This window comes from Trachemys scripta, chromosome 4 (assembly GCF_013100865.1).
Source record: "Trachemys scripta elegans isolate TJP31775 chromosome 4, CAS_Tse_1.0, whole genome shotgun sequence".
NCBI classification, from domain to species: Eukaryota; Metazoa; Chordata; order Testudines; family Emydidae; genus Trachemys; species Trachemys scripta.
The window spans coordinates 142269676-142341764 of NC_048301.1; the positions used below are offsets into that span (position 1 = coordinate 142269676).

At 41.0% G+C, this 72089-nt stretch overlaps 1 protein-coding gene across 1 annotated transcript; it reads right to left on the minus strand.

The window, feature by feature from the left end:
• Positions 1-12988: 12988 nt before the first annotated feature.
• LOC117876622 (myotubularin-related protein 13-like) lies at positions 12989-53724 on the minus strand (the record flags this gene model as incomplete). The annotated part of the gene is made up of 10 exons (XM_034768874.1): positions 12989-13307; positions 15156-15265; positions 17229-17433; positions 41881-41979; positions 42933-43061; positions 43882-43995; positions 46153-46230; positions 50112-50225; positions 51870-51978; positions 53592-53724. Coding segments are annotated over 10 exons (1304 nt in total), but the record flags the coding sequence as incomplete, so codon positions are not given.
• Positions 53725-72089: the final 18365 nt, after the last annotated feature.

A 72089-nucleotide genomic window follows, 5' to 3' on the forward strand; every position in this document is an offset into this window, starting at 1 on the left:
TAAGAAATGCTAGGAGAAATAGTTTAAGCTACTGAACACAACCACATTACTCTGCTTGAATGACAGATTTTCATACTCGCTACAATCAATTATTTTCCACATTCAAAGTCCATGATACTGAAACTAATATTTTGCCATTATTTTTTTTTTCTCATTTCTTCTTTCACTTATTTTCTCAAGTGGTAGTACTGGAATAGTTAGTGGGCCCAGTAAACCTTCACAATCTTTCTTCAATATCTCTTCTACCTCTTAAAAATATCTTTAAATATTTCCTAGAATTGCAGCTGTCCAGCAGTACTTCTAAGAGTCTCTGCTTACAGAACTGCTAATCAAGCTGAGCAACAGAGAGGTGAGCCAATGAAAAAGGTTGGAAGGACAAGCATTTCAAAGACATATAACAACTTTCCAAAATAAAGACATCTGGCATACACTGTTTCCAACCTAAAATATGAAGAATGCAGTTTCACTTATGCTTACTGTGCCCAGTATTCTGAATCATATGGGCATAGTAGTTCTCACTCTCTTGGAAATAATAAAATCTTTCTAGTTATTGGACAGTATTCCCTGGATGCTTAGACTGTAAGAGCTGTTTGACAATTTTTAAGCTTTATGGTTGCAGAAGACAAATTTGATGTCACCAAAGAAAAATATTTGCATGAAGAAAATTGATTTAATTCTTATGTGCCTAATCTGGACAAAAATAAATGGTATTAATTATTATACAATCAACCCATTTCTATCTAACTCATTTGGTTGAATATTTAATAAAATGCCATTGCAAGGATGCTAAAATAATCTAATCCCTGACAAACAGCATCCTAATACAGAACAATCTTTCCTTACATGTGTTTTCCACATATAATTTTCTTGCCCCCGAAGGCTATGGAACTTCATATTGGTTCCCATTTAAACTACCTGCCTTTTCCTTGTAAAAACTATTAATAAATCCTAAAAATGAAAACTAAGGACTTAATTCTTCAAATACTTAGTACCAGGCATAGTGCTTCCCACTGTGAGTAGACCCAAATAATTCAACAGGATTACTCAAAGTTTTAATTATATAGTTTTCAGCTCCTCCAATTTCAAAGAGAGCTAGACATAGTGCCTACACTATATATCTGAAGCAGAAAAAAAAGCATCTCCTGCAAAACAGGATAAAGCATCATTTTAGGATTGCATATTTATTTTAAGTCAATATTTTATGCACTTAGGTTTGTTTGAAATATATTTCCCACACTCAAAACTGCTAATTATTCTAAGTTATGATTAATCAAGGTATTGTACAGGTTGTCAGTTGGGAACAGCAGAGTAGCAGAAGGGAGATATACTGGCCACTGGATAAGTAGTTTTCTGTTCCCTGAGTGACCAGAGCAGGGGCTGCTCCAGGCTAACAGACCACCTGACTCCAATTAACCTGCTAAGAGTCAGGTGAGGCAGTTAAGCACCTGACTCTAATTAAGGCCCCTCTGATGCTATAAAAGGGCTCACTCCAGTCAAGCCAGGCGGAGCCAGAGGAGAGGAAGTTTGCGTGAGGAACTGGGAGCAAGAGGAGTGCAAGAAGCTGAGAGTGAGTAGGCGTACTGCTGGAGGACTGAGAAGTATAAGCGTTATCAAACATCAGAAGGAAGATCCGGTGGTGAGGACAAAGAAGGTGTTGGGAGGAGGCCATGGGGAAGTAGCCCAGGGAGTTGTAGGTGTCGTGCAACTGTACCAGGAGGCACTCTAAACAGCTGCAGTCCACAGGGCCCTGGGCTGGAACCCGAAGTAGAGGGCGGGCCCGGGTTCCCCCCATACCTCCCAACTCCTGATCAAACACAGGAGGAATTGACCTGGACTATAGCTTCTACCAGAGGGAAAGGTCTCTGGACTGTTTCCTGACCAACAGGGTGAATCTGTGAAGCGAGCAAATCCGCCAATAAGCGCAAGACCCACCAAGGTAGAGGAGGAACTTTGTCACACTGGTGTCAGGGGTGGGATTTGGGGTGCACAGCACGGCGGAAGAAGGAGGGTGATTTAAAAAAAAAAAAAAAAGGGAGGGTTTATTTATTTTTTCACCACAATGGATGACGTAATGCGGGCACTGATACAAGCTACGGCGGCTCAGCAGGAGGCTACCCGTGTCCAGGCAGTGCGGCTGCAGCAAGAGACTAATCGCCTGCTGATGGACCAGACTGCTCAAGACCGAGCTATGTTGCGAGAACTGGTAAGCCAGGTAAAGACCCTTACAGAGCTGAACCGTGGCCATGATGGGATGCAGCTCATACGGGCCAGCCATTGGGTGCAGAAAATGACATGGGATGATGATGTAGAGGCATACCTTCTGGCTTTTGAGAGAACAGCCCTACGGGAGGCCTGGCCTCGACATCAGTGGTCTGGCATCCTTGCCCCATTCCTGTGTCGGGAAGCCCAGAAGGCCTACTATGATCTGCCTGAAGAGACTGCAGCAGACTACCCCCAGCTGAAAGCAGAGATCCTGGCCAGATCTGGGGTAATGACTGCAATGCGGGCCCAGCGGAATCACGAGTGGAGGTACCAGGAAAACAAAACCCCGCGGTCCCAATTGTATGACCTCATCCATCTCGCACGAAAGTGGTTGCGAACTGAGTCCCAAAATCCGGAAGAGATACTAGAAGTTCTGGTCATTGACCAATACATGAGGGGACTACTGCCAGACCTTCGCGCCTAGGTAAGCCAGAACGAACCCTGCACCTACAACGAGGTCGTCGCATTGGTAGAGAGGCGAAGGACCGAGAGGGAGCTCACCCGACCAGTTAAGGAAGAGGCACCCGGGTTAAATTAGCAGCACCAAAGCTCGGGTGACTGGGCCACTAAGAGGGCCCAGGTGGAAAAAGAGGGCGGCTGAAGGCCTATTAGAGGCCACAAAGAGTCAGAGCACTGAGGGAGAAGAGGATCGGAATGTTAGACTGCCCAAACCAAGAGGCCTGGGAACACTTAGGGCTCCATACAGATGTTATGCCTGCGGGGAGTGGGGACACATAGCTGCACAGTGTCCCAATGCTGAGGAGCCTATGCAGTGTAACCTGGGGAACTGGGCAGACTCATGCTCCCTAATCCACCTTGTGGGGGTCTCACTAATCCCACATATGTATACCAGACCAGTGAAACTAAATGGGGTAGAGACCACAGCACTGGTTGATTCAGGGAGTGCTATCACGCTTGTCTCGGGGAAGCTCATGAAGCATAGTCAGCTGCTGTGGGCTAAGCATTCGGGGATAACCTGTGTCCATGGGACAGTTGGTTATTACACTACCATCCCAGTAAAAATCGAGATTCAGGGGAACACTACTGAGGTAGCAGCAGGTGTAGTCCCTAAACTCCCATACCCGGTGCTCATAGGGAGGGACTTCCCAGGGTTTGGAGACTTACTCCCGGTAAGGGGATTGGAGAAAGGGAGAAACCCTGAAGTTAGTGAGGCATCCACAGTAGACTGTCAACCCCCAGTCTTCTGTGAAATATCCCCAGATTTGTTCTCCACTCCCAGACAGGGTAGAAAGACAAAAAGGGAAAGGAGGGCAGCTAAGGCCTTGGGAACCCGAATACTGACCCAAAGCCAGAGGGTCGCTCTCGTAGGTAAGCGGACCTGAGCAGCTGAAAAGGAGGCCACCCAGGAGGGAGAAGCACCACTGTTTGGCGTCCCAAGCTGCCCAACCCCTTGGTGTTGAGCAGGGGGGAGGGATATGTGATAGACCAAGATCAGTTGGGAACAGCAGAGTAGTAGAAGGGAGATATACTGGCCACTGGATAAGTAGTTTTCTGTTCCCTGAGTGACCAGAGCAGGGGCTGCTCCAGGCTAATAGACCACCTGACTCCAATTAATCTGCTAAGAGTCAGGTGAGGCAGTTAAGTACCTGACTCTAATTAAGGCCCCTCTGATGCTATAAAAGGGCTCACTCCAGTCAAGCCAGGCAGAGCCAAAGGAGAGGAAGTTTGTGTGAGGAACTGGGAGCAAGAGATGTGCAAGAAGCTGAGAGTGAGTATGCGTACTGCTGGAGGACTGAGAAGTATAAGTGTTATCAGACATCAGAAGGAAGGTCCGGTGGTGAGGACAAAGAAGGTGTTGGGAGGAGGCCATGGGGAAGTAGCCCAGGGAGTTGTAGGTGTCGTGCAACTGTACCAGGAGGCACTCTAAACAGCTGCAGTCCACAGGGCCCTGGGCTGGAACCCGAAGTAGAGGGCGGGCCCGGGTTCCCCCCATACCTCCCAACTCCTGATCAAACACAGGAGGAATTGACCTGGACTATAGCTTCTACCAGAGGGGAAGCTCTCTGGACTGTTTCCTGACCAACAGGGTGAATCTGTGAAGCGAGCAAATCCACCAATAAGCGCAGGACCCACCATGGTAGAGGAGGAACTTTGTCACAAGGTATATAACCTGGAGTACACACGCTTTTCAGATCCAAGTATCTTTACAACTACTGCCAATCTTTACTTTCAAGGCAGAGAAAAATATTTCTTATGGAAAACTAAAGGGGTAGTTAAAGAAAAAACAGAAGAGAAAATAAAGAATGCCAGCTATGGAATTTTACTTAACTTGAATGACTGTAAATGCTAGCCAAGCAACCATAGCAGCAGAAAATAAACATAATTGAAACAGTTTCTAGATGACACTTGTACATGTTGTAGATTACAACACTGCCCATATGGAGATGATATTTAAACTAATATACAAAATGTAATAAACAGTGTAGAATACTATAAACAAAGTTATCTAATTAACCTTAGTAAAACAGAACATAATACCTACGATAGCAAAGCATCTAAGTATTAACTATTATTGTAATACTTTCGCTACTTATATACTTGGCATAACTTTAAAATCCCTTAGGAGAAACACCCTTACTCAGGGAATGGAAAGAATGTTCTTAAGGACTGTGGAGGAAAAGTATTCTTAAAGTCCATTCCCAAAAGACCACATGATGATGCTGGTAGATAGAGACAAGTGTTTTGAGGATTTAGCTGTGATATGCCCCTCATTAAAAGATATCTGTCCTCCTGTCAATGTGTCCCACAATGTCCAGGCCCTTTTGGATTGCCCGCTATGAGTGGTCATCATATCTTTCATTTCTCTTTTAGCAGATTATGCCATTACTTCTCAGATGCAGATATAGACACAGTGGCACATACTTTTGGCACTTCAAGACTGACCTACTGAACATTGCTCTATCGTGACCTGACCCTGAAGGTCACCTAAAAACTACAGCTGGGTTTATCATGCAATTGCCTGCCTGTTAAGTAAGGCAGACAAGCATGAGAGAGACCAGTCCTCTATTGCATACATTGTCTGCCTATCCAATACGGGGCCATTTCAAAATCCTTGATTCCTTTACTTCAAGCTCTAAATAGGCTAAGGCAAATCCTTCAGAGAGAGTTTTTTGCTTCACACTCCGCCACTGACAATGTTTTGATTGAGAGGCTGAGACAAATAGAGCCCAAAGATCCAGATAAGCACAAGTCTTGCCACTTTGAGCGAATGTTGCCAGATTTCTCTTTTTAGCAAAACTGAGTTGCAAAATGGCTTCAAGCTGGATACTTTAGTAAACAAACCTCTAGCTTTGATTCTTTAAAAACATAACTGGCTTTAATCTATGGCAGGGGTTCTCAAACTTCATTGCACAGTGACCCCCTTCTGACAACAAAAATTACTACATGACCCAGGAGGGGGGACCGAAGCCTGAGTCCGTCTGATTCCCACCTCCCCGAGTGGGGAGTCAAAGTCAAAGCCTGAGCCCCACTGCCCTGGACAGGGTAGGGGTCAAAGCCGAAGCCCAAGGGCTTCAGCCCCAGCCAGGGGGCCTGTACCCTGAGCCCAATCCTTCGGGGTTCGGCTTCAGCCCAAGCCCCAGTTTGAGAACCACTGATCTATGGAGAAGGGCAGAGGGACTTTGTTCCTCTTCCTTGAGGGAACTGATGTACTCTGCAAATATTATTGTGATGGGCACTTTAAAAATATGCCAAGTAATACTGGTTATAAAACATATGGGATTATTATCAGGATATTATACATCTGTTAGCTACAGCAACTCTTTAATGACCTATATAGAAGTTTTGGGAGTGCAAGACATGCAGTATGTGACCTAAATTCTTATGCAGTTAGAAATAAAAGGGAAGGTGTTCTTTAGTAAAAGTGTGTTTTTCTGATGCATTTAAATTATCTAGTGGGAAAGAATTTGGGAAGTGCTGGTGAGATCGAATATCACTTGTTGGAAACTAATGAAGAATCCTTCTGATTTCATTATATATGTGGCATTTTCACAGTTGAAGATCTTCTCATTTAACCTCATTAATGAAATTTCTTAGTCAAAAAAGATCACTGGACACCTCTGTTAGAAAAAAATATAACCACTAAGGAGGAATTCTCAGGATCACTCCAATGATGCTGTGATGCACTGTACCTCAATGTAGTACCCTGTAATCCCCATATTCATCATTCATATGTGGTTGAGATATTTCAGACATGCTCTGTAAGATATCATATGAAAGGCCATGATCTGCTGAAACTTATTGTTCTGTCAAAATATGTATATCGTTATTGTGTATGGAGTTATGAGATTTTGCTATATGGTTGTTATTGAAATGTTGAGAGCTTGGGAAACACTCACTGGTAGCTCTCCAGTGACAATAAAGGTGGTGTGGGTGTGTTAAGTGACCATCATGAGCCATTGACCATCAGGGGAATTGTAAACAAGAGATTTAAAATTCTGTAAGAGACAGTTGAGCACTACACAATGGGGATTGCTCAATGCTGTGACTCAGCATGGCTCAGCGAGATATACCTGGGCCATTATCTTTCCTGGGACATGACTTGAGAGTATAAAATAAGGGACAGTGGCATCATGAGTCCACCTCTTTCCTCCTCCACCTACGCTGAAGGCAACAAGAACACTGGAAAGACAAAGATTTTGAACTGAAGACTGGTCCCAGGCTGAAAAGAAAATTCAGCCTGTGTATTAAGAACTGTAACCTGCCTGCAATATCCAGCGGCGTGAGAAAAGCTGTTTGATTCAAATCTTGCTTAGTCTGAAAGTTTAGGATTTAAAATGCATGTTTACTTTTTATTTTCTTAGGTAACTATCTCTGATCTTTATGCCTACCACTAATAAACACTTAAAATCTATCTTTCTGTAGTTAATAAACTTGTTTTAATGTTTTATCCTTTCCAGTGAGTTTGTCTAAAATGCTTGAGGAATCTGCTCAGATTACAAAGGCTAGTAATCATGTCCACTATCCTTTGACGAAGTGACGAACTACCATATATACTTGTTCATAAGCTGAATATTTTTGGTAAAAAAGTGACACATCAAAGACGGGGGTCGGCTTATAAACGGGTCTACACCAAAATTTGATGATTTTAAACTCTGTGGAATCATTGAATTGAATATCTAATACATTGTTGTTTAGTTTACCTGGGGCGTCTGCAGGCATGGAGCCCCTCAGCTCCCTGTGGCTGCGGTTCGCCGGTCCCAGCCAAGGGGACCTGCGGGATGTGGCACCACGTCTCGCAACTCCCATTGGCTGGGACCGGTGAACTGCAGCCATAGGGAGCTGAGGGGCTCCATGCCTGCAGATGCTCCAAGTAAACAAAACGTCCCAACCTGTCAGCAGCTTACCCTGACGGGCTGGGAGCCAAAGTTTTCCAACCCCTGAAATATAGGGTCAGCTTATGAAAGGGTCACACAGTTTTTGCTATTTTTACCTATNCAGGGAAACACCAGTGCTCAGGATATACTTGTTCATTAGCCCGTTCGTTTATAAGCCAACACCCCTCCCCCCCAAAATGGATAGGTAAAAATAGCAAAAACTGTATGACCCTTTCATAAGCCGACCTTATATTTCAGGGGTTGGAAAACTTTGGCTCCCAGCCCGTCAGGGTAAGCTGCTGACAGGTTGGGACGTTTTGTTTACTTGGAGCATCTGCAGGCATGGAGCCCCTCAGCTCCCTATGGCTGCAGTTCACCGGTCCCAGCCAATGGGAGTTGCGAGACGTGGTGCCACATCCCGCAGGTCCCCTTGGCTGGGACCGGCGAACCGCAGCCACAGGGAGCTGAGGGGCTCCATGCCTGCAGATGCTCCAAGTAAACAAAACGTCCCAACCTGTCAGCAGCTTACCCTGACGGGCTGGGAGCCAAAGTTTTCCAACCCCTGAAATATAAGGTCGGCTTATGAAAGGGTCATACAGTTTTTGCTATTTTTACCTATCCATTTTGGGGGGGAGGGGTGTTGGCTTATAAACGAACGGGCTAATGAACAAGTATATCCTGAGCACTGGTGTTTCCCTGTGTATGATTCATGAGTGGCTTAGAGAGCATTCATGTAACTAAGCTGGGTATGTCCCTGAATGATGTTGACTGAGTGACCACAGAACCTTGAAAGGTTTGCTTCTTGTCACTAGCAAAGCATCATGGAGGAGTGTTAAGGGGCACAGAGATCCCACAGTTCAATGTTGTACCACGGGAATCCCATCATAGATCCATCTATAAATGCTTTGGTGAGAAATCACTTTATACATCTTGATTTTATAGCTCCTTTGTATAAAGGAGCGTAACATGTCTTCTTAAAAAGTTATCCTTTCCACCCATTAGCTGATAAAGGAAATCAGCTAAACGTCACTATATATATATTAAGAAGAAAAAAAATGTTCCAAAACCCAAGGTGGGTGGACAAAGAGGGACACACTTAAATTATGAATCACTATTATTTATTATTTGTGTTAGCATAGCACTTACGAGTCCTAGTCATGGACCGGACGCCATTTTGCTAAACGTTGTACAAACACAGAGCAAAAAGATTGTCCCTGCGCCAAGATGTCTTCAGTTTGAAAAAAAAAAAAAATAGTGATGGTTTTCCACATGTGGAGCAACAAATGTTATCGATTACATCTCTACCTAACTGTATAAATGTCTGAAAAAGAATCAGAAAATCTTGCAAATTGGCCAAGTTTGCTACTAAGAAATGGATGGCTCCACTTCATGTTTTAAAAAAGTATGGAGATACTCAGAAAAGAGACCTTCTTACTCAATATGTCTGTTCCCTCTGCATATTCTAAGTTAGATGTGCTCACTTCAGTGATAAAGAGTGGTTACTTACAATATAGTAAGTGTGGTTCTTCAAATGGTGGATCCTAGTCTACCTCTTGTTTTGAGAATTTGAGGAGAGGGCATTTACAACAACACTGTTCCTCTAGTCTCTTCTGACTATTAAGCCCTGCTCCAATGACTCAAAAAGGCCATGCGTCTTAATCCTCCCCTTGCTGATAGAATATCATAGCTCCAAACTAAGACGGCCTGCAAATACTGTCAAACTTTTGTCACCATGTTATTCTTAGATAAGAAACATTCATGAAACCTTTACAGTATTTTAGCAATTAGTTCAGAAGACTTCAGCAAAAAATTTACATTCAAAGGCTGCACCTGAATGCCTAGTATTTAACATCTACAGACTACATAGGATGAGCGCAAAAGTAACAATACTTTAAAAAAAAATGATATTGGGTGACTCCAATCAGAAAAGGTTTAAGAATGCTATTAAAATGTGCCAGGTAGCTTCAAATGCTATTGCTTCAGAAGGCCAGACAAATAAAAAAAAGTCCTAGCAGAAAACAGTGTGTGCGTAAAATAATTTCACTATTTACATAGTATGCCTTCAAAAAAAAAAAAAAGCTAATTTAGTGGGTGTCGCTTGGAGTACTAACAATTTGTTTTGGTCAGTTCTGGACAGTTTTACTAATTTTGTTTTTATTTCTCTAACAGCCCATAAATAACTGGGCCAGGAATATTTCTGAAGGGCCAAACTCATGTCCCCACCACAAAAGCTGGGTAAATGAATGTTACGAGGGGGATATACAGGAAGATGTGGGAAGAAAAGGAATCCTTCATAACCCAGAGATAGGGCATGAATCAGTTTTGTAGCCAGTCTGTGGCTGCTGCTGAAACCTCTGAGTCACAGCACACTATGTTCCTCCTACAGAGACCACTGGCCCAGATCATTTGCATGGTTTGTCAGTCCACTGGCTACATCTTTTCCCTCTCCTCAGCCAGGAACTTGAGATACAGATTCTCCTAGGCAATATTCTACATCCTGTCCCTCTCATGAAGCAGAACTGTGGTGGATTTGCCCCTGAGAACATATTTGCATGAGACTAAGACAGAGGTGGGCAAACTACAGCCCAGGGGCTGCATCCGGCCCTCCAGATTTTTTAATGCGGCCCTCAAGCTCCCGCCGGGAAGCAGGGTTGGGGGCTTGCGCCGCTCCACGTGGCTCCTGGAAGCAGTGGCATGTCCCCCCTCCGGTTTGTACGGGTAGGGGCAGCCAGGGGGCTCTGCATGCTGCCCTTGCCCCAAGTGCCGCCCCCACAGCTCCCATTGGCCTGGGAGGCACCTCCGGACAGCACCTGTGGACGGAGCAGCACACAGAGCTGCCTGGCCACACCCCTGTGTAAGAGCCGGAGGGGGGACATGCCACTGCTTCTGGGAGCTGCTTGAGGTAAGCGCCACCCAGAGCCTGCACACTTGAACCCCTCCCGGACCCCAACCCACTGCCTCAGCCCTGATCCCCCTCCCGCCCTCCGAATCCCTCGGTCCCAGCCTGGAGCACCCACCCCTGCACCCCGAATCCCTCATTCACAGCCCCACTATAGAGCCCACTCCCCCACCTGGAGCCCTTACCTCCTCCCACACCCCAACCCCCAATTTTGTGAGCATTCATAGCCCACCATACAATTTCCATACACAGATGTGCCCTCGGGCCAAAAAATTTGCCCACCCCTGGGCTAGGATGTCTAAAAAACCCTTATTTATATAAACAATGGGTGTTCTTACCGCTCTTCTGGTAGTTTTAATAAAGTCAGCATTACAGAAAAACAATTCAACAAAGTAATTACACATACAAAATCTTATGTAAAACATGAATAAGCACAGTCCTACACACATACCTGTCAGCTGAACAGACATCACCTCATAACTGCTTAAAGAACCTCAATCTCTTCAAACTTGGAAAAAGTCATATTACTCAAACACAGCTATTTTCATGTAATTACTTCCATATTCCAAGCGAATGGAACTATTTAGACAGGTTTATGAGCTGATCTTGCTTTTGAGTGACAGACAAATGCACAGGAGGAGGCCTATGTGTTTTGCCAACCACTTTTCATTGCGTTGGCATAAAAACTGCTTGATAAAGGAAATAAACAGCCTCATTGTGGTAATTATACTCTATCTTATGCATACTGGAAAAAAAACTTGCCATCTTATGTATAGGAAACAGAACATCTCAGGGTTAGGGAAAGCAATAATAATTATTTAATTAATTATTGATAAAATCACTGTTATCTAGATTTGGTTCATTTTGACCAACTCTGCTTTTCTAAAATAACATTACTGATATTTGGACACACGGCCATGGAACTTTCACTGCTTTAAAAATGTTCAGACTGTTAACTTAGACCCTGAAAAGCACACAGTTCTAAGAAGAAATATAAATATTAATAAATCCCATGTTGACCATAAATAACAAATTCAAAGCTAGGCTTTCACCTTGGGGCCTATTAGGAACATTCAATATCAGCATGAGTCTAAGATGTGGTGAGTTTTTACTATGAAAGATACAGTGGATCATACAGTCATACACAGTTCATATTCAAATAATCAATGTACACATCTATAGCTATTTAAATTTATTATAAATTGAAAGTAAAAGCCATACTATTTTTAGTGTAACAAATTATATACATTACAGAATGGTACCATGCCCTAAATTATGGGGCTGTATTCTTTGTTTTCTTTTAATCTACATGACAATACAGATGCTATAATCTTTCTGAATTTCTTCTCATTACACCATAATGTACAATACATACCATAAAAAGTTAATATTAAAACACGGAGAAACATCTTTAAAACAACTAGCCAGATGAATTAAAATGAGCAAATTTGCTTGCCCCTTTGTTTTAAGAACAGAAACCTGTAATGAGCTGATATTCAAAGATCTTTCTTTTACATTTTGCAATGTAATTCTTAGAACTTTAATGGTTTAAAGGAAAAAAGGTTAGAGATCTAAATTACCCACAGCAAACATTATCACACTCTAAAAATGTAAAATATTTTAAACATATTCAGATGTTAGGCTGAAACCTTGCAGACTTTTAGATCAGACCTACAATTTCTGACAAGTACATGCCACGACATAGGCAGACCAAATAGTTCAAATGAAGGCCAAAATGATCTACACGGTTTATTTTATTTTAGTTTGGTTGGAATAGGCTGGTCAGACTTTGGCTATGGAATACTTAAAAAAAAAAATCATTAGGATCATCGCAAAAGCAAGCTAAAAACAGCTGTAGGGAGTACCTCTGACACTAAAATCTCATCACTGACAAGCATGAATACCAGTCCCCCAACCACTTTTACTGGTTAACTGAAACCAAATTAAAGCTGTCATCTTTACAAGGGAGTCAGAATTTTCTCTCTAGCCAATAAATAACTTTTTGCTATGTAACATACAATATCATTAATTAGATAAAATAAACTATTACTGTTAAAATTGTCTTTGGCACATGAGACAAGTGAATCCATTTCTGTACTGATTGTCTATAGTGAAAGGGGACTCTAACTGATATTGTACCAATCAATTGGCACCACTCACTGGATAATGGATGGTCTATGCTTTTGTCCATATTGGTGGCACTTCTCAGAACCACTAGATTTCACCGTGCAAAATGTCAGTAAACAACACTCAAGCTAAGGTTCTCAACAGAAATAGGATAAAATAGACAGATCCTGGGCTTCAAATCAATTGAAACAATTTTAAAAGGCAATTTCTTTAAGGATGGCAATATGCTTAATGGAATAATTAATATTTTTCAAAAGAAAACAAAAAATTGATCATATTACAGTATGAATGGAAAGGAGATTTAACACTATGGTACTGAATAGATGTACTTGGCCAGAGCAACATGGATCTTGGCTTGTTATCTTTTCAACTCTAAAGGTCTCAGAACTCTATGGACAGGTAACACTTGTTAAATCTACTACACTGCATTGTCCCCGATCAAACTCTGTTTTGTTTCCCCACCATCACAATCAATGCTGTTTTAAAATAACCAAGGAGGAATGGGAAAGGAGGCCAAAAGAAGCATAAAATACCTGTAAAGTACAGTTCATCATCCGCACTATGTAATCAAACTGCTGGTGGTCCAGTATTGCCCGATTTTGCTGAACATGCAGGCTTAGCTCCTGTGTGAGGCACTGTCGAGCTGCCTTTCCTTTTAGTGCCCTCAACGCAGCGGGCAGAGTCTGCAGAGAAGAAATCCTAACCTCATTAAAATGATCTGAAATGTCACTGAAATACTGGCAGTCTTTAATTCTTTGTCAAGACACTTCAAATAAGAACAGTAAATTAAAAGTCCAAATGAATCCAGAGCCAGAACATCAAATTCTCATGATAACTGATTTTTTGCTAAACGAGGCATTGACATTCAAGCTCTGATTGCTCTTTTTATATACACCATTAATCAACTGCAGAAATTTTCTGCTAAATCTCGAAGTGGGGAAAAATGAATACAGATAAGTAACAAAACGAATATGAAATCAGTCAGAAGATTATTGTGCATGAGAGTGAGGGCTCTCTGTCACTCTGGTAGAGACAGAACATATGATGGGCTAGGTCCTGAGAATCTGTCCTGATATATAGTGAATTATAAAGTTTTTCAGCATGAGATTGGGATGGACACATTATTCACAAGCAGTGGAGCCACTAGTATGTTATGCGGATCATCCCAAACAAGTGCCAATAAAATCTTTATACCATGCCATGATTTATTCTAAATAAACTACATATTTTATGGAAAAACTATTTTAAAAATACTTGGAAAAATTATTACAAATTTTATTGGGATTCTTTCATACCCCTCCACTACTAAAGCCAAGTGACTTAGTACATGAACTCATCTATACAGGTCTCCATGGAGAGCAAATTTATAGCTAAATTTTAGAAATCTCTACAAATTTCCTAAAATAACTTTTCCAGACATAATATCTAGAATTCACTTCTAATATATGTCATTTTACAGCCTTGGTGAGTTCTGACATAATTAAACTACGTTCCTATTTCAGGATTGAATACTGTCTGGCATGAACCACAGATCTGTGAAATTTGAAAGGCAACTTCCTCCAAATCTAATGAGTGGGGGAGAAATAACATTTCTGGATCAACTTTTCCCCCTCCCTTTAAATGCAGACACTAGAAGTTGCTCAGAGGTTTTGAGTGTTGGAAATAGTCTCAAAAGAGGTGGATTTGTGGGCACAATGCAGGTGAGACAAAGACACTTAAGAATTCATTTTATCACATGGATTTCACCACTATATATGTGATATATGTACAAAACTGGAAAAAAAATAGTAGAATTAAAGCTCTCATTTGTTTTCTGAATCAAGCTGACAATCCACTTGGTTTTCTGGCCTGAGCTTTTTGTTGTAAAAAATAAATAAATAAATGATATGCTGTTGAATTTAATAGTTGTAAAATTAAAAGCTGGCCATATCTGAAAGGCAGAAGTAATAAAACTATCAAGGACAACAATTGTGGCAAGTTACTAGTGGATTTTACTAAAAATGAGTCAAATAGTTAAGCACTGTCCTGTGTTCTATACATTGTACTAAATTCTGTTATCACTTTTAAAACAGACAAGAAATTAACTTAGTTGAAAAGTTCAATAGAGCACCTGTTGGCAAACAATGAGATTAAATGACTATGCCTATATTTTGTTTACATTCCTCACAACTGGAACAATTAGGCTGAAACTCTCAATTATCTTTTTTGTAAACCCATATGGAAAATAATATGTGATGAATAATCTCTGGATGGTTAGCCAAAAATTGAATGATCATACTGAACATTAAAAACAGGTCTTCAGAGGGAGCAATTGCGCACTACCATATGGTACTGTATTTAGACAATTTGGTGGTTATACTGCTTACCATTATCACACATTTAAATGACTGAACAGATAATGAACATTAAAATACACAACAAGAAATGTGACAGGGTTTGAGAGGAGGTCACTCAGTCACTTACCATGTGCTAGTTTAACTTGGAGGCAGTAAATGCTTATTTAGGAGAGTTAACTTTATTATTATTATTACCTTTTCAGTCTCCAAATTTTTATTTTCAAATATGAATGAGATGCAGTTTCTAACAACTTCCAGCCTCTGTGCACTGTTGAAAACTGTACTGGCCTTTTCCATTATGGAAACTAACAAAGAAAGAGAAGTACACACAAATGTAAAACAGTTTCTCTGTAAAAGCCACAAATAGTAATTAGACAGTACTTTTAGAAAAATCCTAACATGGCTTCAAATCTAAATTTTATTTTGCTAAGTTGTTTGTCATTATTAGGCTTATATGAGAAGGAATTTACAAACTGTTAAGTAGCCTTTAAAAACAAGTTCTTGCTCAGTCTTGCTTTTTTTCAGTTACCCTTATGCAGGACAGCCTGCCGCTGGCTTGCTGGTGGTCGTGCTCTGAATTTTAAGTGGAGTATTTATTTGCTTGTTTTGGTTGTCTGTTTCATATAGACAACCAGACTCCAACCTGTAAAACTAAATTAATGGTATTAACATACTAATTGAGTCTGGATTTCAAGATCACTATCTTAATCAATATGGCATGAAAAAAGTGAATTCTATGACCCTGTCATTTATTTTCATCTTACTGTACAGGGATGGAAATCACAGTTACATGAGTACAACAGTATTTCTTTTTTTTTAATTTCTGCCCTTCCTGGCTCCTCGTCTTAATCGCTCTTCTTTGGTTTGTCCACACACACAGATTAATGTTGGAGTCGCTACCAGGCCAGTTGATAATGAATTAGTGTAGAACCTTTCTTCGGCTCCATCTCACAATGCTAACCATACTTTTTTTTTTACACTCACCAAACTCAATATTACAGAAACACTTCAAATTTCTGTTTGTAATTTCACTTTCCTGAAGTTATACTCTCTCTCTGACAACCTCTGTTATGCATGCTTTGCATCTTTATTTTGCCTTGCTGCAAAAGTGTACAACCATATCAGTTATCTCTCCTAAGTTTTAAATCCAACAAACTGCAGTGGCTAATTAAAATAGGTCTTATTTTTTAGCCAGCTGTAGGTTAAACAACTGCATAGTTCCATATTTGCCTAGTTTTTAAAGAAACAAAACACAAAGCATTTATTAAATAAATTGATAGTTCACTATCCATTACTTCTGTTATCATGTACACCGAAACAAGTGTAAAGCAGACACTCAAGTCTTGCATGCAACCTGATGTATCTCATTCTTCTACTAAAACAAAGGGGGTAATTCATTTTCACATGAGGATTCTTACACTCAAAAATGTGCAAATCAATGAACCATGACAAATTTCAGGTAGCCAGATTTTTCTGTTGACAGTCCAATGAACATTGTGTGTATTGTGCTAAGAACCATCCTTTTTGATAACCTGATTAAATAATACATGGTTTCTTAAAATAGAGGAACCTAGAGCTGTTTCAAAGAATTTACAAAACTGGATCCTCCATAATAAAAATCCTCAGAAGAATCAAGCATTTAAATGATCTTCTGACTTGAAAAGCAAGTTTACAACCCGGTTCTCCTATCTAGAATTTGCTGAATTCTAGAGATTATTTGATAGATCTAGCATTCTCTTGCTCTTGCTTTCCCTCTCCCCCTCCACCTTCCCCCCATCAAAAATAGAGAGAACGCCATGGATATGAGAGCAGAATATGCCTTTCCCCCCCACACACACACACACATAAGAGCTCCTATGTGTGCTGACATAGCCAACATGAGGAAAGGGAATTAATATTAAAAAGGTGTACACTGGAAAATCTACAGTTCAATCAGATAAAGGCAAGTTCCTCATTTCTTTGGGAAACTTTCTACCTGGATTTGTTCTGAGAAAGTTTATAATACCTAGCTCCTATTAAAAAAGGTATTGAAATGGCACATTGATCTTACATTAATTCTGAAACCAACCCACTACATAAGTGCTGAATTGGGAACAACAAATTTGATATATTAATGATATGTTCAATTCATTACGATAGGAATTCCCTTCTTGCCTTCCCTCATCTCTCAGTAAAACACCCCATTAAAACACATTTTAATTAAAGTAGATGTTTTCACTCATGCTAATATGGATTTATAAATATACGGCAGATAACAATGCAACATACCAACAGGCGGACCAGCAGGAACCACACACTTTTTTTCTACCCGAGTAGCCGGTGGTGCACTTTGGTTCTTAGCCAGGCCTTCTTGAATTAGCTCCTTAACCCGGCTGTCATTAATTTTGGGGAAAGGAAGGATATGAACTCGTAAATGGGATCCCTCCGTGGGCCGTGGAACTTTCTGGAATGCCATGTGAGGATTTGGATTCTCCTGCAACCAAACAACATAACATCTTACACTAAAATAGTTATTTTATATTAACACTTCATATAGAAGCAGCACAATATCTTGGAACACAGACAAATAAAGACTAGTCACACAATAGGTGAAGTTGGCAGGTGCTCCCCGCTACTGAAAAAGGCCTTAGTCTTTGTAACAGCACCAGAACATTTTAGCATTACAATAATCTTTGCACAAGCACAAAAAATTCTTCTACATTTTTCAGGCATTGAATATTTGGCTTGTTGAAAAAGTGTAAAGCCCAATTTCATGGACAATTTGTGTGCCCCTTATGCTTAAAGAATAAAAACTCTACGTACTCAAAATGTTATGTTCCAAATTCTCATCAATCCAATCCCCTTAACTGTAACTTTATCAACTTCACTTTTATGATTTTAAAGGATTTTATGAACAGTTTAATTCCTGGGTAAGCTCATATGATGTTGAAATGACAGAGAAATGTCACAGTATGCTCCTCAGCCACACAATTTACAAAATGAGTTTTGTTGGCATTCAAAGCAACTCAGAGGAGAAAGGGAGAAAATGGAAATGATTGCTTAAATTAAGCCAGATAAACTTAACTTAGTGCACAACTGACACTTAGCTGGTAGGTAACCAAAACAGCCAACCCTTTCACTATTGGAAAGGTTAGAGGAGTGGTGTGATACACAGTCATTTCACTAGGTTGAGTAGCTGAAATATATAAATGTCTCCAGCCACACAGACACCATAATAATGAACACAAAATAAGAATTTAATAGAGTAATTTCTTAGTCATAGAGTAAGAATGCACAAAACCTTGTTCTATCTGTATTAATTACAAGATACATAATTTTTGGAAGGAATTCAATTAGAATTTCACCCTCGGTATAAGTTTCAGGTTTCCTCTGCCCTCTTGCAGCACAACAGAGCAGTGATAGCATATTGAATCTTTCTGGAAATCCAAGGGATTTTCTGTTTGTCCAATCAAGTCTACATCATTATAGCAAGGGCAAATGAAAGTGTTAAGTGATCTTCTGCATGACTGGTTACATATATGTTGTTTATAACATATTTCTCTCCTCTGAGCAAGGAAGAACTAGTGTGTTCCTTGCATGTTCACGGAAATTTCTAGAATAGTGTCTGCGGCAGACAATATATAAATTAGAGCATTAGAAAGGGGAGTGCTTTGGGAACATCAATATGAGGACTTTGATGAGAGAGTTCTTTTGGTTTATGGTACAAAACTATCTGGTTTCTGTCCATTATGTTGCAGAGACTGGATTTTCCTTGCTTCTTTCATGCCCAGGTCTAGCATAGTTTCTCTACACAGTCAGGAGAAGGAGTATTTCAAGAGCACAATATATAAATATAAGATTCACAAAGTGAAAATGCAGTTTTGTGTACCACACTTTACCAGGTTTCCATCAGTGGGCATGTCTCTGTAGCTACTAAACTCCTGCCTGAAGAGAAGCTCAATATGGCTCTATAGCTCACTGTATTCACTAGACACAACTTGGAGGATATGGACAAAAAATCAACTAGAAGAAGAAAAGAAGGGCCAAAACCACAACAGCAAAACAGATATGTAACAGGGAGTTGGGACATAGGGTCTTTGAATCAGAGAAATGGAAAAGTTCAGAGGTCATCTTGTATGCAGTACAGTTGTAGCCATATGGGTCGCAAGATATTAGAGACACAAGGTGGGTGAGGTAATATCTTTTATTGGACCAATTTGGACAATCTTGTCCAGGGCCGCCCAGGGGCGGCAAGTGGGGCAATTTGCTCCAGGCCCCGGACCCTGCAGGGGCCCCGCAAGCCCTGGCCCGGCGGCAGTCCGGGTCTTCGGCGGCATTTAGGCGGCGGGGGGTCCTTCAGTCCTGCTGAAGACGCGGAGCGACTGAAGTGCCCCTGGCTGCTGAAATCCCGGACCGCCACCGGTGGGTACAAGAGCCGCTGCTCCCCCGCTTTGCCCCAGGCCCTCTGAATCCTCTGGGTGGCCCTGATCTTGCCTCTCTCACCAACAGAAGTTGGTCCAATAAAAGAGATGATCTTACCCACCATGTCTCTATACAGGTCATCTTGTCTATTCAATGGAAATTAATGTAGTATGGTTCCCTAAAGAATATTCTCCAAGGTTTTTGCTTTTTTCAGTTTTAAATAACTTAAGAGATTAGGACTTCCATTATTCCTTTTGGAAGGCTATTTCACAGTGTAACAGATATTACCATTAACAAATATTTTGTGATATTCACCCTAAATTTTCCTTTCCTCATATTTTTACATTACTCTTATAGTTACTTATTTATCCATTTTTGTTTATAAAAGTGCCTAAAGTTTCTGAGCATTGTACAAAGTGTTAAGAAGACATCTGTACTGCTGCAAAACTATGGGTTTCCGATCACTAAAATCAACCTTAATTAAGCAAAAGCATGGAAGAAGAGAGAGAGAGAGAGAGAGAGAGAGAGAGGCCTTACACCATGTCTTAAAAATGTACAGATCCTGGATCTGATGCGGGAAAAAAACAAATTCTCCATACTAAGAATGCCCTGGGGAGAGAGACTATCTTCCTTATGCCTCCAATATAGATATGGCAAAGAACCTTAAAATCCCTCTAGGCTGAAATCAGACTTGGTGCGTAATTTTCACCACTGGAGTCTCACCTTCATCCCAGATAGTTCATAGTTCTTCTTTTGCAGATAATTTGAATATCAAAATAATCTTTGAGGATGACATATAGGGAGCGAACGCTGAGGATACTGATAGGCATGGACATCAGCAGTAGCGTATTTACCCTTAGAAAACTAAATAGTACCATCAGGTCATTCAGTCTTCCTGAGTAGACCAGTAAAATAAGTCTTCTGCCATGATGGGGGCAAAAGTAAGTTTTAATGTCAAACAGGAGGTGACTGGACCATATCAGGACAGTTTTCAACCTTCTAAAAACTCAGTTCAAAACCAGTATCTAAAGAATTTCCACCTATATGGATAGAGCCCCAATCCAGATGGGAAAGGCTAATATCAGATGTATGATCTTTAGACAGCCTAGTACAGCTATTGTCTGCATGGATGCTGAAATCATTTAAGACAGTAAGCTGGGGTAGGTCCATGAAACTAAGTGAAACGAAAGCTCTGTAGTACAACACGGTGATCTTGACCACCTCCTCTGCACCTCACTAACCAATTACTCTCTGAGCCTTGGTATTTACAAATACCAGTAAATGTCTACCACAATCTATAAGGAAAGCTTAAAAAAACTAGGTGTGAGAAAAGAAGACTATAGGGGGACAGCCTTCAAATGTGTTAAAGACTGTCATAAAGAAGACAGTGATCAATTACTCTTCAAGACCACTGAAGGTAGGACAATCTGCAGATTTAGGTTAGATATTAGGAAAAGCTTTCTAACTATAAGAATAGTTAAGTTCTGGAATAGGGTTACACCAAGGGAGGTTATGGAATCCCCATCGCTACAGGTTTTTAAGAAGAGGTTGGACAAACAATTGTCAGGGATGGACTAGGTATACTTGCTTCTACATAAGCATGTAGGGATGGACTAAATGACCTCTCAAGGTTGCTTCCAGCCCTACATTTCTAGGATTGTATATGCCTCATGCCTTAGTGGTCACCAAGTCAAGGTCCTAGAAAAGACATCATGTGTCAACTCCTTTTAAAACAGAGAGGATAAAGAGTACCAAGACCAATTACACTGGTCTACAATTTTTGAGAAGTCGTCTGCTTCAGAGATAAAATGTGCTATTTATTATGTATTTTGATGTGCTAAATTCAAATATGACAATTAAAACAACTGATTGGCTACTGTTTCTAAGATATTTAAGTTTTTACATTTTATGTCTATGTATATTGTGTAGATAGTAGAGTTTTAATCATAAATTGTAAACCTAGGTCTTTTCATGTGTTTATGGTTGCTTTACATAATATTTCACCTGTCCTGTTTATGTAACACTTTAAAAATCAGCAAAAGGGTTATATAAATAAAATTGATTATGAAACAAAAGGCAAAAAAACTATTATGTACATAGTTTAGTTCTATTCAGTGTCTACTCGGCGCTTCTTGGCTTGTCTCTTGTATTCATTAAATGGAGCATCTCTTGTCACTGTCTAGCAATAGTCGGCAAGCATTGATGGGCTCCATTTGCCCTGATAGCGTTTCTCCATTGTTGTAATGTCCTGGTGAAATTGCTCGCCGTGCTCGTCGCTCACTGCTCCGCAGTTTGGTGGAAAAAAATCTAGATGAGAGTGCAAAAAATGTATCTTTAGTGACATGTTGCAACCAAAGCTTTTGTATGCCTTGAGGAGGTTTTCCACCAACAACCTGTAGTTGTCTGCCTTGTTGTTTCTGAGAAAATTTATTGCCACTAACTGGAATGCTTTCATTGCCGTCTTTTCCTTGCCACGCAGTGCATGGTCAAATGCATCATCGCGAAGAAGTTCACGAATCTGAGGACCAACAAAGACACCTTCCTTTATCTTAGCTTCACTTAACCTTGAAAATTTTCCACAGAGGTACTTGAAAGCTCCTTGTGTTTTGTCAATGGCCTTGACAAAGTTCTTCATCAGACCCAGCTTGATGTGTATGGGTGGTAACAAAATCTTCCTTGATTCAACAAGTGGTGGATGCTGAACACTTTTCCTCACAGGCTCCAATGACTGTCGGAGTGGCCAATCTTTCTTGATGTAGTGGGAATCTCTTGCACGACTATCCCATTCGCAGAGAAAACAGCAGTATTTTGTGTATTCAGTCTGCAGACCAAGCAAGAGAGCAACAACCTTCAAATCGCCACAAAGCTGCCACTGATGTTGGTCATAGTTTATGCACCTCAAAAGTTGTTTCATGTTGTCATAGGTTTCCTTCATATGGACTGCATGACCAACTGGAATTGATGGCAAAATATTGCCATTATGCAGTAAAACAGCTTTAAGACTCGTCTTCGATGAATCAATGAACAGTCTCCACTCATCTGGATCGTGAACGATGTTGAGGGCTGCCATCACACCATCGATGTTGTTGCAGGCTACAAGATCACCTTCCATGAAGAAGAATGGGACAAGATCCTTTTGACGGTCACGGAACGTGGAAACCCTAACATCACCTGCCAGGAGATTCCACTGCTGTAGTCTGGAGCCTAACTCCTCTGCCTTACTCTTGGGTAGTTCCAAATCCCTGACAAGGTCATTCAGTTCACCTTGTGTTATGAGGTGTGGTTCAGAGGAGGAGGATGGGAGAAAATGTGGATCCTGTGACATTGATGGTTCAGGACCAGAAGTTTCATCCTCTTCCTCATCTGACTCAAGTGAGAATGATTCTGGTGCATCAGGAACCAGCAGTCCTTCTCCGTGGGGTACTGGGTGTATAGGTGATGGAATGTTTGGATAATGCACAGTCCACTTTTTCTTCTTTGACACACCTTTCCCAACTGGAGGCACCATGCAGAAGTAACAATTGCTGGTATGATCTGTTGGCTCTCTCCAAATCATTGGCACTGCAAAAGGCACAGGTTTCCTTTTCCTGTTCAACCACTGGCGAAGATTTGTTGCACAAGTGTTGCAGCATATGTGTGGGGCCCACCTCTTGTCCTGATCTCCAATTTTGCAGCCAAAATAAAGGTGATAGGCTTTCTTAACCATAGTGGTTATACTGCGCTTTTGTGATGCAAAAGTCACTTCACCACAAACATAGCAGAAGTTATCTACACTGTTCACACAAGTACGAGGCATCTCTGCTCACTTTGGCTAAACAGAAATGTGTCCCTTTGCAAAATCAAACACTGAGAAATAAGAGAGCATGACACTGTGTGATTTCTAGAGCTGATATAGGGCAATTTGTTCAGCAGAGTGATGTAAGCTCCGTTATGATTGCATCATCCATGACTTCTAGGAATAACATGATGCAATTCATATCATGTATGACGCAATACCATCTTCAGATTGCATCATTCATTGTTTTGCCTAAAAAGCAAGTACTGTCCAAACCCAGTCATAGATTTATTCATAGAGCCAGTCAACGATGTATTTTAGTCATTTCTGGTTTAAATTGAGATCCCTTCCCTTTATAACTCACTTATCCTCCGCCATTCCCAAGTCATGGGTCGTATATACTGACCCAATAGCATATCTTGAAAACTAGAGCGAATCAACAATTTTAAGCATCATTTTCGTTCTCAGTGACCCAGAACTAGTAAAGTTTGACTACATTTATTTCAGAAGCATTTTGGCTGTCGAGCAGTATTACAGCCCTTCAACCAATGGACTGTGATGAAATTAAAATTATTTTAAAGCATAAGCTATAAAGTAATCAATTTAATTAGAAAAACATGCTTCAAAACAATATTATTTCAAAATTGTATTACAGCTTTTTATGGACCATTGCAACTTTAAAAAAAGTCTACAGTTCTTAATCCTAAAAACCTTTTAAGTTTTTCCCACCCTTGATCTGAAATGCTTTGATCTAAGAATTATTTGTCAAGCAAAACTAGTTTAAAGTATAACAAATTCATACTCTCCATCTGAAGAAAACAGAAATTGGCCTAATCTTCCAAACATTAATTTGGATACTATGCAAGGTCCTTAAAACAGCTCAGCTGAAGAAACATTGGGGCTCAAGTGATTTTATTTTTATACAAAAGGTATCTAAATCGTCCCTCAGTTTGATAAGCAATACTTGCAGGGATGGTAATATGATATTAAGAAAAATTTGGTGAAACTGAGATTTGCAACCCTGGCTCAATGCAAATGTTAATATTTTTGTATTAATAGTTTTTGCCTGGGTAAAAAGCCTTGTGCCAATATAGATGCATTTAGACTGATCTGGAGCATTATGCATAGCTGCAAAGATTGCTGAATATACTCAATCCCTGAAAATAATTTTATTCAGGAATGCTGGACTCAGAAAAGGCAGTTAAAGACATGACAATTCACATTCATTTCATATTTCATTCACAATTCTGTGTTCTTTATTACTTACTTTTTAGTCCAAAAAACCCATTTGCCCTCCACCGCAAATTGCAAGTAAGAGATTCTTTCTAAGTAAAAAAGAAAAAAACTGTGCAACCTTATGTTCAGAGCAGGGCAGGACATTGATTCATCTGTTCTATTAGAATGATCTCTACATTAGCTGCTACGTAATCAGTATGAGGCTGGCCTCAGTCTCAACACTTATGTGCTGTGCTGCAACGGAATCACATAATAGGCTTCTATAACTGTCGCGTCTACTCAGGATATAAGACGGTTACTCACCGTTGTAACTGTTGTTCTTCGAGATGTGTTGCTCATATCCATTCCAATCAGGTGTGCGCGCGCCACGTGCACGATCGTCGGAGAATTTTCTACCCTAGCAACACCCGGCGGGTCGGCTGTGGAGCCCCCTAGAGTGGCGCCTTCATGGCGCTGGATATATACCCCAGCCGACCCGGCGCCCCCTCAGTTCCTTCTTGCCGGCTACTCCGACAGTGGGGAAGGGGGGCGGGTTTGGAATGGATATGAGCAACACATCTCGAAGAACAACAGTTACAACGGTGAGTAACCGTCTTTTCTTCTTTGAGTGCTTGCTCATATCGATTCCAATCAGGTGACTCCCAAGCCTTACCTAGGTGGTGGGGTCGGAGTGAGACATCGCTGTGTGCAAAACCGCTGACCCGAATGCAGAATCGTCTCTGGATTGCTGCACCAGCGCATAGTGAGCTGCGAATGTGTGGACTGACGACCAAACTGCAGCTCTACAAATGTCCTGGATCGGAACTTGAGCCAGGAAGGCAGTCGAGGAAGCTTGGGCCCTCGTTGAGTGAGCGGTGAGGTGCGGTGTTGAGACACCGGCCAGGTCATAGCAAGTCCGGATGCAAGACATGATCCAGGAGGATAGGCATTGTGAGGAGACCGGTAAGCCTTTCATTCGGTCAGCCACTGCAACGAAGAGTTGCGTCGTCTTTCTAAAGTGCTTTGTGCGGTCAATATAGAAAGCCAGGGCCCTGCGTACGTCCAAAGAATGCAAACGCTGGTCTTGGCGAGTAGCATGTGGTTTAGGATGGAAGACTGGGAGAAATATATCCTGATTGATGTGAAACGGAGAGACCACCTTAGGAAGAAAGGCAGGATGTGGACGAAGCTGCACTTTATCCTTATGGAAAACCGTGTAAGGGGGCTCAGATGTAAGCGCCCTGAGTTCAGACACGCGCCTTGCTGAGGTGATGGCTACGAGGAAGGCTGTCTTCCAGGATAGGTACAGAAGTGAACAGGTGGCCAGTGGCTCGAATGGAGGCCCTGTGAGCTTGGAAAGAACCAGGTTGAGATCTCACGTCGGAACGGGCTGACGTTGTTGTGGGTACATCCGGTCTAAGCCCTTGAGGAATCTAACGACCATCGGGTTAGAGAATACCGAGGACGCAAGTTCCCCTGGGTGAAAAGCCGATATAGCGGCCAGGTGAACTCTAATTGAAGATATCGCCAAACCCTGCTGTTTTAGGGAGAGGAGATATTCCAATATGAGAGGAATAGGTGCCTGTAATGGGGACACGGCTCGTTGTTCGCACCAGCAGGAGAACCTCTTCCACTTGGCCAAGTACGTGGTCCGTGTTGAAGGCTTCCTACTGCTCAGCAGAATCTGTTGGACAGAGTGCGAGCATTGCCGCTCTGCCTGGGTGAACCATGGAGCAACCACGCCGTGAGGTGGAGTGATTGTAGGTCGGGATGACGTAGTCGGCCGTGGTCCTCAGAGATGAGATCTGGACACAACGGAAGCGGGATTGGTGTCTGAACCGAGAGCTCCAACAGTGTGGTGTACCAGTGTTGCCTCGGCCACGCTGGAGCGACTAGAATTACTCGAGCCTGGTCTCTGCGTAGTTTGAGCAGCACCTTGTGGACCAGAGGAAATGGGGGGAAGGCGTAAAACAGGTGGTCTTTCCAAGGAAGGAGAAATGCGTCCGATAGAGAGCCCGGAGCTCGCCCTTGTAGGGAGCAGAATGCATGGCACTTCCTGTTTGCTCGAGATGCAAACAGGTCGACCTGGGGAAATCCCCACCTCGGGAAAACAGAATAGATGATGTCTGGACGAATAGACCACTCGTGCGTCTGAAAGGACCTGCTGAGTCGGTCCGCTAAAGTGTTCTGGACTCCAGGGAGGAACGATGCCGTGAGATGGATTGAGTGGGTGATGCAGAAGTCCCACAGGCGAATGGCCTCTTGGCATAGAATCGACGAACGTGCTCCTCCTTGCTTGTTGATGTAAAACATGGCCGTGGTGTTGTCGATGAGAACCAACGCACAGCGTCCACGTAGGAGATTGAGAAATGCCTGGCACGCCAGGCGCACCGCCATCAGTTCCCGAACACTGATGTGCAGGGCTAGCTGGGGTGCAGTCCACAGGCCCTGGGTATGGTGTTCGTTGAGATGGGCACCCCAACCCAGAGATGAAGCGTCTGTGACCAGGTGCAGAGAGGGTTGTGGGGCGTGAAACGGCATCCCCTCGCAAACCACACTGTGATCTAGCCACCAGGTGAGGGAGGTCAAGACCGAGTTCGGAACCGTGATCACCATGTTCCCGATATGGGCGGTATACCGATGACACCCAGGTCTGGAGTGGGCGAAGCCGAAGTCTGGCATGCCTGGTTACGTACGTGCAAGACGCCATGTGACCCAGCAGGGTGAGGCACGACCTCACCTTGGTAATTGGGAAGGCCCTGAGTCCTCGAATGAGGCTTGTGATGGTATGAAAACGATTGTCTGGTAGAATAGCTTGTGCACGTCCGGAGTCTAGGACTGCCCCAATAAATTCTATCCTCTGGGTAGGCTCTAGCGTGGATTTCTCTTTGTTGAGTAGGATGCCCAACGCGTGGAATGTGTGTACTATTATGTGTACGTGAGCTCGAACTTGCTCTCTGGTGCGACCGCGTATCAGCCAGTCGTCCAAATACGGGAACACCTGTACCCCTTGTCGACGAAGGTATGCCGCCACGACGGCCATACATTTTGTGAACACTCTTGGGGCTGAGGATAGGCCGAAGGGAAGGACTGCAAATTGGTAATGTACCTTGTTTACCACAAATCGCAGGAAGCGCCTGTGAGGCGGGTAGATTGCTATATGGAAGTATGCGTCCTTCATGTCGAGGGCGGCGAATCAGTCTCCAGGATCCAGGGAAGGGATAATGGTCCCCAATGAGACCATGCGGAACTTCAACTTTACTACGAATTTGTTGAGTCCGCGTAAGTCTAAGATGGGTCGCAGACCCCCTTTGGACTTGGGGATCAGGAAGTAACGGGAATAAAATCCCCTGCCCCTTAATTCTAATGGAACCTCCTCTATGGCCCCAAAGATAGGAGCGTAGAAACCTCCTGTATAAGGAGTTGCTCGTGAGAAGGATCCCTGAAGAGGGACGGGGAGGGGGGGTGGGAGGGGGGGGAAGAAGAAAACTGGAGAGCGTATCCCCACTCCACCGTGCGAAGGACCCAACGGTCTGAGGTTATAAGGGACCAAGCACGGTGGAAATGGGAGAGGCGATCCCGAAAGGAGGGGGCTGGATTCTGGGAGATGACTGGGGCGCCGTCCTCGACCGCACCTTCAAAAGTTCTGCCTAGGGCCTGAAGGTGGCTGAGGTGGCCCCTGGTTCTGACCGGGTTGAGGGCCGGTCAACCTCCTCCTACCACCTCGCCCCCACCTTCTGGCAGAGTCCTGCCTCGGACGAGGTGGGGGGGGTAGAACCGCTGAGGCTGAGGTCGAAATGGCCTGCGCTGGGGTCCCGGAACATGCATCCCTAGGGAGCGCATGATTGTTCTCGAGTCCTTGAGGCTCTGCAGACGAGAGTCCGTCTTGTCTGAGAACAATCCGTGTCCCTCAAAGGGTAAATCCTGCAGAGTTTGCTGCAGTTCCGGAGGCAAGCCCGAGACCTGGAGCCAGGAGATTCTCCGCATAGCGATACCTGAAGCCAGGGTTCTCGCAGCCGAGTCTGCTATGTCCAAGGAGGCCTGTAAGGAGGTCCGTGCCACCTTCTTACCCTCCTCCACTAAGGCCCCAAACTCTTCCCTGGAGTCTTGGGGAACCAATTCCTTGAACTTCCCCATAGAGTTCCAGGAATTAAAGTTATAGCGGCTCAGGAGCGCCTGCTGATTAGCCGCTCTAAGCTGTAGCCCCCCGGCTGAATAAACCTTACGCCCAAACAAATCGAAGCGCTTAGCGTCCTTCGATTTGGGCGCTGCGGCCTGCTGACCGTGGCGCTCCCTTGCATTCACCGATGACACCACCAGTGAACACGGCTGGGGATGAGTGTACAAGTACTCATAGTCCTTTGAGGGGACAAAGTACTTTCTTTCCACCCCTCTGGCTGTGGGTGGAATAGAGGCAGGAGTTTGCCATATCGTAGTGGCGTTAGCCTGGATCGTACGGATCAGGGGCAACGCCACTCTGGATGGGGCATCCGCGGAGAGGATGTTCACAATGGGGTCCTGCACCTCCACTATGTCCTCTGCCTGTAGGTCCATATTACGTGCCACCCTACGTAATAGGTCCTGGTGTGCCCGGAGATCTATCGGGGGTGGACCTGTGCTCGTTGTGCCCGCCACCGCCTCATCTGGGGAAGATGAGGAAGATGCCTCAGGTGGCAAGGGATCTAAGGGCGGGTCATGGTCCAATGAGCCCTGGAGCGGAGCATCACCTGCCCCTGGGTCCAGGACGTCAGGTGGTGCGGGCACGGACGCCTCCATGCCCCCTGGAGGAGGGCGAGAGATGGTGGACTCTGGGGCCCTTCGCTCAGAGTGCACCGAGCGAGAGGCTGATGGTGGTGGAGCCCCTTGCGCTTGGTGGTACGCCCACGGGGTCCAGAACGACCAGTGTGAAGGTCCCTGAGCGGGATCCTCCGCTACCTCCTGCCAGTGGCCCATGTCCGGCTCAGCGGCCTGCCCCTGAGGGGGGTATGCCGATCTCGATGCCCCATCGGAGGAACGGGACACTGATCTCGATGGCCATGGCGGTGCCGACCGCGCCGAGATGAGCTCCGGAAGATACGGTGCCGTTCGGTGCCGGTCCGGAGATGAACGGTCCCTATGCGGTGCCGGTGAGCGGTGCCGAGATCGGGATCGGTGCCGATGACCACGTCGGTGCCGAGAGTCCGACCTGGAAGGCGACCTCGAGTAGGCCCGGTGCCGGGAGCGGCCCTTCGACGTCGAGCGTCGCTCGTATCGGTGCCAGGAACTACGTCTCGAGTTCGAACGGTACCGACGATCATAACGGTGCCGGGACATAGAACGGTGCCACGACGATGATCTTAGCCGCGAGTACGACCGGTGCCGAGGTGATAGTCGGCGCCGGGACTGCGAGCGGCGTCGGGACCTGCTTCGTGACCTGGATCGGTGCCGTGGTTCCAGACCTTGAGACGGTGGGCGCATCATGGCAGGTTTTCCCCTGGATTGCACCGGACGAGGAGCCAACGGTGCCGGTAGTTGGGGCGGTGCCGGCTCCGTGAGAGCAATCAAGTCTCTCGCCGTCGCGAAGGTCTCTGGGGTCGACGGGAGACACGGCTCTACCACTGACCGCGGTGGTGATCCCGTCCGCACCGGACTCAACGGCCTCGGAGCCGGAGTCGACGGTGCCGGAGGCACCTGCTTTTGGTGCTCCACCGGTGGACGCGGCTCTACCCCCGGCACCGGGGGGGCCGGCGTCTTCAGGACGGCAGTCTCCTGCGCCTTACGGGATTTCTTATGTCCCGGGGATAACGATCGGCGCCGAGGCACTTGCGGCAGGTGCGGTGCCGAAGGGGTCCGGTGCCGCGGAGGCTTGTCCGACTCCACCCGCGATGCAGGGGCAGTCGGTGCCGCAGGGGCACTGCGCACTGAGGCGCTTGGCGCTGGGGTTTGACGCGCCGATGGAGTGTCCGGGCTAAGTGCCGCCTCCATGAGGAGTTGCCGAAGCCGAAAGTCCCGCTCCTTTTTGGTTCTCGGTCTGAAGGCCTTACAGATCTTACACTTATCTGTTTGATGGGACTCTCCCAGGCACTTCAGACACGAGTCGTGCGGAACACTTGTGGGCATATGTTTAGCGCAGGACGCGCACTGCTTAAAGCCGGGAGCCTTGGGCATGAGCCCGGCTATGCGCCGGGGGAAAAAGGGGGGAAGAACAACCCCCTTAATCCCCTCTTAACTATCTACAACTATTAAAGGATAAACTGAACAACTATCTAAAACTATATAACAACTACAACTATCTACAAAAACGGAATAAGCTAGGGAGAGTGGAGAACAGCTATGCCGCGCTCCACAGTTCCAACGACCGTCAGGGGCGGTAAGAAGGAACTGAGGGGGCGCCGGGTCGGCTGGGGTATATATCCAGCGCCATGAAGGAGCCACTCTAGGGGGCTCCACAGCCGACCCGCCGGGTGTTGCTAGGGTAGAAAATTCTCCGACGATCGTGCACGCAGCGCGCGCACACCTGATTGGAATCGATATGAGCAAGCACTCGAAGAAGAACTGGTTGGTTTGCTGTGGCTCTGTAGGCTGTCTTGGGATCTCTCTCTACTGCTATCAATGTAGTGCTTCTCTTACATGCAGACGTGTGTGTTCTGCCTCTTAGTAAATGTAGCAGAAGCCTACTTTTTTCAGGAAGACCTCTCCCATAGTTAGCATTAATAGCATTGTATCTCACTGCTACTAGGTAGTGAGAATGTCAATCAGATTGATAAAAGATTTACTCTTCAATCAGCTACTTTCTGGGATTCATTGTTAATCATGCCAGTAACGTTCTTACATTATTTGTAGTGAGGTTCTGCCTAAGAGCCCGGTCACAGATCAGAGCTTCATTGTACCAGATGCTGTGCAAACACAAAGAACTCAAAGTTTACATATAAGACAAGAGAGAACTGATGGATACACCAAACAAACATGGGAGCACAAGGTAGTAACAAGACTATATTGCTGAGCAAGAGAAGAGCAGTCAAAACATACCAGTTAACTAATTACTAACAAGTTCTTTGTAGGCATCACAGCAGAGGAGAATTTTAAGATGGGATATTAAGGAGGGCAATGAGGTAACTTTATGAGCGTTTAAGAGGAGCTCCTTCCATGCATGGGGGAGCAGAAGAGAGAATGTAAAATGATTGTTTTAAAATTTAAGAAATTGGCAATGAAGGCTAGCATCATTAGCAGAGCAGAGGTGGGGACTGATATCTCGATTGTGTATACAAAATAACTCATGGTACGGGGAATAAGCCATGAAGGACTTAAAAATGAAAATGACTACTTTGCGTTTCATGCGGTGGAGAAGGGTGAGGCACTGTAGGGTTGCAAGAGAGGTGTGGAATGGTTGAAGTGATGAACCACGAAAATGAAGTTTACAGCTGTTTTTAAATGGATACAAATGGTACTAAGTATCAGGGGGTAGCCGTGTTAGTCTGTATCTACAAAACAACAAGGAGTCTGGTGGCACCTTAAAGACTAACAGATTTATTTGGGCATAAGCTTTTGTGGGTAAAAACCTCACTTCTTCAGATGCATAGAGTGAAAGTTACAGATGCAGGCATTATATACTGACACATGGAGAGCAGGGAGTTACTTCGCAAGTGGAGAACCAGTGTTGACAGGGCCAACTCAATCAGGATGGATGTAGTCCACTCCCAATAATAGATGAGGTGGTGTCAATTCCAGGAGAGGAAAAGCTGCTTCTGTAATGAGCCAGCCACTCCCAGTCCCTATTCAAGCCCAGATTAATGGTGTTAAATTTGCAAATGAATTTTAGTTCTGCTGTTTCTCTTTGAAGTCTGTTTCTGAAGTTTTTTTGTTCAATGATAGTGACTTTTAAATCTGTAATAGAATGACCAGGGAGATTGAAGTGTTCACTTACTGGCTTATGTATGTTACCATTCCTGATGTCCGATTTGTGTCCATTTATTCTTTTGCAGAGGGACTGTCTGGTTTGGCCAATGTACATGGCAGAGGGGCATTGCTGGCACATGATGGCATATATAACATTAGTGGATGTGCAGGTGAATGAGCCCTTGATGGTGTGGCTGATGTGGTTGGGTCCTCTGATGGTGTCACCAGAGTAGATAGGTGGACAGAGTAGGCAACGAGGTTTGCTACAGGGATTGGTTCCTGGGTTAGTGTTTCTGTGGTGGGGTGTGTAGTTCCTGGTGAGTATTTGCTTCAGGTTGGGGGGTTGTCTGTAAGCGAGGACTGGCCTGCCTCCCAAGGTCTGTGAGAGTGAGGGATCATTTTCCAGGATAGGTTGTAGATCGTAGATAATGCGCTGGAGAGGTTTTAGCTGGGGGCTGTATGTGATGGCCAGCGGTGTTCTGTTGTTGTCCTTGTTGGGCCTGTCCTGTAGTAGGTGATTTCTGGGTACCCATCTTGCTCTGTCAATCTGTTTCCTCACTTCCCCAGGTGGGTATTGTAGTTTTACGAATGCTCGATAAAGATCTTGTAGGTGTTTGTCTCTGTCTGAGGGGTTGGAGCAAATTCGGTTGTATTTTAGGGCTTGGCTGTAGACAATGGATCGTGTGATGTGTCTTGGATGGAAGCTGGAGGCATGTAGGTATGTATAGAGGTCAGTAGGTTTCTGGTATAGGGTGGATCTCTTGTGTGGACTGGTCCAGGCTGAGGTTGATGGTGGGGTGGAAATTGTTGAAGTCCAGGTACCCGCATGGCCCCAAAGTATGCCAACATTTTTATGGCTGACTTAGAACAACGCTTCCTCAGCTCTCGTCCCCTAGTGCCCCTCCTCTACTTGCGCTACATTGATGACATCTTCATCAAATGGACCCACGGAAAGGAGGGCCTTGAAGAATTCCACCTGGACTTCAACAGTTTCCACCCCACCATCAACCTCAGCCTGGACCAGTCCACACAAGAGATCCATTTCCTGGACACTACAGTGCAAATAAGTGATGGTCACATAAACACCACGCTATACCGGAAACCTACTGACCACTATACGTACCTACATGCCTCCAGCTTCCATCCAAGACACATCACACGATCCACTGTCAACAGCCACGCCCTAAAATACAACCGAATTTGCTCCAACCCCTCAGACAGCGACAAACACCTACAAGATCTTTATCAAGCATTCATAAAACTACAATACCCACCTGGGGAAGTGAGGAAACAGATTGACAGAGCAAGATGGGTACCCAGGAATCACCTACTACAGGACAGGCCCAACAAGGACAACAACAGAACACCGCTGGCCATCACATACAGCCCTTAGCTAAAACCTCTCCAGCGCATTATCTACGATCGCCTGTGCTTTCAAGCCACTTGGGTCTGTGTAGCCTCAGGGGATAAGAGGGAAGGTCCTCTCATGGATCGTTAAAAGATAGGACAAAAAGATAAGAATAAAAGGTCAGTTTTCACAGTGGAGAGAGGTTCCCCAAAGATCTATACTGGGACCAATGCTGTTCAACAGATTCATAAATGATCTGGAAAACGGGGTAAATAGTGAGGTGGTAAAGTTTACAGATGATACTAAATTACTCAAGATAGTTAAGTCCAAAGCTGACTGCAAAGAGTTACAAAGGGATCTCATAAAACTGGGTGACGTGGCAACAAAATGGCAGATCAAATTCAACATTGGTAAATACAAAATAATGGACATTGGAAAATCTAACCTCAACTATATTCCTTAAATTGTTAGAGCCAAATTCTACCCTCATTTATGATATACGATCTCATTGAGTCCAATGTTGTTGAATGGGCATGAGGAAAGAATCTGACTCTTTGCAGGGAAAACAGTAAAATTCAGCCTTTAGCTTTATTGAGACAAATTCTCAATGAAATCAAACTAGGGAGTACTGGGCAAGCCTGAGATGTCTAGAAGGTAATAAGCGATAACATGGAGTGTATATGTGGGGATATTCTAGCCAAATCCTAATCTCTTAGATACTTCCAAGGGAGGTTATTAATACTTACTATGTCAGCAGGAAAGTCAACAGACAAATTATATCCCATATCATTTTTTCAGAAGATGCCAGTGTATTTCATATCATATTAGAACAACATGTGTGTCATGTTATAACTCTGGTAAAGAAATGTTAAGAGAACAACATCATGAGGTCAGCTTTAAAAATTGTAAGTTTTCACATTTCCAGCCAAGTTTATCAAACTTGGCTGCATTGAGAGTATTGTTCCAGTGTACTATCATTAGTCTTTCATTCCCATAGTCTTCTACAATTACCATGACAGAGGAGGTCCTGTTAAAAGCTGCAGCAAAAAGTTTTTAAAAAAACAAAGAAGTGGAACTGGATGGCTATGAATTTGGGAAGTGTGATATCCAGTTCAGTTTTTCACCTCTTAGTCACTAGTTTTAAATCCATCCCAGATAAGTAGTAACCAAATGTCAACACAAGCTGATGGCTGTTTATGTATTTAATTTTACGAAAGATACAAGAAGGCTCTTCTGTTCTCTGGCAAAATTCTATCTGTAAAGTTTGTCAATCCAGCATCAGACTAAATGATTGAAGGTCTTCTTAGCTAGCACTTTAATTCTTTAGTATGCACCTTGAAAAATTACACCTGAGAAGGCTTTTCAAGCCATATGTTTTGATATTATGAAATGTGGAAAAATCAATGCCAGTGATTAATCACACTAATACGAATTCTCTGCTTCTAAAAAATAAGTCCTGAATAGGCTCTGCATGCTGATAAATGTAGATGATGTGTAGCACTTATTCTGTAGAAAAATGTTTCCATCTTTCTGTCTACTTAAAATCAAATTATCAAGATTCACATTATGACCCCCCCACTTAAATTATGGGGAAAATCAAGCCTTATACTACAAAAATTCCTCAGAATAAGTGCCTGTATTATGCCATTCCAGGTGTGAAATCATTAGGAATGTAAGTCTAAACTGATCAACTTCACTACATAAAAATAGTAGGGAACAGTTGTCAAATTAATCCCTTCAATGCGTTGGGAGTTTAAGAATGATTACACCAGGGAACCCTTTGCATAACTTTTGGAATGTATGTTGTGCACCATGATGCTCTCTATTTAAATAGATTCAGATTTTAATATATGTGGCTTGATGCATGACAGTCTGAGGAATATCACTTAATTGTTAACTACATTTTGTCACTGGTGGTACCTTTGTTTTCAAGTAATTCTATAAGGTCAGTGATTTAAAATATTTATGCTCATAAATTAGACTAAAATGAATGAATATTGACTCTCCATTTTAAGAAATGTTAAAAGTATTGTCTAAACAGTCACATGCGCTTAGCGTTTCCCAAATGTGGCCACCATCGCCATATGTGGCCGCCAGGGGTTTTTCTTGCGGCCACAGCCTCCTGGGTAGTGATTGGGAGGTCAGGGGAGGGCGGCAAAGCATTCACCCTTCCCTGCGGCCACCAGTAGGGGTTGGGCCCTGCCCCCCTCTGGATCCACAAATGCCAGAGGAGCAGGCAGCCTGTGTGAGTTCCCCTCTTTCACAGGGGCAGTGGGGCTCGGGCTTCTGGCTCCGGCCACTGGGCTTCTGGTTCCGGCTGCAGGGTTTTGGGCTCTGGCCTCACCACCCTCCCCCGTCGACCATGGCCCCCGCCTTCCCCAGCCCTCCATTGCCTTGGCCCCCGCTGCCTCCCTACCCACCTCTCCATTCAGAGCTTGATTTGTCCCCCAGCTTACCATGGCTGAGTAAGTCTGCTGTGAAAAGCAATATTAACAAACGTACAAATATCAGTTTTCAAAGGAGCTGACTAGGAAGTCTAAAAAACAAACAAACCAGCAACCAAAAAAACCAGAAGTAGCAACAAAAAAGAAAAGAACTCGCAAAGCACCTTATTTTGTTTCTATTCTGTTTGTCCAGTAAAGAATAGCAACAACTGTACATTATTTTTATTACTGAGTCTGAAAAAAACCCTACATAAATAAATTACAATGATTTGGACATGGATATGTGCATATTTATTTGTTTTTCCTAAAGTTAATTAAGTATTTTAGGGAAAATTGTCAGAGTGACCACCTCTAAGGCCATCAAAAATTTTCTTGTGAGAACCCCTGGTTTTGGCCTTGTCTACACAGGGGTTTAAAAGAGGATTGAATGCAGTTTGAAAATGGTTTGCATACACACAACATAATCCATCACTGTGCACTTACTCCACATTTGCCATGAACTCTGGAGTCTTCTTGCCAAGCGGACTAGGTTTTGCTGCAAATTGAATTAGTGTGGTCTACTGTTCATGTGGACAAAACTGCTGCATACCATTTTTTCCCCATGTTTCCAACAGTGCCTTGTAAGTCAACCATTACTGACCTGCCTGTCCACCAGTGTGCCTTCCCCTGACTCTGATGTCAAGTTCTCAGGACATCACCTCCTCCCCATAAAGGCTGGCACAGAGCCAGAATTCACCCATTTGTTCCTGGATCTGAGCGTATCAGCATTCTTGTGATGCAACCACAATTGCGCTCCAGAAGTCCCACAACATGCTTTGCCCAGCTGTTTAAAGCTGTGCCGGGACCTTGGATCTCATTGCTATCTGGGGAGAAGTGTTGGTGCAGAAAGCTCTTGTGATCAGCCACCTGAATAAAAACCTTTTTATGGACATTGCCAAGCAAATTTCTGAGAGGGGCCATGACTGGGATGACAACCAATGCCAGATAAAGATCAAGCAACTTGGGAGTAAGTACATTGAAAGGGGGGACAAAAGGATACAATTTGGCAAGGGGCATGTGACCTGTCCATTTTATGATGAGCTTGCAGGATCCTACATAATTATAGCACAACCTGTCCAAGACACCATGTGGAGCCTGCTGGCCACACTTTCCTGCCCACTACGGACAACCAGCAAGGCCTACTGTAGGATGAGTGGGAAAGGATGCCAGAGAGGAGCTGTGCCCTGATAGACAATGATCTTTTTGGGACCCAGGACCCTGACACTGGTCAGTTGGAAATCCAACTGCAATAATACCCTGCTGCAAAGTACCCCAATTCTTGCCTTGCATTGGCTGAGGTTAGGTCCCAGACAGAAACCCGGTCCAGAACTGAAGACGCAGATTCTCTGGAGGGAACTTTGGAAGGGAAGTACCTATCCTTCCAATTTTTTTATTATTACTGTGTTACATTGTCTTTCTACATTCTATTCTGGGTACCCCATGGAGGTAGCCATTTCAGATGAACGTGAGCTAGGACCCCTTTCAAATATCCAGCCCTTGTGCCCTCTTTGTCTCCATCGGCCCACACTCTTTGGCACACCCCCACCGATGTTTCCAAAATGGTGTCTGTTCCACATGAGTGACTGGCCTCTGTCTCATGCTAAAGCCATGAGACTAGTGACAGTTTTCAAGACTGTGGCATAGAAGGTGCTTGCTCATTTGCCTGTTTTCCTTTCCCATTCCCTTATTTTTCCTGCCCAGCAAATGCCCTTCCTGCCCTATAATAATATATGAGATATACCTATCTCAGAGAACTGGAAGGGACCCCGACAGGTCATCGAGTCCACCCCCTGCCTTCACTAGCAGGACCAAGTACTGATTTTGCCCCAGAGCCCTAAGTGGTCCCCTCAAGGATTGAACTCACAACCCTTGGTTTAGCAGGCCAATGCTCAAACCACTGAGCTATCCCTCCCTATTCGCCTGCCTGAAATGGCGGCAGGCAGCATGGCGCAGCTTCAGCTTCAGCCTCTGCCCGACCCTCCCTCCTGCAGCACATTCAAATAATGAAAAAATAATTTGTGCGAAGTGCAACAGTTTATTAAGACAATATTTAGAGGGCAAGAAGTTTGATTGTGTTCATAGTTTACATGGACATCACATGCCTGGTAAAGATGCAAACAGAACTCTTCCCTTATGAGATTTAAATGTCCTGTAATGTACATTCTAGTTGACAATCATTGCAGGACTCTATCTATTTTTCTTTGCACTTTATGTCTGCAACGGAGATAAAGCAGAACTTAAGACTGAGAAACTGCTCAATTTTGGTTCACACATTATAGGGAATTCACTGCATGCTCATTTCCCCAATATAGTTCACAAGCCTCTTCCACTCTTGCAGCACTTCTGGGATGACCATCCTGGTGAGCAACTTCAATGTATATCTTTCTGGTTTGCCCTTTGGCTTTTTGAATAAGACTATTCTCTGCTTTCTAGTCTCCCGCCTCTGTGTAATAGCATCAAGAGTCAGGGCAACCTAAAGCGGATGCAGAGGAGATTACTATCTGGCTTGGCACCCCGATGCCCTCCATAACCCCTCCAAACCCAGAGATGCAACTCAAATGCACAAACAAAACTGGAGCACAATTCCACTCCCCCACTCCCATCCCCCACGCCACTAAGGCACAGTGGCAAATTGCATATGCAGCAGACAGTAAAGTCACATGCACATAGAAAAAAAAAAAAAAAGTCTTATCATGGACTGTCCGGAATATGAACAATAAGTGACTGTTTCCCCCCACACACACTACCACAGCACCTGCAATAGCCAGACCATCAAGGACAGGGCCTCTATCCACTGTTGAGAGGCTGGCCCACCTGAGGGGCAAAAAAGGAGACTCAGGAAGAGATGTTTGGTCAACTCATAGCAAAGTCCCAGAGAAAAAACGCATTGACTGAGAGGTGGAGGCAGTACATGATGAAGCAGAAAGAGAAAGAAACGTAGCTCTCCTAGGAGATTGTGGCAGTAGCCAAGGAAAACAATAGCCATGGCCAAGGAGAGCATGGAAAAAGACAAGCAGATATAGAGGCAACTCAGAGACATTATCCAGTAGCCAGTATTGTCCAGAGGCTGAAGGACATGCTCCTGCTAGACCAGCAAGCCATGCAGTCCCATAAACTGGGGACCCAGCATCTCCTTCAGCCTTCTGGACAATACTGGCTACTGGGACCAGCAGCAACTCTTCCCCATAAAACACATACAACACACGTCCCAAACACCACTCTCCTCTCAGGTCCACCATCTGCTCATCAAGAACACTGGCTCTTGGGAGCCAGCATTTTTGAGCCCTGCAACATACATGAAAATTTTGAGCAATAGCACTCAACCCCAGTACCCTTGCATACAAGAAGAGGCAGAGGGAATATGAGCCTGCAATTTTAAACCCTTCTTTCAACCTTGTTATTTTTGCAGATTGAATTGTTTGGTTTGCACTGTTGTTTTATAAAAAAGGTTTTCTTTTTGACGGTTAGTCGGTTGACTGTTTGGGTAAATGTATTTTCAAATAAAAAGGTATTATTTATCCATCAGTTCAATTAAAACTTTATTTTTGGCTTTGTTACTGTTGTTTCTAAAAAAAAAATCGCTAAAAATCCATTTTGGTCCACTATGACTCATCATGGCATGTAACACACAAAATCCTTTAAGTAAAGCTAAAATAATTCATTTGGTTTTACAAAAGTATATAGGCAATGTCCCCCTTCCATCACCATAAACAATACCGCACTACTCACAGCTATCCCAACCTGCCTCCATAAATTAGCAGCTGAACGTCCACACGTGTTCAACCTTGCGATTCAAAACATGAACACAAGGCATCCCTGACAATATTCTACTGGGTGTTAGTGTTCTCTATGGGATGCCTGGCTGCTTGCTTGAACCACCAAGTAAGTCTCTGCACCTCCGCCTACCACCCATTGCTAAGGCTATCCTCCTTGGTCTCACAGATATTGTGCACAACACAACATGAAGCTATAATGATTGGGGCATTTTTTTCCCCTGATACTTCCATATGATTCCATAAGCAGTGCCATCTGCCTTTCAAACAACCAAATGCACTCTCAACCTCCATTCTGTACCTACTCAGGCAATAGTTAAACTGTTTGTTCCTTCTTTCCAAATGGCCTGTGGATGGCTTCATTAACCAGGGAATCAGAGGAAAGGAGGGGGTGTCCCCAAATAACTGTCCCAACCTCCATGCCATTAATGCAGAATGAATGTCTCCCACCATTCTACATAGGTTGGTAGGGCCCAGAAATGGTGCAGCTGACACTTGAACCGATCCTCTGGTTCCAACAGCTCAGCATCCTCATTTTGATGCAACAGTTTTGCAGTGTTGTCCTGTTGCTGGAGGAGCCAGTGATCCTGCCATTGAATATTCTCTTGGACCCACAGCATCTGCTTGGTGGCGTGGCAGGAAAAATCTAATGCTGAATGTGTCTGGGTTTGAATACTGTAATACAGTCCAAGCAGCCTCTTTGTATTCACACTTGCCATGATAGTGGAGCTGTGGATTTCTGGGTCCATGCTAGCAGACAGCAATTTGAAAATTGTGCTAGCCCACCCAAGAAGGAAGCCTGGGGCGCAGGCAGCAGAAATATGGGCTTTAAAAAAAAAAAAATCTAATCTCCCTGGCTTCTGCTTTGAATCCCATGATTTACAGCAAGAACAATCCAATGATGCACGCTGCTCAACCATGAAATAAAGGATCTAAGGATACCCGCCAAGAACACTACTCCCTCAGCTCACAGTAAACCACTGCTCTATGTTCACACAATGCGAACTGAAAATGGAACAGGCATCCTGTGCGCACACTATTGATGTGACTTGTGTGCTGCAAGTTACAAAACCAAAGCCTACCAAGGTCACACTTTACAGAGTTTTGGGATAACCTATGGATGTTAATCTCACTTTAACTGGCATTTCCTTGATACTTAGAGATTACAGGTTTAAAGGAAATTCACTTAAAAAAAAGCCTTTAACTTTACATTACTTTGTGTGAATGTCCATATTTTAGAAAAAGTGTAAAAGTGGAAAGTAATTCTGGGAAGGGGGATGTAAAGGAGATGGGGACAGTAGAGTTGCTGGTTGAAAAAAACATGTTGGAGGCAGGGAAGACAGCAAAGCTGTCATGTGGTGGGTGGCTTGGAGGATCACAGGGTAAGCAGAGACACTGATGGCTAATGGAGAAGAGGATACGGGTAGTCTTGGGTGGGAGGACATAGGATATACCGGACCAGCCAAAAGCATGGGTTGTTAGGGCAACAGCATGGAGGTGGAGTAAGGATTAGTCAGTATAAGGGAGGCAGGAGGCAATGGAGGATGGTGTCCTGAAAAACGTACAAAGTGCATGGGACAGCTTGGGGTGGGAGTGAGAAATGGAGTAGACAAGATTTGGTAGATGGATGCAAATTGGGAAGCAAGGTTCTCCTGGGGAATCATACACTGGGAAAATAGAGATTGTGCTGAAATGGGGGGGAGGGGAACAGGGTTTGAGGAGCATAGAGTTGGTGGGAGATGTGGAGAGGCTATACTAGAGGCAACAAAGAAACCTTAAAAGCATTAAGTGATATACGTTAACTAAGAAGTGTGCTATAGTGCATCGGCTGAAGGGAAAATTAACAATAATATTGAGCTACTTTAACATGTGTTGTAAATTGCTGGAGTATAATACAATTTAACGTTTCAAAGGCTTTAGCCAAAATACAAAGATGACCGCCACAAGGAGTCATTTGTTTCAGCTGTTCAGGCTATAAATCATGTTAGTTTAGTGAAGAATTATTGAAGCATTCTATAGTACAGTACATACATGGCTACAATAAACTTACATTTTTGAACAGCTGTTCGGCAAGCTCTCTGACGTGCTTCATCATTTTTGGTGGATTACTTTCCTCAGCTTTAATTCTTTCCACTTCAAAAGCTACCAACTTAAAAAGTATCAAAATGTTTAAAAATCAATTTAAAATAACTTTGCTAATATAGAAAATACATAATATTCATCTTAAACTGAAAGGTGCACAGAAAATTGGACTCTGAAAAATCTCTTATGCTTCTGGGAAGCAGTGTACCATTTCCTAGGTGAATTATCAGGAATATTCACTTTCCTCTGAAGCGTTAGGCATAGGGCAAATCACAGCTCCAGAGGCAAGATACCAGACTTGATGGAGCTTAAGATCACTCCGGTGCAGGAAACCTGTGTTCCTGTAATATTCATTTAACACAAGCATGCTGTGTTTCTGAACCTTCCACATAAAAGTAATACAGAGCTATATCAGTATTGTATAAAACATTCAAGTTTAAACAGCACAGCAAGTTTGGATGAAAAATTTACTGTGTCTGGTCTTTTTAGACAAGAATTTAAAAACTGCAGCTCTAGCAGTGGCAATATTGATGATTCCATTGTACTTTGTACAAGAGAAGATGTTTGCCTCAGTTTCCTTTGCCAAGTGTGTATTTAATTTATTAACATTTGTCAAAAAATTTACTTCTGCAAGATATTTCTAAAAATATAATTAAATTATTCAAAATAATTCTGTCCTAGCAGGTATTATCAGTATACCGAGTTCCAAATGGGACCATAAAAAGATTAGGCCACAATCCTACAATGACTTACACACATGGTTAACTTTAAGTAGGTGATTGTCCCAATAACTTCATGTGTGTAAAGTTATGAATGTGTAGCCTCATTAAAGCATCAGGGCTTAAAAGATCATATGTTGCTTGATAATTTATAAAATATGTAATTTGTAGTAATTATATTTATTTTGATATATTAAGATTCAGAAGTTTATCAATTACCATTTTTCTACATACAGAAGCATCTCATCTATATTTTAACTGTCTTTTGAATATAACATATCATACAGAACAGAATTTTTACCTCATCAAAGAGATCACAGGATCTGTAGGGAGGACCTCTCTCAGATACAAAACCAGCAAATGACATTCCATTGAGAATTTTGGTGAGAAAGTCATTCTCAATCAAGCCTCGCTGGCCCAAAAAGGCCGCCTGCAGTGAATGTAAAGAGGGATTGGTCACTGTATAATTGAAAAGTTATGGAAACAAACAGAACATTTAATCAACTCCAGGTATATTAATAGCTTAAACCTTCTTCTGCTTCTAATAAGTGCAAAGTGTTTTAAGAGACAATAACTGTAAATGATCTTTTTTTTAATAAAATAAAAGGTATTGGAACTGGAACATTCCCCCTTCTCGCTCAGACACACTTTTAAAAATCATTCAAAAATCTGTTTTCTTTGAGCAATAAAACTTCTGGGAGGCAAAATACAAAATAATTCTAGTACTATTAAGTTGATTCCTTTAACTATAGGTAAACATTTCTTGAAATCCATGAATTACTTCCAAAATTGTATTAGTTTTAACTTTAAATATTAACATGTGGTCTTTGCTACAGATTTCATCTTAGACAAATCTGTTTGGAAATGCAACAGTAAATGGGCCTGTTAAGCTGTACTGTACAGTACCACCTCAGTAATATCAGAATGATATGATTTTACTATATCATATAAAAAGAAACTTTTGTATGTCAGACACAAAATTAAATTCCAAGATTGTATAGTTGAAGTTTGTTCAGAAAGCAACTATATGAGTCTGATATGAATTCAAATCGTATGTGAAATATTCATAGGGTGACCAGATATCCCGATTTTATAGGGTCAGTCCCGATATAATAGGGTCAGTCCTGATTTTTGGGTCTTTTTCTTATATAGGCTCCTATTACTCCCCACCTCTATCCCGATCTTTCACATTTGCTGTCTGGTTACCCTAAATATTCACTAAATACAAACAACCTTTTTTTCTCTTTTACCTTGTGAAAATGTATAACTGGTTCAGCATGAATTCTGATCAGCTGAAGGCATGACCTGTATCCTTGGAAAAGTTGTGCAAACAATCTCAGGAAAATTGCTCGTACTTCTTTATCCTGTAAATGATGATCAAATATGGTGTAAACAACTTTGCTTCTATAACTTCCTCCTCCCTCCCTACCCCCTCGCAAGTATAAAACTATGTCACAAACATTTGTAAAACAGAATAATCAGTTTTCTCAGACAATATCCAAAACAGAACAGCAGTGTAGCAGCGAGAGCAATTTAATTTGAGTATTATGCTCATCACTACCAATCCCTTTTGTCACTTCAGATTACTACATTTTACCTCAGCTAAAACCAGACTCTCAATACAATCACTCTTCTTGCAGCCAACCTGCAGGCTGCTCTGGGACTTCAATTTTACAATAAGTCTCAAATGCACTTTAAAATATGACCTTTGATTTGAAAAATACAAGCACAAATGAATTCCAGGCCACAGTGAATCAAATTAAGATATGACATCAAGATTTAATCTTTCAATAGATTGTTTTGGAAGCAGACTTTTATGTTTCACTAAAGATTCTATAAAGAACAACTATTTTTTAGATGACGGCCCTGAATTTCATTAAGAATGTGCTCAGTGTTGTTCTCTCCTCTTACAAATTAATTTAGAATTCAATAAAATCTACTCTTATTGGCAGATACACTATTTATTTCAGGGCCAGACTGCTCACCACAGTTAGCACCAAATAGTTTATAGTAACTTGTATAAATTATAGACGTCATATACACAGGTGTCCACCACAAAACATTTATCGGTCTGTTTCTCTTATGTTAGACAAAAATTATACAGGATTGAAAGCATCAATATTGTAATATGCACTACACCAATTTAAGACTACCCACAGAGGGTGAAATCCTGGCTTCAATGTTCAATGGAGCCAGGATTTCACCTCGACTTCAGGACTGAAAAATGAATCTTTTAAGGTGAAGCAAGAAATATAGAAAACCAGGAAAAATACTGAGTGAAGTGATGCTATTCTTATCTTTTACTAAAGATTTCCATTTTATGTCTTAGATAGCATTACATACTCCTCGCCCCAAGTTTATGTTCACCAGAGCCCAATGCAACATTAAGAAGTTAGAATTCTCTTTGTAGTGTATAAATAAACCATGTGTATGCACAAACATAAAATATACTCCTAGTTTCCCTTTTTATTATAAAATTAATGAGTCCCATCTCTATTTCTCATACAGTCAGACCATTGCTGTAGCTGCTAGATAACCTATAGCATCTTTTTTTTTTTTAGACACACAATGGCTTTCTTAAAGAGTTGAGCTGACAATGTTTTCCAAACAAAATTCTCTTTTATTCACTCTTCTAATCAGGTTTTTATCTTACAGTAATGGCTTCCAGAGATGGTGGTATCAAATTTCATAAGTGAACGCAAGTATGTTGATTTCCAGGTTTATTCCACCTTTTTGAGTCCGTCACTAGAAGCTTGCATTCTGGAGCACTCTCAATCTCTTACTTCTCTCTTCTCCTCCTCTATATTTAGTTCTCATTCACTTCCAACAGCACTGATTCTTCCTCTTCTTTCTTTGTTTTTTTTTATTTGTGAACTACTGGTCTTAGGAAATCTTAGTGATGCATAGTAATTTCTGGCTTGGCTCTCTCTCTCACTGGTTTAACACAGTCTCCAGCTCAAACTTCCAAACCTGTGGTGAGTAGTTTATGGGTCTGTACAGTGCCCTCTCATGAACACCTTTCCCCCCACCACCTTATATTCTGTGGAATTTAAGTTTTCATTAAAAAAAATTTCTAGTCTACAAAGTAACTACGTAACTGACAACTATCCAGTCTTTGCAGGTTTAACAAATTTCAAGTAGGGGGAAAAATACTCTACCTCCCAAACCTATGTTTAAAGAGACCTAGTCTAGTTCAATAATAGTAATAATAATACTTTGCACTTCTATAGTACTCTCTACCTGGGCAATATTGATTTAGATCATTTCTCTTTTAACATACCAAAATAATGGAAAATAATAAATCTGTAGATTACTTTTTAACTTCTACTTCATATCATTTCTGTACAAGAGAAAGAAGTGAATATTTATAGTATTTCCTAGCTAAAGAACTTTTTCCTCCTCATATATATTGTAGAAGAATAGAGAAAACTAACTACAGAAATCTAGCTTCTTAAAAGAAGCTTATTCTAAAAACTTAATATTTTTCTATTTATTACAAAGTCAGAAATAATATGTCTTACCAGCATTTTTGAGTGTGATAAACCTGTTCGTGGTGGAGGGAATGCATAATCTGCCGTTTCCAAATCGGGGTGTAAAACCTATGACATTTTTTAATTAATGAAAATAATTGTTAAAACGTGAATACAAATTGAATTGTTAACTTTTTTCCTGGTCCTATTTAATTTTTGTTAATACTCTTTGCACTGTAAATACTTTAAAAATGATGCATACACAATTAAACCCTAAATACTACACAAAAATTAGGAATTAAAACGTCCTTGTTCAATTGATGGAATACGGGGAGTATTTGCAATAGATTTTAGTTGGTGTTGAAAGCCAGGGTTGTCATCTTAAATGTCATAAGCAGCATTGTTAAAGTTTGTGCCATCACTATTATTTCTAACTGGTTTTGATTTGCAACTCCTGTATTGCAGAGGCTTATAACTGCAAAACATAAATATCTCTGGGATGAAATTTTTGAAAAAATTCTAAATCTGAAAAGGAATTTTTTGGAGTATAATGTAGCAAGGAAAATGTTTTAGGTTTTTTGCTTATTTTGCCTTTTTGATTTTTCTGTTCCTTTGTGCATAGCATTTTCTTCGTAGAATTCAACAGGAATTTTATATAAACACTTGCTGGTAGGGCCAGAACAGAACTGAAGGTACACTCATTTAAATTACTTTTGCACTTCTGTATCCAGAAAATGGATTACATTTTCAGTGATATTTGTCAGGTCATTAGTCAATAAAGAAATTATTTTTATTAGTAACAACAACAATTACGTGCACTCCTAGAACATCTTTTGTCCAACCATCTCAAAGCATTTAGTAAATATTAATCAAGATTCCAAAGCCCTTGTGAAGTAGGTACGAATTATTATCCTGATTTTACATTTGTGTTAGCTGATGCAGAGAAGGTTAAGATATCTGCCTAAAGTCACACAGGGCGTCTGTGGCAGTCAAGAAAATAACTCAATTCTTCTGTAACTATATCTTATGGTATATGCAAAACATAAATTGACTCTCTATTGCAGAGTATAGTCTAGATTTTCAAATGTGACTAGTGATTTTGGGTGCTCAAACTGACAAACATTAAAGGGGCGTGATTTTCATACAAAGCTGAGCACCTGCTCTCTGAAAATCAGGCTCTTCCAAGGTGTTTTGAGTTAAGAGCCCATAACTAATGATATTGGATGCTTTGGTTATTTGAAAATCTTGGCCTATTTACTTACTCTGTTTAAAAGTACTGATAATGAAGCTGTAACTTAGCTTTGGTAACTCCTCAGTTTAAATTCTGGTGCTAAGCCACTACATTAAAATAAAATCTATTGTCACACACACACACAATCTGTAACTCCATCCAATTTTCTTTCATTTGTTTTCCCTTCTTCTTAGGGTTAAAACTTTTGCCTGAACCACACAGCAAAGCATGCACATGAAATGACCATGGACGAGCTCCAGTGTGGTCAACCCTATAAAAGAGAAGAGGAAGGAAAGATGGACGGAATAAGGAAAGAAAAGTGAAATAACCCAACCATTATAAAAGCTGTGTCGGGAAATCAGTCACCATATGAGGTTGGCCCTATTGGTCAGACCAAAAATGTTTGAAACAGCATTTTTCAGTTTTTGATAATGCTGGATAAAGACAGTTCCTTTGATGACAGGAAGCTTGTGGTGATTCCTCAATGTGGAATGATAATCAAGCATAAAAAAAAAATATTTACTGCAAAACTCAGCTCTTCTTTTACAATTCTTTTGCCAGGCATCACAGTAATTTAAAATTAAAATGGATTCTTGGAATTGTGCATTCAACTGAAAAGCCACCAAGGTAAATCATAATAAAGCAGCTGAATTTTCAGTAATAATTGTTAAAGCAAAATATTAAACTGAGATGTATTTCCAAATGTACTATTAGGGAGAAAAAGGTCACTTTCCCCTTCTCAGATGTTAAGAAGACACAACATGCCATAAATGAATGAAATCTTAGGATATGTGATAAGTGGCATTAGTTATAAATCAAGAAAGATAATAGTTCTTTTAAAAAGAGTTTTGTTAACAGAGTACTGTGTGCAATTCTAGGCATAGAAAGGTGAAAGGCATTTTTCTAAAAAGAGCAGAGAGAAGCAAAGAGTTCCTTATGAGGAAAGGCTTAAGGAAGTGAACATGCTGGGTTCAACTTAACCCTGGCATAAGCTTCAATGGCTTCAACAGAGTTGAGCCCAATTACACCAAGGTAGGTTTGTATGTAAATAAATTAGGGAAAATCAATCTAAATGGAGCTACTATAAGTGGGATCATAACTGGTTGAAAAACCATTCCCAGAGAGTAGTTATCAGTGGTTCACAGTCATGCTGGAAGAGCATAACAAGTGGGGTCCCGCAGGGATCAGTTCTGGGTCCGGTTCTGTTCAATATCTTCATCAATGATTTAGATAATGGCATAGAGCAGTGGTGGGCAACCTGTGGCTCATCAGGGTAATCCGCTGGCAGGCTGCCAGACAGTTTGTTTACATTTGCACGGCAGCCCGCAGCTCCCAGTGGCCGCGGTTCGTCGTTCTCGACCAATGGGAGCTGTGGGAAGCAGCGCAGGACGCAGGGACGTGCTGGCCGCAGCTTCCCACAGCTCCCATTGGCCGGGAATGGTGAACTGCGGCCACTGGGAGTTGCGGATGGCCGTGCAAATGTAAACAACCTGTCTGGCGGCCCGCCAGCGGATTACCCTGAGAGGCTGCATGCAGCCAGTGGGCCGCAGGTTGCCCCCCACTGGCATAGAGCATACACTTACAAAGTTTGTGGATGATACCAAGCTGGGAAGGGTTGCAAGTGCTTTGGAGGACAGGATTATAATTCTAAATGATCTGGACAAACTGGAGAATGGTCGGAAGTAAACAGGATGAAATTCAATAAGGAGAAATGCAAAGTACTCCATTTAGGAAGGAACAATCAGTTGCACACATACAAAATTGGAAATGACTGCCTAGAAAGGAGTATTGCAGAAAGGGATCAGGAGTCATAGTGGACCACAAACTAAATATGAGTCAACAGTGTAAAACTGTTGCAAAAAAAAAAAATAGCGAACATCATTCTGGGATGTATTAGTAGGCGTGTTGTAAGCAAGACACGAGAATTGTAAGCAAGACACTCTACTCCGCACTGATTAGGCTTCAACTGGAGTATTGTATCCAGTTCTGGGTGCCACATTTCAGGAAAGATGTGGACAACTTGAAAACAGTCCAGAGAAGAGCAGCAAAAATTATTTAAAGGTCTAGAAAACATGACCTCTGAGGGAAGATTGAAAAAATTGGGTTTGTTTAGTCTGGAAAAGAGAAGACTGAGGGGGACATGACTACAGTTTTCAAGTACATAAAAGGTTGTTGCAAGGAAGAGGGAGAAAAATTGTTTTCCTTAACTTCTGAGGATAGGACGAGAAGCAATGGGCTTAAATTGCAGCAAAGGAGGTTTAGTTGGACGTTGGAAAAACTTCCTAATTGTCAGGGTGGTTAAGCACTGGAATAAATTGCCCAGGGAGGTTGTGGAATCTCCATCATTGGAGATTTTTAAGAGCAGGTTAGACAAACACATGCCAGGGATGGTCTAGATAATAATTGTCCTGCCATGAGTCCAGGGGACTGGCCTAGATCACCTCTGAAGGCCCCTTCCAGTCCTATGATTCTAAACCTGAGATGATGTTTAAGAGAAAAAATATATAAACCTCCAATATCATATCTGGGTATACCTGCATATAACAAAAATTGCTTGCCAAAGAGTAGACTGATGGGCCTTTAGGGCCCAGTGTAATCTCCATCTTTTAAATTCTAAGTATTTATGGTATTCACATACAATGCATTTAGGAGTTAATTCATCTTTCTTTTAAATCTTCATAAGTCATTTTCAAAATGTTTCATAATATTCAGAGATTTTATTTTTTCTTTTTACATTTTTAAAAAGATCTGGACAAGCTGATCAGGAAATGAGACGTACTAAAGAAAGAGCTGTTTGAGTTTGATGTAGCAGTGGCTCTGGGAGCTGAGATAGATGAATACATTCAGGAATTTTAATTGTGCCTCCATCCAGGTCTGCTATAATTACATCCAACTGAAAAAGAAAAACAAATATTTTATATATAGTATGTTCTCTGATGCACACAGTTAAAACACCAAATGGACATTTCAGATTTTACATATGATTTAACCTAAAATGAGTGAAGATAATATTACTTCACAATTCTATAGTGCCCTTAATGAAGGAGCTTGAGCACAAATAATATTAATGAATGTAACCTCAAAACACCTATGTGACTCAGAGAGAGAGAGGCCAAACTTTCAAGAGTGGCCTCTAGTTCTGGGTGCCTCAGTTTTAGGGTCTCCAACTTGAGATAGCTTATGACTGAATTTCAGAAGTGCTGAGCAATCACAACTCCAAAAAATCAAAGGATACCTTGGCAAATGTTGGTCTAATTGAATTGCTCAAGGTCACAACAGAAGTCTGAAGCAGAGTTCGAAATATATCGCTGTCTTGACTTTACACCCTGCATCTTAATCGCAAAATCATTCTTCTGAGTTTTTCCTTCCCTCACCCTATTTCCTTCTGACAGGTTATATTGGTATTTGTAGAAGAATTTACAACAGGTTCAATTAATTGGTGTGTGAGGTTTTTTTGTTTGTTTTTGCCCATTACTGATTGTCCTGCTTTATCTACTGGTACTTTTATTCCTGGGGGAATTCTGTGTCACTGTGTGTGTGCGGAATCCATGGCCCCCGCAGATTTCTTTGCTTCCCCACAGAAAAATGGCTTCTGAAGGGGACGCAAAGGGAAGCTGCAAAAGCGGTCATGCACCCCTGCCTGCATTGTTTGGGCACCTGGTGCAGCCAGTAGAGACATAAATCACCGCTGGGACGGGAGGGCTGGGCAATCGTGTGTTTGAGACAGAGAGATACTCTGTCCCCTCTCAATCGCTATTGCGGCATGCTCAGGGTGAAAGGGCAGGGCTTTGGGGTGTTTCTGGGAAGGTAGGAGTGTCTCCTCAGACACAGCAGAATATAGCAGCTTGCCTGCTTAGTGAATTGTTCCCATTGTTATTAGTGAATTCCCCCAGGAGTATAAAACAGGTCTAAAAATGTTAAGGCTACTTGCATTGTCAAAGTGGTGTAACGGAGTCTTATTGTACAGGACAGTGTGTCCTTATAAATGCTTATGGTGCTTTAGTGATTACAATTGATCTAAATTTTTGGACTGAAAAAATTTCCTATCAAAATGTGCTTCATGAACTGTTTGTTACTGACCTTTCTGGAGATGATCAGTAGCCAATATAAATTGTGAGTTTGAGTCCCCAGCCCTCGCTTACTTTTCAGTTGCCTATGATGTAACACGGAGTATATGGCTGCATATATTTGTTGACTAATAACTAGCAGTAAAGGGTCAATACTAGTTACATTACTATTACAGAGGGGGCTTGGGGGATTTCCTCCAGTGCTCCCCACTCCTTTTCTTCATCCATTGTATTGTAGTTAAAAATAATTTAAACCAGAGCGATTGTATTTATTTTTTAACAAATAAATATGCAGAATTTTAACAAATTGTGTGCAAAAATTTTAATTTTTTGGCGCAGAATTCTCCCCAGGAGTATACTTTGTATGGCTATGAATAGCTTAAACTATGATGCTTGAAGAACAAAAAATTCTCTACACAAATATCATATTTGACACCATGACTGTACATATTCTTTTTAGGCATACTTACAAGCTCATGAATGTCAGCACAAAAGATGGAATGTACACCAATAATGAAAGGCGTTGGTGAACTGAGAACTTCTAGCAGCTGTGCAGGGAGAATTGGAATATAGGGATAACTGTGAAGAGAATTAATAAAAAGTTATGCTTTTTTGTCTGCCCCATTACATGATGTCTTTCTTTACCTTCCTGCCACCTATTATAACTACTTCATAATTTGTCAATTAAAATTCTGGGGCATTCAGTACATCAACTATGAAGTACCATACTCAAAGTTAGAACAACATTCTGGCATGAAAATATAAAGAAGTCCATTATCACAAGGGGCTTGTAATTTCTTTATAAAAATCTATCACAAATAGATAAACTATTTTTGAATATGCACGTAAACTAAGAAGAAAAGACAAAAAAGAATATTCATAGTAATCTATCTAGGCTCTTATATGGTGCCCATTAATGTGATAAATGTGTACGAAGAGATTATTATTGCACTAGAGACATTAGATCTGTTATGGAGTGCACACTAAGTTTTAAAAACATAGTACTTTTGAAGTAAAGCATGCAGTACAATATATAATGCTAATTACTGCTTTTGTACAGTGTCACATAATAATGAAATTCCCAAATGTAGAGTTTAGTGATGCAGACAATGTTTATTTAGGACTAAACTGAGACCACTGTACTCATGTTACTTGTGATCTGAGTCATATTTAAATATGATCTAAATAAAAAAAAAATGTAACATCACTGACACATGGCTCTCCAAGGTTGATTTTGACATGGGAAATTTCACAGATATTTTAACATTAAGGAACAATATTTCAAAATTCACTTTCAATCTGTTACGAAGTTTTTCTATTGTTGTTTAAGATACAAACCTGTCTTTGAACTATTTTGAACAAATACAAGAATTCTGCATACTCAATCTTAGAAGTATCTTTTGCAGACACTTGCGTTAGAATTACACCTCTTTCATTTGTGCAACTAAGAATATATCTACACTGCAATTGGAGGTGGGTCTGCAGCTCAGGTAGGCATACTCGCACTACCATTGAACTACCTAACCTACCTAAAAATAACAGTGAAGACATGGTGGCACAGACCCCAGGACGGGCTAGCAATGTAAATACATTGAGGGTTCCCAGTGGGCTTGTTCAGCCTGCACTGCTGCATCTTCACTGCTACTTTTAGCCATGCTAGGTAGATTAAAGCTAGCACGGATATGCTTACCCCAGCTGTGATGGCACCTCTGACTGTTGCCCTCAGATGCTGATACACTACCTTTTGACCTAAAAAACTGGGTTCAAATGTGGCTTTTTTCACAAGGAATTAATTTATTGATTGCAGCGTAGTCCATAGTGGACATCTGTACACCTTACAAAACTATCGCACAAACTGGCACAAGTGTCAGCCTCTGCTCGTGGACCATGACTGCATTAGAAAAAGAGATTTATAATCAGGTAGTATTGCTGTCAAGGTGTCTACACCGTATTTTTGTTAAATTACATACAATTTACATTGAAATGGATTAAATGAGAGTCTGATCGATGAAGTACACAAACCGTAAGACCAAATGTCTGATCCTGAAAGCCTTTCCTTATGTGGGTAATCCTTATTCATGAAAATAGTTCATTAAGTTCAATGGCACACCTTGCATGAGTAAAGATAACTTGTATAAATACAGGTTTTCAACATCAAGTCCAAAGTGTCAAAGTTGTCTAACAAAACTCACCTATATTTGAGAGGAAACATTAAAGACTCCAGTGCTCTACAGGCATCACTGAGCCTCTGAAAACTTGCAGAGTGAAAGAGAACCTTATTTTCTGTAAGGACCGCACAGAACAAGCTCAGCACATTTTGGATTCCTTTAAAAAAAAAAAAAAAGTGTGCTTTACAAATGATAAACCCATAACCAAAACAGAACAAAGAATGAAAATGAAAAATTGTTAAGAATTCTTGGAGTCACTGGAGGAAAATTTGTAATAAGTATGCAAATGCCTTATCCTGTGATTTTTCTGCCTTTTCTTTGACTATCAGTTTTGTTTTCTATTTTTCAAGTTGGTATAACACCCAGTGAATAATTTCCAGTAGTTCAAATATTTTCTATTACACCGCCTTTTCTATCCCATTTCCAAGGATTTTCTCTTCTGAAAACAATCCTAACAGTGCTTAACAATGACCGCAAATGGTAGTATGCAAAGGTAAACATGACTCTAGAGCCCATTGTTGGTGGCTGATCCAAGCTCAACTTCTGAACCTTTATGTACTATCTCTGTGAGTATTGCTGATCATGGACAAAGAGCTCATGAGGTTTGTCTAGTAAACACATTAATACTTTTATCTGTAAAAGTGTTTTCTGTGACTCATTAGGTTAAACAAAGGCCTGTAAGGCCTAGACACTATATTTGTGATTGGAAGGAGTTAAAGAGGAGCTGACTGTCTAAACAAGCCCTGCAAGATTGAGGACAAGACACATGAAGCCGATTAAACTGGTTTTGGTAAGATGGTATAAAGGATAACCTGTTGCATAGGTTACAAAGTAATGTACTCCTGGGGAAGACCAAAAAAATGCATTTCCTTTATACAAAAAGAGTCCCATCCTTTTAAATAGATGTGTCTTTGAGATATGCTAGAAATAATATCAGAGGGGTAGCCGTGTTAGTCTGAATCTGTAAAAAGCAACAGAGGGTCCTGTGGCACCTTTAAGACTAACAGAAGTATTGGGAGCATAAGCTTTCATGGGTAAGAACCTCACTTCTTTAGATGCAAGTCTTGCATCTTACCCACGAAAGCTTATGCTCCCAATACTTCTGTTAGTCTTAAAGGTGCCACAGGACCCTCTGTTGCTAGAAATAATGAAATTTCTTGAGAAATGCTGCAATTCATAAAATTTCCTGAGGACGTAGACTGTGTTGTCACTAAGAGGGCTTGCATCACATATGTAGGGTTTCTCGTTACCTTCCTAATAAAGATGGGGGGGGGGGGTTGTTTACAGGCAATTTTCTGTAGTGATCTTCTAAAACAGCATAGTTTTGCCTAACTAAATTTTATTTAATGCTTCTTAAAATCAGTTTATATTTTCTGTATTGCCAGAAAAATTAGTTTCTCTTTAAAAAAATTGAGATTTGGAGCCTATTACATTGGGGGTAAGCACTTCATTCTGACTTCTGAGAAGGCTGAGTCAAGAGTAACATAATGGTTTGTGGTTACAAACTCCATCCACATAGTACCAAAAAGGGGCTGGCATAAGCCAATGTAAACATGGAGAGAGACAAGCAACCTGAAGGATGGTAAGCCTTGTTGCAAATATGAATGCAGAACAGTTTACTTTAAAACATGGGTGATACCGTCCAATTGTTTGTATCTAATGAGTGCACCGGCAATGTCACGATTATATTCTGAAGAGTTAGATCTACTACTTTTCTTTCATCTACTTCTTGGAAGTTAATCTACCCTCCCACCCACTGAGAGATGGAAAAAAAGATTAGAAAAATGACTGGGTTGGCTGGAAGTTCATATTGTCCTAGTTGAAGAAACAGTAAGTTATGAATCTATAAGTCTTATTTGTATGGTATACTAAAAAAAAGTTCTGAATGAGCTACTGAACCCATGTCTCTTCTCAGGTGGTTCTACATCTGTAAGTGAAAGTTCAGACAGCATTCCTTAGAGAGAGCAAGAAAAGACCAATATTCACACACTTCTAAAACTGTTTATAGGCTCCAGACTCCAGCACAATCAATAGCAGTATCTAGGCCAGGAGTAGGCAACCTATGGCACACGTGCCAAAGGCGGCACATGAGTTGATTTTCCTTGGCACTCACACTGCCCAGGTCCTGGCCTCTGGTTCGGGGGGCCTCTGCATTTTAATTTAATTTTAAATGAAGCTTCTTAAACATTTTAAAAACCTTGTTTAATTTATATACAACAATATTTTAGTTATATATTATAGACTTATAGAAAGAGACCTTCTAAAAATGTTTAAATGTATTACTGGCACGCAAAACCTTAAATTAGAGTGAATAAATGAAGACTCAGCACACCACTTCTGAAAGGTTGCCGACCCCTGATCTAGGCCATGGGTTAATGATACATTAAACTTGAAAGGTTCTATAGAAAATCAAGTTTTTTTCATCTAGCTAAAACAACTTCGAGCAAAAATCACTTTTTAGGAATAAACCTGAAGTGGATGATAATAGGCTGACCTGAAACTTCAAAATCAAGCTTATTACAACAAAGGTTACAAATATATATTATTAGATTGCTTCATCATATTCTTGTAAGAATCTGACATAGCAGCTGACTATAGGTATATCTGACTCACAAACCATCCTAGAAGAGCTTGTATAGTTCTATTAACTATGTTATAATAAAAGAAAAAGCTACTGTGCTCTAAGCATTCTGGAAGGAAGGCAACTCCTATAAAACCCAGAGGAAGGACAGGAACATCCATATTCACTTATTAGAAAGTTTTGGTGTACCAAAATTTTCTCAATGCTCGTCTGATCAACATCTGTAAAGAAAGATTCATTAAAAAGGTAATTTTCCCCTCCCATCCCCAAGCCACAATATTTGCCTTCTAACATGAGAGATCACAATAGATCAAAGATTTTCCTGATAAAAATGATTACAGCTGTGTATTATAAATAGCGGGGGGGGGGGGGGTGGGGGGGGGGGGGGAGGGGGGTTTAAACAAAATACTCTGGTGAAATCAAGCTGTGGAGACAAAAAGTCCTATTTTTTTCCCAGCTATGTGACATAAGGGGTTGCAGTGGATTATGATGAATGTAAAACTTTAAAAAGTATCTTAATTCAAATACCTTGGATACTCAGTAAACTATTATCTGGGATCAACCTTTTTTGGGGGGGAAAATCATTCTAAGTACATGTTCACAATCACATATCAAAACAATACAGAGTTCTAAAAACTACCAGCATAATTAAGCTACTGTTGACAAAAACATTAATAAGGAACAAAATTTGCTGTTATAATAAATTACAGGTATGTTCAATTTAACTAATAAAGGACTGCCATGTCTCAATATAAATGGTATATGTCTTTCAATATTTATACAATGTATCCATGCAGCTTATTTTAAGATATAATAAGCTTCTTACTAACAGGATTATTTTGGAAGATTTCCAGTATGAGGCTAGTTCTACAGTCGCTTTAGGAAGTTGCTTGAGTGATTAAAAGAACCAATGGCTCAGGCCATCTTCACAACCAGGTAAATATTTTAATGGATTACTTGTCCAGAACTAAACCTTAGGAAAGTTTATTTCCTCTGAAACATTTGTATTTGTCTGTCAAACTCTTTCTAACCCTGGCAGGTCATTCTTAGTACAAATTTGCTTCACCTTTTCCTCTTCTACCTTGAATCCTGTTACAAACAACCAGTATATCACAACTCTATGAAAAAGATCAAGGTCCCAATTTAAAATGTATTCCTTATACATATATGCACCCACAGATACATATTTTTACACATATACCCACCTACTCCCCCACACATTTTGTATGTATACACAAACTGCATAAAAGTGGGTGTTTTAGCACCACTTGTGCCACATACACTATTTGTAGAAGTCTGAATAAATAGGTTCACAAGTGAGCACTAAACTCCAGCTTTTTTAAGAACTGGTCCTACCTAATATTTTATGTCATTTGAATGCTGTATTCCAAACAAGCTGACAGATAAAGCAGCAGCTTGAGCCTCTAGTTCTAGTAACTGCCTAGAAAGCAGTCATTAATATGCTAGAACTCAAGTGGGAGAGGGGTGGGGGGGGAAGAAAACAGAATAGCAGTGAGAACAAAGTAGTTGCACAATACAATATTACACAGCATGCCAGGGCAAACACCAAGCTAGTATACTATTTTACAGTTGAGAATCACTGCTTGCCAACAGCATATAGCATTCAACTCATTTCTGATAGTTTATGATACCAGATTAAAAATGCCTTTTTTTTTTTTTTTTTTTTTTTTTAAATATTGGTCCGGGACTGACTACAGGAAGTTTTGGACTTTGGGTCAGTGTATTTTTCATTCCTTGATTGTTTTTCTGTTAGACACTCTCAGCTCTTAAGAATATCACTTCAAGTACAAGCATGTTGGAAGCTAGATGGACTATAACTCTATGCTGAAGTTTAGATGAGTGAGCACTTTTCTACCTGTTGAAATTTGATCTTGGATGCAAGCAAAAGTGTCCCATAAGTTTTTCATTTGCAAAAAATCTTCTGAAACAAATGGTAGAATAAGTGATTAGGCATTTGAATTCAACTACACGGAGTCTGGAGTTCACCAGTTCTGTCTTCATCACTAGGTGTTATCATAGATAACAAAATAACTTTTTAAAAGGCCAAATATAATAGGATAAGATGTAAAGAAAGTATGAACAAATTAAATTATTTATTTGCAATTCTCTAAATTAAAAGAATGGGCAAAATCTTTCAAGAGCATTAAGCCGTATCACTTTTAAACACACAATGGAATCTGAATGTTGTGGTCAGTGTGTAAATATATACCATACATACAGAAAGCACACATTTATATATGTAGTACATATATATCTGTGATGTGTGTGTGTGTGTGTGTGTGGGGGGGCGTATACTGCACTATGTAATATCTGACAATTGACTCTTTACACTCATTCATAAATTCAACTTTGACCTGGAATTGTCCATGCTTGGTCTCTGCCAATTAAATTGTTTATATTTTTAAAATCATTCAGACTTTTTTTTTTTGAGTTCTGAGCACATGAGCATCAAACCATCACCACCATTTCTCTTTGGAAAAGAAAACCTGGCCACATTTTTTTGATCAGATTACAGCAGTAACAGATGAATGCAGTTTGAAACTTGGCTTATAAATAGAGCTCAGCGAGGAGTCTTTTGTGCTTTATTAAAATTGGAAAAAAAGGACTTTCAAAAAGACCTTAAATTGTAAGGTATGCACTTTATGCTATACTGGAAGAAGGACATGAGACACTGGATGTAGTTTAATTAGGCCACAACTTTATTAACAGCTGTCTGGGGCTACCTAACAGACAAAAGTATACAGTGCAGGTAACTCCATGATCATTTCAATATTTACTGAGGGGGGCTTCCCCACCCCTTTTCTATCCTGGTTCCCAACCAACCCACTGCTGGGACCTTACAATCCCCCTCCACTCTCAAATGAGGGTTAAGGTGGGTTATAAAGGTGAGGGGGGTGGCTCTGCTGTGCCAGTCATAGGATCCTCAGTTTTCTGCTCCTCCAGTTTCTGCTCCTTTAATAAACATCTCCTTAAAATCCTTTACCAAACCATTTATCTGATCACTGTATCACTTCCCTATGGAGTGCCAGAACTAAACATCTGCTACACACTTACATAATGAGTTGTGACATCATACGTTCACCTCAACTAAGCCCCCATCCCTGAACCCTGTGGGGAAGGCAACCCGCCTCCCCAGTCTGCCTTGGCCAATCTGGCAGCAAGGGAAAAATTCCTTCCCAGCCCCCCAGTAAAGGGGTGGCTAGCACAGTGCTCACAGCAGAATCTGACCAAACCTGCTATTTTGCCACTTTCAAGGGTGGGAAGATGGTGCTGCTCCACTTGGTCTAGGAGAAAGAGGGCTTCTCCCACCCAGCTGTGACCTCCTCTCTTTCCAGTCACTTTGGGGGAAATGAGTCAGCATCCCCATGCTGACCTCCTCTGCATCTGCAGCAACATCTGTGCCTTTCTGCCCTTAAAGTGGTATGCCCCTTCCCCTAGAAAGCCAGACAACGGTCCTCCACCCCCGACACTCCCCTCGCTTAAGATGCGGTGCGGACATAATCTGTGCATACCTTTCAAAAGCCAGTTTACAGACACAGTTCCCTAGCTCTTTGGCTTTGCACTCCAGAATGAGACATTTAGAGTTTGGGAAATATGAAGTCTATGCCTAGGGACAGGTTCTTCAAACAGTACCCAAGCTGGGGAGTTGGTCCCCATACATCTCTTGGACCTTCCAGTTTTTTGGTTAGTGATCGGGTCCTGAAGCTATCCCATGTCCCCATGAGAAGCTGGTCCCCAGTCTAATCCCGACTTCCTCAAAGGAGTGTTGTAGGTTTACTAAACTTACATCAGTAAACTTCTTGGACTAAAACTTGTCTCTCATACACAGACTGATTTTGAAACTTGTGTGACTCTGCTGTGAGATATTCATATTGCATTATTTTATTTATTTGTTAAATACCCTATATAACACACAAAGCAAGATTTTAAAATTGGGCGTCTCAAGTTAGATACCTACATCCATGTACAGACACCCGAAGAAGAGATGAACAGCAGCTTAGTACAAAATTATGTGTTTATACACATATATTGCAGCATATCTTTACAATATATTTTTTCAAAGATATCATAAGTTCAGTATTATGTTTCTGAAATCAATCCATATCTGATATCACAGCACTAACTCTAAAATTTGTTTACTTATTTTTCTTCCTTTCTTAAATCATTCGACTAATCAGACAAACAACCAAAATGTCATTTCAAGCCCTGAGAGATATTATTGCAAGCAATACAGAATAACAACTTTTGAGGATTTTTCATGCTACAAAGCATAACCATACTTGTTTGCAACCTTGAACTGCTTAGTGACTTCAGACTTCAAGGTACATCTGATGTTAAACTGTCAGGACACAAACAGACAACATGAAAAACAACAAACAAGTTGATTTTTTCAGACTACTCATCTAACAATCCACAAGCAGACATACATCCTGTTGAACCTTACACATATGCTGGAAAATTTTAAACAAGGCTTCCTGACCTTTGCTGTTTTCAAGGATTTAAAGGATTTGTAATATGTACTAAAATATCTGACATCCTACCCTAACAAATGTATTAATCTGTCTGCTTCCTGTTGTTCTGCAATACCAATTTAAGCACTGCGTATGTGCAGACACAAAGTTTGTCAAATTGTTAACTGTATTTCACAGTGCAATCTTTCATGAGATTAAATTACTATTGCTAACTTTTTAAAAACTTTTTTATAGTTAAAGTTTTAAACCTAAGATTTGGGAAATTTACCTAGCACTATAGACTCAAACCAATATGCTGCAACAGGTTTCTGGCTCTTAGAATAATGGGCAATAAGGAAAAGCTTACCCGAAAAAGTTACCCAATTTGGCCTGACTAATCCAGGAAATGGGTCAGCAATGACCGAAAAACTTCTCTAAAGAACACTGGAGGTTGACGCTGCCTGTTACAAAGGTTTTACGATTTGTACAGTGCAAAATCTCAAGGCGATTAGGAAACAAAAACAGTTGAGAAAAACACAGAAAACCTTTCATTTTTATTTTTAGATGTTACAGACAGTAACTACAGAGGCACTTTGCTGAAGTACTGCTAATGAGAAGATAGATATTCTTGACTAATAAATAAAAGGCAACAACTTTACTCAAACCAACTCTCAAACAAGTAACCCCTGCCAAATCTAATTTATTTTCCCCATCTATCATCATAAGATATGGCTATCATCAACCTCTAGGAACATTTATAATACAAACTAATAAAACTCTGTCACCCAATCCAATATCGGTTCATACATGCAAAATTACTCAGCCCCTTCAGACAGAAAATGGGTGAACTGAGCATCCCTAAAGGTCAATTTATTTGGGCTTTGCCAGACTAAAGAGTAGAGGAGCAAACTCTAAATTCCAGAGCCTTCAACAGATCATCCTGACCAGTCAAACATATCTCAGGAATCAAATGTCCCTGATGATTTCAACTGCTGGGATAAAGCACAGAGAAGTGATATTCAAGTTACATAGAACCCAAACCAAAAGGGGCTTTATAGATCAAAATCAAAACTTTGAATTGGACCTAGAAATGAACATGAAGCCAGTTTAGTCTTTGGAGCATAGGTGTAATGCATTTCCTACAAGGAGCACCATACAGTAAATGAGACATTGCCTTTTGAACTAATTGAAGTTTCTGAGAGAGGCCTTTAAGTGACAGCTCAACTGGTGTGGACTACTAGGATTCCAATATAGAGGTGACAAAAAGCATGCATCAGCAGTTGAGTGTCCAACAGGACATCAGGTTGTGAACCCGAGTCACCGACGGAGGCAAAACATCTTTATTTGAAGGGACAAATAGAATCATAGAATATCAGGTTTAGAAGGGACCTCAGGAGGTCATCTAGTCCAACCCCCGATCAAAGCAGGACCAATTCCCAACTAAATCATCCCAGCCAGGGCTTTGTCAAGCCTGACCTTAAAAACCTCTAAGGAAGGAGATTCCACCAACTCCCTAGGTAACCCATTCCAGTGCTTCACCACCCTCCTAGTGAAAAAGTTTTTCCTAATATCCAACCTAAACCTCCCCAACTGCAACTTGAGACCATTACTCCTTGTTCTGTCATCAGATACCACTGAGAACAGTCTAGATCCATCCTCTTTGGAACCCCCTTTCAGGTAGTTGAAAGCAGCTATCAAATCCCCCCTCATTCTTCTCTTCTGCAGACTAAACAATCCCAGTTCCCTCATCCTCTCCTCATAAGTCATGTGCTCCAGCCCCCTAATCATTTTTGTTGCCCTCTGCTGGACTCTTTCCAATTTTTCCTCTATTTCCTACAGTTGTTTCTTCATAACCTATTAGCATTACCTACATATATTTTATCCAGGTTGAGCTTCAGGCAGGTAGTTCTCACCCAACTTCAGTATTGTCTAGTCACTAGGAAACCGGATCAGCCACAATGTATGGCACAATTAGAGAGAGAGAAAGAGCTGACTGTAATCTTCATGCTGATGCCACTGCCACCCAGTGATTCCATAAACCAGTTGAAAAGGAGGAGTGAAAAAACCGAACTCATCAGTTCTGCTACACAAAAGCACCTTTGCAAGCACATCAGCAATTGCCCAGCTATACTAAACTACTTGTAGTCTCCGACAGAGAAGACACTCAAGTGCACCTCTGCCAAAGTCCCCAAGGCACATCAACACAAAACTCTGTCCAGGCTACATCAGGTAAAGCTAAAGACAACCAATAATAAAATAATTAGATAAATGGGTCTTCATCCACTGCCAGATAGAGACCATTGATCAATGACACCAATACAATCTCCATGCCATATTCAAACTTAAACCTGGGATGAAGGTGTAAATCAGAGGGTGTGATGAAATGCACCTGTGTTCACACCCTACACACTATTGTAATAATCTTTGTATAAGTTTGCCTTGTGAGATATCATTTGAAAACTCATAACTTGCTGGTCAGTATCATCATGGTGAAATTTATGTAGCAGCATTATGTGAAAAGTTATGAAATTCCCCAGGCAGAAGTCATCACACAGATCTGTTTTGAATAAAGGAGTGTTTGCTTGTCTTAATTTGCATTTAAGCAGTAAACAAAGTCTTCAAACAGAAACAGGGAGGAAGGGAAAACAAAGGAAGCTCACACAGATTAAAAAAACAAGCAGGGAACATCCTTCCACACAGACAGTGTCTCCTGGTTCTCAGCTGGAAATGCTTTTCAAATATTTTCATGATAATATGAGGTAACAGACAATGGGGGGCATTACAGAGAAATAATAGTCCAAGATACCTAAACTACACTGAGTAGTCATGTGGAAAAAGTGTCAAATATACATTCCATAATATATCACCTTGAGGTATGTGTATTTAACTTACAGTATAAGACTTTAATTGCCAGTGTAACAACTGTATGTTCTGCCCAAGATGATGTCTTAAGAGGTATTGTACCATTTTAGTCTCAATTATATAAATTGTAAAAATACATATTTTATAGATACTGCTTAAAAAGAACAATTATTCAATTACTCTTATTGTAGTAACATTTTCCAAGACTTTATTCTTTGTGTAGATTTTACTTTTAATCTCAGGATTATAAACTCTCCTTTGTTTCCTTTGAAAAGATAAATATCAAATCAAAAGAAATTAGACTACAGTAAAGAATAAATGCCAAAGGGATGTGAGGCAGTTAGGGCTGCATGTAAAAACTGAACCTCAAGATTGTGATTTTAGGAGGCAAAGACTTCTATTGTGACTACCTTTCTCCGAGCTGTACAGCTGAACCAAAATGTAAAATGGGAAGTAATAAGTACGTCAGTTTGTCCCTCTATCTGCATGGCTGAATGAATGTGTAATTGCTATTTTCTTAAGAGTTCAGTTCCAACATTTTGCTAGCTTTACATTTTTAAAATGATTTTTGAGTCAGGAGTTTTACAGGATTGTTGAGATAATGTCTATGGACCCATGACCTCTGGACCTGCTGACAGACAGGATATATTTTTGGATCCATGGACTTCCTGAGTCTTAATAATTGGAATGGGGAGATTCTGTATTAGCATACATGGGCCCCGCTGTGTGATGTCAGTGACCTCAGAAGGAGAGTGCTCTATTCTGATTTGCCAAGGGACTTCTGAGGAGGAGTTCTCCAAGGGGGAGGAACCAACCAGGCCCCTCCACCTTCAAAAGGAAAGTTAAAAAACTAAAGGAAAGAAAGATAACTTCAGTTGTTAGCATTCTGGCTTTTTGGTCTACATTGCCTGATGCTGCGGCCACTGGCTTCTGGCCATGCAACACTACCATGCCTGACCAAGAGGTCTGTACTTCCTCCCATCGGGCCAGTGAAGGATAAGAGTCCAGCAACATGCTAAATCTAAGATCGGACATCTACAAGTACATAACCTTTAGTCAGCCAACAATTTCATCAATATTAAAACATCTGAATCAATAAGACCACCAGCTAATCGTTTCAACCCCATGTCAATTTCCTGAAGCTGAATAAAATCACAAGAGTCATGAGAACCTTCCTGCATTGTGTCAGTATTTTTGTTTTATTTTCTCATTTTTATCAGTAGAAGGACACACTTGTATTTAACATTCTTCAACTTTTTTAAAAAAAAGTCCTGAAGATGGCTGGCAGAGCGTGTGTGTGTGTGCATGCATAGAACTCGCAGACTCCGAAAACGGTGCTTATGGAATAGCTCCTAAAATACCTAAAACAACCCTAGGTTAAACAATCAGCTGGCTAAGAAATCACACATGCATATATTTCTTGGTCTAGTAGTTATATCTTTAACCCTGAGTAGTCATGCATTTTCACCTCAATTGTCATTTGAATATTAAATGTAACAAGGTGTGTCATCTTGAATTGTATTAGAACGTTTACAGTAACCTTATATTGGGAGTAAGAGACTGGCAAGTACTACCTAACTACTGATAATTTGGGCATGCTGTCTTAACTAACATTAGAGCTGTAGTTTCAACATTAGTTTCAACCTGGAAGTGATTTGACCCTCCCTGTATTAGCTATTTGGCTAGAACATAAATAGATCTATTGGCACTGTGTTTGATAATACCCTGTTATTTCTGAAGTTGATAGCTAACCAAGACTACTGTCTTCCCAAATCATTACACAGAGCTTATAAAGAATGGTTGGTCTTTTTAATATGGTTTAATCAGCTGGTAATTAGACTAATTTGAGGTTTGATATTAACATACTATATTGTAATATGATTTGTTTCTATGTATTTTATGATTTTGATTAGTTCCCTGTAGTTTAGTTAAGATAATAAAATATTGTGACCTCAGAACACCACCGTGCCAGATGGCAAAGGGCTCGTTTGTATGTAACAATAAAACTCAGCTGGCCTGACCAGCTCAAAACACTCACACTCTGTTGTCAAGATATTGATTTAAAAGGTGTCATGTAATATACCATTTGAAAACAGGTACAACATTTGTCATTAAGATCATTAAGAAATGTTTGTAACAACACTGTACATGAAATTATGGATATTCTCTGATATTATGCTTTGGAGACTAAACAGATAAAAGATGCAAAAGAGTTTTTTTCCAGATAACAGGGCAGGCAAACCGAGCCAGGTGTGACCAGAGATATGGACAATGGACTATTCATTTGCATCAGAGATTACAGGAAAATCATTTGCATTGTAAAGTCACAGGAGATTTCAAAATTAACCTGGTGTCGGCTTCGCAGGGCCAAGCTAAGCTCCCAGGAGGACTTCCTGACTTTGAAATCAAAGATAAACTTTAGGGATATATGGAACTACTGAAAGACTTTGGAGCATCCATCTTGAGTGATCAAAGACATTTTGAACAATCCACACTCCTGAGCAACATAAGTAAGCTGGCGTAACCCCTGGTGTAGACAGTGCTAGGTCGATGGAAGAATTCTTCCATTAACCTAGCTACCACCTCTCAGGGAGGTGGATTAACTACAGCGATGGGAGAACCCCTCCTCTTGCTGCAGTGTATGTTGGGGTCACCTTTTAAGGAGTAACAAAGGCTGGTGGAAGCCACAGTGGGGTTATTGTGCTGTGAGCACGCTACTGGTGTCAGAGCTCTGAACCAAGGCTGCACAGTACAGACACACCCAGGGTTGTAGGGCAGGTAGTCACTACAACCCCTTACTGGTCAGGTTGAACCCCAAAGCATCACAAATATATAAAATAGAAAGTGTGTGGCTTGGATGTTTCTTCCCTAGCTGTCATGGTTCCAGATCTGAAGAGTCCCAAGGCACGTATCAGGTGCAACGCTGTGACCCACCTAGTGGTGGTCCACAGAACTTCCCTAAGGTCCTCCCATGCCTGGTGTCTGAACAAGAACACTTAGTTTTTGAGTGATAGTTGCCTTGTGTGTTGATAATTCCTTTCAATGTGGGTTAACCAAAGACTGACCACTTCCCCGTAATATGTGGAGGGAGGGAGGAAGGGAGGGAGGAAGAGAGTCTTTAATAAAATATTTCTACATTTTTGGAAATACTGAAAGCTTTGAGTTTCTTCTGTCACAAAATGCCATTTTGAGCAGTGCAAAATTACTGGTTTTGGCAATATTTTGTCCTACAGTGTCAAAACTGCTGAAAAAAAATGGGCAAATGCTATAAAAATGATTTATGACAAGTTTAACCAGCCAAAACATTTCTTTATTCATTCTCATAGCAAATCTAAAATATTAATTTGATGTGAAGGAGGAATCTTAAGTGTCTGCTGACCTGTTCATGCAACTCAAAAATAGACGCTGTAGTGTGCCAGCACGTCAAAATACTTTCAGACTGTTTGGTATGTCTGAATCAGACAATAATGGATTTCTATTCACCAAACAACAACTGATGTTTATAACTTTAGAAGTGTCCTTTTAAGAACCTTACAACCACTCAATTTTTTTTTACAAAAATAATCATTACTATTTTAATATAGCGCTCAGTGACTCAGGGATTGACAAGAGCACATAGAACATTAACCTGCCTAGGTCATATCAAGACTGGGTCAGTAGTGATATGAATTAACTGGTTTGTGACCTTCTGGAAATTAATTTTGTGGACTCAGGCTTGTTGCTAGTAGGTATGTGTTCACATCACAAAAAACATTACCACAGCTAACATTCTTCTTGGCATTTTGGGCAAAGAAATGAATGGGCATAGAGATTGCATAATCTTTTCACACCTATTGGTAGCCTCTTCCAGATCAGGACTGAGGCACGTTGACAGGACAGTGGGAGGAAGCTGGTACAGCATCTGCTTGTGTTGAACTTAATACATGAAGAAATAAAAACTACAAGTTTCAAGAAGCCAGATTTTTAAAGGTTTTAGGTACCTAAAGATGTAGACTGGAGTTAGTTGCTTATAGCCAAACCAGTCTGAATGCACCCAATCTCACCTGATACATTGGAAGTTAGACAGCACTATGCCTGGCCAGTACTTCTGGGAAGCACTGATATTGAAAAAGACTTGTGCATCATGGTGGATAATCAACTCAACATGTGTTCTCAGTGAAACATGTCGTCCAAGAGAGCAAATACTATCCTTGGATGTATAAAGAGGGAATACTGAATAGGAATAGGGAGGTTATATTACCTCTGTACTTGGCACTGTTGCAGCCATTACTAGAATACTGGTGTCCACAATTCAAGAAGGATGTTGATAAGTTACAGAGGTTTCAGAGGAAAGCCACAAGAATGGTTAAAGGATTTCAAAAAATGTCTAATAGAGAAAGGCTTAAGGAGCTCAATCTGTTTAATTTAACAAAGAGAAGGTTAAGGGATGACTTGATGCCAGTCTGTAAGTACCTGCAGAGGAAACAGAAATTGTATATAATTGAGGGCTCTTCAACTTAATAGACAAAGATATAATGAAGCTATAGTGGCTGGAAGTTGATGCTATCAAAATTTACATTAGAAATAAGTAATTTTTTTTAGTAATTAAAAGTAATTAACCTTTTGAACAACTTACCAAGGGTTGTGTTGGATTTTGTATCACTGGCAATTTTTAAATCAAGACTGGATGTTTTTCTAAAAGATATGCTTTAGTTCAAACAAATTAATTCAAGGAAGTTGTATAGTCAGTGTTTATACAGGAGGTCAAACTAGATGATGACCATGATCCCTGCTGGCCTTATAATCTATGACTCTATTAAAATACGAGTAGGTGGCTATTTGCATCTTTAGGTGCCCAAATATGTTTATAAGTCTGGCCCCAAAAGTCATAGAAAAAAAATTAATTACTAATTACTTTGGTAATAGTTACTTTGGAAGTAAATCAGCCCTCTGTAAATCGGCATAGCTCCAAAGACTTCAACAAAACTATACCAGTTACTCCAGCTGAGGCTATGGCTCAATGTGTGTGTGGATCAAATGTTATGCGTGAGTACTTTTCTCATAGCTAAGAATTGGGGATCAAAGGATATTTGGCAAAAAGCTAAGGAAAATATCTCACAACTTGTAGGGTAATGCCAATATGAACACATAGTAGATCAATGCCTGAAAGAAATTCCTGCATATCTTGTATTGTACATATCCTCCCAGGAAAAGAATAATAGAGAATGTCAGAAATAATTTGGTAATTTGATTGGGATACCCAAAGGCAAAAAAAAAAAGCTTCAATGAGGTGACAAGACAACCTATGATTGGGATACAATTTATGTTCTCTCCCCCAAATAATAGAAACAGAAACAAATTCAATGAAGAAATTGTTATTAAGATCATAAACTATTTCTACTACATACAATTTTTTAAAGAGGCACAAATATTTCACAATCACCAAGAAGTAGAAAAAGGCAAAATTAAGAAAACGAACAAGTGACAAGGAAGATTAAGATGAAAAAATATTCCTGGGGAAGAAAATTTCAGAATTAACAAAATTAAGTTCTGAGAGAACTCAGAAGTAGAAAACTAACAACATAACCATGACCTTTATGAAGAAAATATCTAAGAATGAGAATAGCATTACTCTTGTATTGCATACAAGAAAGTATATGGTTACAAAAAAAACTGCAAACTTGTCTGCTTCCTGTCTACAGACTACAAAGTTTTCCCTAGGGTACTTAACTAATGACAGAGTGTAATAATGGAATCAAACAAAAGCAAAAAACACAAGAACAGAGACAGTTATCACCATGCTCCTGGATAGGCTATCTTCATATGGGTCCCAATTCAGCAAAGTACACAAACGTAATTAATCTTAAGCACATGCCCAAGTATTTTGCTGAACAGGGATTGACATAAGCACATGGTTAAAGTTAAACGCCATTTTATGTTTTTTGAATCAGGACCATATAATGAAATTATCACTGAGCAGATGGACAAAATATAATCTATTTTTAGTTGATGTTTGTCAAGCATGAAAAAACAGTTGGTTCTGTCAAGAAAGAGGTAAAGGTAAACTGCTAAAATAAAAATGAAAACTGAGTAAAAGCCTAGTTAAATGTGTTGTATATTTCCTCAAATAAGACTCTGTGGGGTATTATGTTCAGAAATGCATTTTATCAATCTCTTAAAATATTCTTTCCCCCTCATTATGAAATCCTCTTGGTACTTTATGGCTCACTGATGATATCCCAAAATGAGCAATAAAATTTAAAGAAATCTAAATCCAACCTATACAACCTATAATATTTGTGACATCACAGAATGCTGTGTTTGGGGATACCTTAAACGAACCATAAATTATCTAAGTAATTTTGAAAGGCTAATTTTAAAATGTAATGTTTAAAAGGAATTTTTAAATGTTAGTACTATCTGTGTTTATTTAAGCTACAGTGTGAAGTCTATCTTGCCATCTAAAAGGCAAGACACTGCCTAGCCATTGTAAACCAGTATTGCTCTCCCGGAATTATGGCAGAAGTGAGGTTGGATTTGTAAAGGGATAAGATGCTGGCTTTTGAAAGGTTTCCAGGCAGTTTGTACCATGCACAAATGAAAGCATGGGAGAAAACAATGAGGTATTTGAGGGAAAAATTACCCAATGGGTGGCAAAGGCTAGGAACACCAGTAAAGCGAAGACAGTGGTTGACAATGCAAAGTAGTAATAAATCTGACAGAAAGGGCAGGGCTAAGTCATGAACTGCTCTAGAGGTGAGATCTTGAAGCTTACATTTGATAGGATAGTGGAGGGACTCAAAGAGGGGAGCTGACATAATTAAAGCAATGAGAAAGGAAGATAATTTTGGCAGCAACTTTTTGAATGAGCTTGAGGGATACAAGATGACAACAGCCAATGCCAGAGAGGAGCTGATTACAGTAGTCAAAACATGAGCTGATAGAGACCTGGCTGAGAGTTTTAGCTATCTGGACAGAGCAAAAATGTTTGAGATGTTATGAAGGAAAAGAGGTAAATATTACACAGCCTGAATGTATGGTTTCATGGAGAGGATAGAATCAAAAATGACTACTGATGACAGACCTGAGCAACTGGGAGGTATCAACGTTATCAATGGTAACAAAAATGGAAGCAGTGGAAAGGACTTGAGAGGCAGACAAGGAGCTCAGTTATACCCACATTTATTTTAAACTACAGACAGTATATCCACAAGTTGATGTCAGAAAGACAGTCTGAGATACAGGATTAGATGTAGGAAAATATTTCAGCAGTTGAGATGTAGAGTAATCAGTATAAACATGATATTCAAAGCTGTGAAAGCAGATATAATCATCTAAAGATAGGAGAGGGAGAAGTGACCAATGAGTAAACCTTGTAGGACGCACAATGAAAGGAGAAGAGGTGAGGAGTTGGATCCACCAATCAAGACATTGACAAAATGATCAAAGACGTACAAATAATGAGAGGATGGAGTTGTGAAAGTCAATGGATTTTACAAGGCATGGAGTGCTTGATATTTTTATAAGCTGCTGAGAAGTCAAGGAAAACAAGGATGCAATAGAAGCTATAGGAGTTAACTATTTGTTCTGTCTCTTGATAACGTTTGATCCACATTTTTATATCTATTTTTGTTCTCGTTTTATGTAGAGTTTGCTTATTTTTTATGTTTATTTTGTTTTCTTTTGTGAAGGACCAAAATCCATTTGCTGTTGATGTAAGAGCTTAACTGCAGTTTCTGCTAAGAACTTTTCATATAGATCCGAAGTCCACAGCTTGGCCTGGGCCACGGGAGCTGGCTAACAGAGAACAATACATGGAAAAGAGAAAGCTGGGGTAAACAGATAACCTTGTGTGTTCAAGTCAATGAGCGGAGTCAGCATAACTCCGAATGTAATTGGGTGCCCTTATCACGAGTTATAGACACATGAAACGCTGAGAATGGCCTCACGGTTACTCCCTAATGCAGGGAGGAGATGGTGGTACAATACGCATCAGATCCCAGACATAGTTCAGGGAGAGGCCTAATATAATTGACATGAGTTATGACACCCTCCCCTCACATATGTATGCCAATCCTAGCCCACAGAAATGAAAGGGTAAACTTATAAACAATTGTTATTGTTAAGTACTAATTACTGTTTTTTGGCTTTAAATCTACAGGAATGTACCTGTTGGTCAACTGGGAGAGCTGCTATCTCATTCCCCTGGACCCCAAAATTAGGATTTAACCTATACACTTTAATAGACATAGTTTGGGGTAATTACCTGTGTGTCAGCAATATGTTAATTTGAGCTTTGGGCGGAGCCATTATGTAATCTTTTAGACCATTGGCTTATTGTGCTTATCTTGTCTTGCTGCTAGAATCTATCCAGGGGCTTGGGAAACCCATCCCTGTTGCTTCTCTCTGCCCAATGAGTGCCCTATATAATCTATTGTAATTAATTGTTCTGCAGTGTCTCTGAGCCTAATAAGCAAACTGACACCCCACCAGCGCTGTGCATAATAAACTCCTGTGCTTGACTCTACACGGTGTGGATTACTGTTCCTTCAGATGGGGGCTTGTCTGGGATTTTGCATTACTGACACTCCAGCCTGCAGGACGCTTAAATAAGACCTTACCTTAAAA